At 42.1% G+C, this 72089-nt stretch overlaps 4 protein-coding genes across 5 annotated transcripts in view; 3 read left to right on the top strand and 1 right to left on the bottom strand.

The window, feature by feature from the left end:
- Nucleotides 1-3030, bottom strand: part of LOC133403694 (dentin sialophosphoprotein-like) — a 6714-nt gene extending 3684 nt beyond the window's left edge. Inside the window, exons 1-8 of the mRNA XM_061678838.1 lie at nt 2924-3030; nt 2577-2631; nt 2412-2465; nt 2156-2215; nt 1863-1922; nt 1750-1782; nt 1591-1656; nt 1387-1452 (exon numbers count right to left, since the gene is read on the bottom strand). Coding sequence (XP_061534822.1) covers nt 1387-1452; nt 1591-1656; nt 1750-1782; nt 1863-1922; nt 2156-2215; nt 2412-2465; nt 2577-2630 — 393 coding nt within the window. The 5' untranslated portion in view covers nt 2631; nt 2924-3030. The remainder of the gene's footprint in view (nt 1-1386; nt 1453-1590; nt 1657-1749; nt 1783-1862; nt 1923-2155; nt 2216-2411; nt 2466-2576; nt 2632-2923) is intronic.
- Nucleotides 3031-16007: 12977 nt separating this feature from the next.
- On the top strand, nt 16008-22192 carry sparcl1 (SPARC-like 1). Its single transcript, XM_061679805.1, has 10 exons — nt 16008-16061; nt 16152-16205; nt 16285-17229; nt 18723-18816; nt 19173-19294; nt 19962-20082; nt 20169-20305; nt 21122-21270; nt 21680-21828; nt 22116-22192. The coding sequence occupies exons 1-10, from the start codon at nt 16008-16010 to the stop codon at nt 22142-22144; spliced, it is 1854 nt and encodes a 617-aa protein (XP_061535789.1). The 3' UTR covers nt 22145-22192.
- Nucleotides 22193-52059: 29867 nt separating this feature from the next.
- Nucleotides 52060-54503, top strand: enam (enamelin). The gene is made up of 7 exons (XM_061680696.1): nt 52060-52189; nt 52287-52310; nt 52462-52527; nt 52602-52673; nt 53605-53631; nt 53714-53815; nt 54166-54503. The coding sequence occupies exons 1-7, from the start codon at nt 52136-52138 to the stop codon at nt 54469-54471; spliced, it is 651 nt and encodes a 216-aa protein (XP_061536680.1). The 5' UTR covers nt 52060-52135; the 3' UTR covers nt 54472-54503.
- A 5655-nt stretch (nt 54504-60158) lies between these two features.
- On the top strand, nt 60159-71846 carry cnga1a (cyclic nucleotide gated channel subunit alpha 1a). Of its 2 annotated transcripts, XM_061680667.1 has the most exons (9): nt 60159-60373; nt 60459-60546; nt 63247-63339; nt 63432-63494; nt 63695-63742; nt 63839-63943; nt 66822-66928; nt 67356-67966; nt 68074-71846. In XM_061680667.1, the coding sequence occupies exons 3-9, from the start codon at nt 63290-63292 to the stop codon at nt 69004-69006; spliced, it is 1917 nt and encodes a 638-aa protein (XP_061536651.1). In that variant the 5' UTR covers nt 60159-60373; nt 60459-60546; nt 63247-63289; the 3' UTR covers nt 69007-71846. The 2 variants fall into 2 exon arrangements, with proteins under 2 accessions (XP_061536651.1, XP_061536652.1); XM_061680668.1 differs by lacking the exons at nt 60159-60373; nt 60459-60546 and adding an exon at nt 60676-60760.
- Nucleotides 71847-72089: the final 243 nt, after the last annotated feature.

Here is a 72089-nt window from a genome sequence, read left to right as displayed (position 1 = left end):
AATAAAAACATAATACAATGATTTGCAAGTCATGTTCATGCTCCTCAAACACCTGTTTGGAATATCCCACAGGTGAACAGGCTAATTGGGAACAGGTGGGTGCCATGAGTGGGTAGAAAAGGAGCTTCCCTGAATGTTGCCGTACTAGAGCGGCTCCAACTACCGGAGGCAAATTCCTTGTGTGTTTTTTGGACATACTTGGCAAATAAAGATGATTCTGTTTCTGATTCTGAGAGAATGTGGAGAAATCACTGCATGTAAGCGGCAAGGCCGAAAATCAACATTGAATGTCTGTGACCTTCGATCCCTCAGGCGGCACTGCATCAAACACCGACATCAATGTGTAAATGATATCACTACATGGGCTCAGGAACACTTCAGAAAAGCAATGTCAGTAAATACAGTTCAGCGCTACATCCGTAAGTTCAACTTTAAACTCTACTATGCAAAGCAAAAGCCATTTATCAACAACACCCAGAAATGCTGCCGGCTTCTCTTGGCCCGAGCTCATTTAAGATAGACTGATGCAAAGTGGAAAAGTGTTCTGTGGTCCATATTTCAAATTGTTTCTGGCAATTGTGGACGTTGTGTCCTCTGCGCCAAAGAGGAAAAGAACCATCCGGACTGCTATGGACGCAAAGTTCAAAAGCCAGCCTCTGTGATGGTATGGGGCTGTGTTAGTGCCAATGGTATGGGTAACTTACACATCTGTGAAGGCATCATTAATGCTGAAAGGTACATACAGGTTTTTGGAGAAACATATGCTGCCATCCAAGCAACGTCTTTTTCATGGACGCCCCTGCTTATTTCAGCAAGACAATGCCAAACCACATTCTGCATGTTACAACAGGGTGGGTTCGTAGTAAAAGAGACTAGACTGGCCTGCCTGCAGTCCAGACCTGTCTCCCATTGAAAATGTGTGGCGCATTATGAAGCGTAAAATACGACAACGGAGACCCCGGACTGTTAAACAGCTGAAGCTGTACATCAAAAAAGAATGGGAAAGACTTCCACCTACAAAACTTCAACAATTAGTGTCCTCAGTTCCCAAACGTTTATTGAATGTTGTTAAAAGAAAAGGTGATGTAACACAGTGGTAAACATGACCCTGTCCCAGCTTTTTTGGAACGTGTTGCAGCCATAAAATTCTAAGTTAATGATTATTTAATTAAAATCAATAAAGTTTATCCGTTTGAACATTAAATATCTTGTCTTTGTAGTGTATTCTATTAAATATAGGTCGAACATGATTTGCAAATCATTATATTCTGTTTTTATTTCTGCTTAACACGTCCCAACTTCATTGGAATTGGGGTTGTAGAAGACATCTCAATTGTGCCTTCAACAGCAGAAAAGCATAATTAAGTTACGTGTTGAGTAAATTACCTGCTGGTAGTACTGGTACAAGTACTGCTGATAAGACTGTTGATCATATGAGCCTCCAGTTTGAGACTGAAATAAATGAACAGAGAGAGAAACAGTTAATGATACTCTTTAACATCACCATCAATGTGATTACACTGTTGCATTCTTTAAAGGTTCATTACTGTCAACAATAGACCCATACATTCAACGTGTTGAGTAAATTACCTGCTGGGTGTACTGGTAGGGGTAATGTTGATAGGATTCTGGATCATAGGAAGCTCCAGTTTGAGACTGAAAGAAATTAACAGTGAGAAATTTAATGATACCCTTCAATAATCTGGTGCATTCATTGAAGGTTCATTACCGTAAGCTTTGGACAAAAACACTCACTTGATGTTGCCGATTTTCTTCAGAGCTCTGAAACCAAAAAGAAGAGGAAATGTGAAAATAGTGTCTTCAACAGCAGAAAATCATAATTTAAAACTATATTGATTTACCTGCTGATGGTACTGATAAGGGTAATGTTGATAGGATTGTGGATCATATGAACCTCCATTCTAAGACAGGAGAAAAAACCTTTAAAGATACCCTTCAACGTTGAAATAATTACTGCTGTCTTATTATAGGGTTCATTGCTGTCAACTATTAAAAAAACACACAGTGAGCCCCCCACCCCCACCCCCAGAGCTCTAAAACCCCTCAAAAGAAGAGAAAACAAATTTTGCCTTCAAATGGTAGCCTGTTAAGTACTATATTAAGTTATATTTAAGCCATGTATTGAGTTAATTACCTGCTGGTGGGAGGTGGTATGTTGATAGGATTGTATATCATATGAACCTCCAGTTTGAGACTGAAAGAAAGTAATGGAGAGAGAAAGAAACATTTAATAATACTCTATATCAACATAATAACTAATGCGTTCTTTAAAGTTTTGTTGCTATAAGCTGCAGATGTGGTTGCAAGAATGCAGAGTGCAGACTATAATCACCACCCCATTAGTCAAATGAGATGCTGTATTTCCAACATTAAATGCATTTTTCACTCACAGATTCACTTGATTCACTTGATTCACTAGATTCTGCCACGCCATTAAATGAAATCTGCCAGAAAACAAGAAAAAAAAAACATGACATTTGGTTTTTAATAATAAGACAAAAATTGTAAGACTTGGAAGTAATCATTGCTCTTATTTTTTGAAAATGTGTACTTACAGGTTTGGCATATACAGCCCCAATAAGGCAAAGTGTTAGTATGATGACCCTCATTCTGTAATACGAATGTAATTCACATTACTATAAAGCTGTATCATACTTTTTACCCATACAGAGACACCAAACACTCAGTGTCACTGAGTATAATCATAAAAATTAGATAACGTTATTATTATTGTTATTATTATTAGAGACCCCTGTAGCTGGAAGAGGTTTTCATGCAAATTTAAAAATACATCACAAAACAAAACAAACAAATTTAACATTAAGATAATTCTATAGTAAGAAGAATGCAAACACATTTAACTGACTGAAAATATGCAAAGTAAATATTTAAGTAATATTACCTGAAGAGAAGCAGTCAAAGCTTGATGGATGATAATATTCTTTATTGGTCAAACAGCAAAGTGAGAAGCTGTCAAAGTCTTCAGCTTATATGTGACAGAGAGCTGGAGAAGCCAGCGCCTATTCTGAGCTGCAAGCGGGTGGTTGAGACATGCTGTAGGAAACCCCAACAGCTACTGTATATATGCAAACCAAATGATGTTTTAGTTACATCACTTCCTTCCGAATTTCTCCTTCGTAGACACGCCAAAGTGTATTTGTGCCAGAGAGCGAGCTCAAAAACACATTTTGGCGGGAAGGGGATGATTACACATACAAACCACAAACAGACACCACAAACACGCATGCACACTGCACACACATATACACAAACGTACACACAGAGACACTTTTCTTTGAAACAAAATTCAAACCCAGTTATTGCACTTCAAACCAAGTGTCATAAAGTGTGAAGCGCCATTATGTCAGCAAGCACATTTTTTCTAGTCCAGATACATAAAACAAAAATTGGTCCTCACAGACAAACAAGAGTACAATGAGTTGCAAATTATTTTCAACCTATATTCAATTAACTACAAAGACAAGACATTTAATGTTCAAGCTGATGAACGCTATTTTTTTTCTCATATATTCTGTCATTTCAAATTTGATGCCTACATCACAGTCCAGAAAAGCTGGTACGGGGGACAACAAAAGACTAACAAAGTTGTGGAATCCTCAAAAAACTCATTTGGAACATTTCACAGGCGAACAACAGGTTATTTGGAAACAGGTGAGTGTCATGGTAGGGTATAAAAGGAGTATTCCGGAAAGGATCAGTTGTTCACAAGCAAGGATTGGGCGAGGTTCACCACTTTGTGAACAACTCCATGTGCAAATAGTGCATCCGTTTCAGAACAATGTTTCTCAACATACAATTGCAAGAATCTGGAGAGATTACCGCACCTAAGGGGCAAGGCGGTAAACCAACATTGAAGGCTCCTGTCCTTCGATCACTTGGGTGGCACTGCATTAAAAACCGCGATCATTGTGTAAAAGATATTAACACATGGGCTAAGGAACACTTCAGAAAACCGTTGTTAGTTAACACAATTCACTACATTTAGAAATGCAAGTTAAAACTCTACCATGCAAAGCGAAAGCCATATATCAAGAACATCCAGAAACACTGCCGGCTTCTCTGTGCCTAAACTCATCTGAGATAGACTGACACAAAGTGGAAAAGTGTACTGTGGTCTCACGAGTTCACATTTCAAATTATGTTTGGAAATCGTGGACAGGCCGAAGAGGAAAAGGAAAATGCAAATTGTTACCAACTTAAAGTTAAAAAGTCAGCATCTGTGATGAAATAGGGGGATGTATGGCATGGGTAACTTGCACATCTGTGAAGGCACCATTAATGCTAAAAGATACATACAGGTTTTGGAGCAACATATGCACCCATCCAAGCAATGTCTTTTTCACGGCATTCCCTGCTTATTTCAGCAAGACAATGTCAGGCCACAATCTGCACGTGTTACAACAGCATGGCTTTATAATAAAGCCTGCCAGCATTCCAGGCCTGTCTCCTTTTGAAAATGTGTGCACATTATAAAGTGCAAAATACGACAACAGAGACACCGGACTGTTGAGCAACTGAAGTTATAAATCAAGCAATGAGAAACAATTGAACCATCCATCCATCCATTTTCTGAGCCGCTTATCCTCACGAGGGTCGCGGGCGTGCTGGAGCCGATCCCAACTGTCATCGGGCAGGAGGCGGGGTACACCCTGAACTGGTTGCCAGCCAATCGCAGGGCACATACAAACAGACAACCATTCACACTCACAGTCACACCTACGGGCAATTTAGAGTCTCCAATTTATGCATGTTTTTGGGATGTGGGAGGAAACCGGAGTGCCCAGAGAAAACCCACGCAGGCACGGGGAAAACATGCAAACTCCACACAGTCGGGGCCGGGGATTGAACCCGGGTCCTCAGAACAGTGAGGCTGACGTTCTAACCAGTCGCCACCGTGCCGCCACAACTGAACCAACAAAGCTTTAACAATTAGTGTCCTCAGTTCCCAAACACTTACTGAGTGTTGTTAAAAGGATAGGCGATATAACAGTGGTAAACATGCACCTGTCCCAGCTTTTTGGGAACGTGTTGCAGGCATCAAATTCAAAATTGGTGTACATTTACAAAAACAAAAAAACAAAGTTTACCAGTTTGAACATTAAATACTGTAGCTTGTCTTTGTAGTGTATTCAATTGAATATGGGTTGAAAAGGATTTGCAAATCCTTGTATTCTGTTTTTATTTACATTTTACACAATGTCACAACTTCATTGGAATTGGGGTTGATTGATAGATAGACAGACAGATAGCTAGATAGATAGATTGATGCACATTTAAAGGTTTATTCAGACTCTGCCCCCCTCACGTCATATGTGAAATACAGATGAGCAAACTATAGGGTTTGTGTTCCTTTGGAGAGATAAAAAAAAAAACACCCACTCAGAGCGGAAACGGGGCACAGACGAGGTTATGCCTGTTAATTTACATTGTCACCGCTTTTACCAAAAAACTTCCGTCTGTCTATGAGGATGATTACTATAATATAACATAGTTAACATTTAACATATATCTTCATTCATGTGCCACCATATTACATTGTCTTTGTGAGATAATTGTGGATTGTACATTATCTGTATCTGCAGATTATGGCCCAGCATGCACATTTCATCCCTTACAGGACAATAACATATAGGCCTACTGTATTTAATTAACCTTGTTGATAACTTCACTTGATTAAGTATTAAAATTAATACTGGGAATACAATGATATGACAAAATGAAAATGTTGTGGAGTGATTCACTTACAATTGTCCTGTAATACCACAGGATTACCTTTTCCCACCCTGCCTGCAACACTCTGACGCAATAGTAATTCTGATGATTTGAGAATATTATTAGAGATTAGAGAGTATATGATTATTGTCTTTGTGCAAAGTACAGGTACACAGCCAAACAAATGTAGTTTGTATCAAGCTAGAAAAAGCAACTAGCAATACATCCAATATGATTTAAATAGAGTAGAATTTAGATATAAATGTGAAAAGATTTACAAATATGATATAATGGATGGCGGCACGGTGGATGACTGGTTAGTTAGCACATTTGCCTCACAGTACTGATACCGGGGCTCAAATTCCAGCCTCGCCTGTGTGGAGTTTGCATGTTTCCCTGTGCCTGGGTGGGTTTTCTCCAGGTACTTCGGTTTCCTCCCACATCCCAACGACATGTGTGGTAGGTTAATTGAAAACTCTAAATTGCCCGTAGGTGTGAATGTGAGAGCGAATGGTTGTTTGTTTCGATGTGCCCTGCGATTGGCTGGGGAACCAGTTCAGGGTGTACCCCTCACTAGGGTCGCGGGTGCGCTGGAGCCTATCCCAGCTATCTTCGGTCGAGAGGTGGGGTACACCCTGAGCTTGTCGCCAGCCAATCGCAGGGCACATTTAAACAAACAACCATTCGCATTCACACTTATGGGCAATTGAGAGTCTTCAATTAACCTGCCATGCATGTTTTTGGGATGTGGGAGGAAACCGGAGTACCCGTAGAAAATCCACTCAGGCACGGGGAGAACATGCGAACTCCACACAGGCGGATTTTAAACTGGGTCTTCAGAACTGTGAGGCAGATGTGCGAACCAATCGTTCACTGTGCAGCCTAATGACTCATGGAGCTACAAATACAACCCGTAGACCAAACGCCAGAGCCACCAGTAGAAGAGTCCAACGGCGTTAAGGCCAAAGAAAGCAACAGTCAGAGTCCAAATCCAAGTCAAAGTCATGTTGATTGCATAATTCGATGTGAGGGGCATAATCCACTCAAAGTTTGCTTTGTTCAGTGCACGAGAAGTTGAAAGAGGTGTGGAAGAACAACCAATGGGTACTTCACCATGACAACAGGTCTGCTTTCAATGCCTTGAGCATCCGGCAATTCCTGGTCGAGAAAAACATTGAAGTGCTGGAGCAACCTCAACACTCACTTGACCTGGCGCTGTGTGATTTCCCCCCCCCCCCCCCTTCCAGGAGTGCATGAAGGCGTGGCAGAGAAGTTGTGGGAAAGTGCGTCAAACTCCAGGGGGATTACTTCGAATGGGACAACAGTCCTGGAACTTGTTTGACATGCTACACTACCAGAAAAGTTTGAACACAGTTTATCATTTCCAAACCTTATTTGAAGTAATACTAATAATAATGAAAATTTTTGTCAGATGTGATGCATCATCCATCCATCCATTTTCTGAGCCACTTCTCCTCACTAGGGTCGCGGGCGTGCTGGAGCCTATCCCAGCTGTCATCAGGCAGGAGGCGGGGTACGCCCTGAACTGGTTGCCAGCCAATCGCAGGGCACATACAAACAAACAAACAACCATTCGCACTCACATTCACACCGACGGGCAATTTAGAGTCTCCAATTAATGCATGTTTTTGGGATGTGGGAGGAAACCGGAGTGCCCGGAGAAAACCCACGCAGGCACAGGGAGAACATGCAAACTCCACACAGGCGGGACCGGGGAATGAACCCGGGTCCTCAGAACTGTGAGGCTGACGCTTTAACCAGTCGGCCACCATGCCGCCGTGATGCACCATGTATTTATATATTGGTATCCGATTTAAACCTCATTCTGATTCTGAAATGGACAGTGTACTGTATCAACTGATACATCTGCAGTTGGGCCAGTTGTTTTTGAGGATTTTGAAGAAGAAGAGCATCAAGATTTTCTGCTCGTTGGTCCGTACACGTACGAGCCAGATGCGGTGGATGCCGGCATCAAAGTTGTTCCCAACCAACCAGACACGGAATGGCGTCTCAACACAAGGAAACTCGAACAATTGCTTTGTCGAATAGGAACAATGCCTCACGACACAGTAATGCGGCATCTCAGGAACGCAGATAAATAACGTTAAAAAAGAAGGCAATGAATACTGGTAGCTTTCTTCACAATAACCAGCGTGGTCTAAAATGAGCCTCCTGGAAATGATGTCACTGGCGAAGATGACCATTTTATTATTATTTTTTTTTTTTGTATCATCATTGCCAAGGGGATTTCCATGGGACAAACCAAAACTACTGAAACAATGAATGTCTTGATGAATTTCAACATCAGATTTAAACTTTGCTGAATTTTAAATTTTACTTCACATAAGCATGTTAATAGCAGTAGGAAGTGTGTACAAACTTTTGACCGGTAGAGTAATTTATACAAGGTATAACTATGGACTGTGCAAAATGCAAATTGCAAATGCAGGTGCCCCGATGAGGAGTATATGGACCATCAGTGCAAAAGTATATAATAACAAATGCTAATCAATAATTGGCAAATAGGTTTTATGTTGTGCTTTTCTAGATACTCAAAGATGCCGATTATTAATTACAAAATTATTGAATTCTGTGTTGTATCTGTTCTTTTGATTATTCTATAGCCATGAGACTAAATCGGAATTTCGTTATGTAATCCATTGTGTTTATTTTTATTTGTATTTTTTTAGAACCCCATTGTCACTAAAATATAGTTTTGTTAACATGTAGCCATGCTCTATATGGTTTTTATATTGGGACTATGGGATTGGTCCGTGGAAATAAGGTATGTACAGTAGGATACCTAAATAAAGAGGTCAACCTTTCTTTCCTCTCTGAGGCTTGTAAAGGTTTCCTGGCTGCCCATATATGGTCTGGCTTGAAATAAGACTAAAAAATTCATTGTTTAACCTCCTTGGAGTTTGGCTACACTCAAGAAACATGTAATTAGGCTGGGGATGTTCACTAAAGTCTGGAGCACTTTGCAAACCGCAGCCACCACTCGGTGTCCTACTTTAGAAAGGGGCGGAGTCAGTCAGGGCTGATTGATGCTTGTTGTGGCACGCAGACATGCGGTTTACTATGTCTGCATGTTCACCATGTGGTTATGTGAAGTTCTGTGATGCATTGACCTTCACAGTAAAGAATACTGTGAATTTACACAAGGGAAATTACTTGAAGCAAGTGGAGATTTGCCACATAGACTTGAGTTTGTATTTTCTGTCAATCATATTTCTCTAGATCACCTGTAGCGGCTTAGTTCTTAGCTGCAGAACAATGGTATTCCAACTACTGCATCAATATATAAAACGATTGCTTAAGTTCATCAATATATATTAGGCAGGGAGCAATAGTGAATGCTAACACTCGGAACAGAAAAAAAAAAAAAAAAAACACTCACCTCAGATGCCACAAGAATCCTGGGTACAATATAGGTGAAAGTCAGTTCAGCTCTGGCATTAAGAAAGATAAATAAATCCCTTAAACTTGGAAGATTATATTGGATTTAAAAAAAATAGAGGTGACAATCACTGTTCACGCACAGTTACTTCAGACATTGTCCCAGTCGTTCATTCAAAACTGTATTTTTATATACATGCAGTATACTTGGGTTGAGAATTTGAGTTTGTGAGTAATGTGTCTCTTCTGGTCACAGTAAATGTACACTCAGCTGGTGCTCAATTATCTTGAGCAGCATGGCCTTGTTTTCCAACATTCAAAAATTATTGTGGCGTAGTCAAGATGTCCTTTTAATGCAGCCCTATGGTGGGCACAAGCCAGTGCAAACTGTAGGCCGGTCCCAAACCCGGATAAATGCAGAAGGTTGCGTCAGGAAGGGCATCCGTCTTAAAACTTTGCCAAACACATATGAGCGTTCATCCAAAGAATTCCATACCGAATCGGTCGTGGCCCGGGTGAACAACATCCGCCACTGGTGGAAATACAGCTACTCTGGGTCGAAAATGAAGGAGGTGGAAAGCGGGTTTTTAGGCAGAAAGAGAAGAGGAAAGCACAGAGCCTAAAACTGAATGTGAGGACTTTGAATGTTGGCAATATAACAGGAAAATCTCGGGAGTTGGTTGACATGATGAGGAGGAGAACGGTTGATATATTGTTTGTCCAGGAGACCAGGTGGAAAGGCAGTAAGGTTAGAAGTTTAGGGGCAGGGTTTAAATTATTTTACCATGGTGTAGACGGGAAGAGAATTGGAGTCGGGGTTATTTTAAAAGAAGAGTTGGCTAAGAATGTCTTGGAGGTGAAAAGATTATCAGATCGAGTGATGAGGGTGAAACTTGAAATTGAGGGTGTTATGTGTGATGTGATTAGTGGCTATGCCCCACAGGCAGGATGTGACCTAGATGTGAAAGAGAAATTCTGGACAAATTTAAGGTGGAGGTGGGACTGCATCAGGGATCAGCCCTGAGCCCCTTCCTGTTTGCAGTGGTGATGGATAGGCTGACAGATGAGGTTTGACTGGAATCCCCGTGGACCATGATGTTTGCAGATGACATTGTGATTGGCAGTGAAAGCAGGGAGCAGGTGGAGGAACAGTTAGGAAGATGGAGGCATGCACTGGAAAGTAGAGGAATGAAGATTAGCCGAAGCAAGACAAAATGTATGTGCATGAATGAGAGGGGTGGTGGGGGAAGAGTGAGGCTACAGGGAGAAGAGATAGCAAGGGTGGAGGACTTTAAATACTTGGGGTCAACCGTTCAGAGCAATGGTGAGTGTGGTCGGGAAGTGAAGAAACGGGTCCAAGCAGGTTGGAACGGGTGGAGGAAGGTGTCAGGTGTGTTATGTGACAGAAGAGTCTCTGCTCGGATGAAGGGCAGAGTTTATAAGACAGTGGCGAGGCCAGCCATGATGTACGGATGAGAGACGGTGGCACTGAAGAGACAACAGGGAGCAGAGCTGGAGGTGGCGGAAATGAGGATTTTGCGGTTCGCTCTCGGAGTGACCAGGTTGGATAAAATTAGAAATGAGCTCATCAGAGGGACAGTCGAGGTTCGATGTTTTGGAGACAAAATTAGAGAGAGCTGACTTTGATGGTTTGGGCGCGTCCAGAGGAGAAATAGTGAGTATATTGGTAGAAGGATGATGAGGATGGAGCTGCCAGGCACGAGAGCTTGAGGAAGACCAAAGAGAAGGTTGATGGATGTAGTGAGGGAAGACATGAGGGCACTTGGTGTTCGAGAGGAGGATGCAGGAAAAGGCTTACATGGAAAAGGATGACGTGCTGTGGCGACCCCTAAAGGGACAAGCCCAAAGGAAAAGAAGAAGACTCAAGATGTCCTTTTCTGCTTTCTTGTTTAGAAAAGTAGTGACTTTTAGTGTTTGCGCTACAATGATAATGCCAGCATTTTAAAAAAGATGTCTCCTTTGAGAACATCTTTTTATAGTTGTGTTTTTACTCACATGACATGCCTGTCATTTAAGCAAGGGGCCATCCAAAACGGAATGGTCGCTAGGTAATGGCAGAGTACATAAAGACAAAAAAAAAAAAACATTCACACTTACATGCACACCTATGGACAAGAGTCTTCAATTAACATGTATTTTTTGGGTATGTGGGAGGAAGCTGGAGTACCTGTCGAAAACCCAGTAAGCACGGGGAGAACATGCAAACTCCAGACCGGAAGGCTGGAGCCGTGATTCGAACCTCGAAACTGTAAGACAAATGGCCTAACCACTAAGTCACCGTGCTGACCAACAATGCGCCAAAATAACAAAACATAAATTTGTCAACTTCTATTTTAAACTGCCTGTAAACAAGGTCTAAAATGTTTAAAAAAAAATCTGCTTTCTTGCCTTATAAGGAGCTGGAACCCATTTTTCAGTATTTTTCTTGACTCTCACAAACATTTGTTGGGCTTATGGTTAATGAAAATGGTGCCTTTTTTAAGGAGTGAAGGCAATGAGGTTACATCTGGGATCCTGGATTGCTGCATAAATGTCACTTAAAATGGGGTGTGATTTGGGGCAGTTTTATGCTACAGCAGTTGTATCTAATTATGAATGCTGAAATGGCCCGAGGAGGAAAAAAAAAAAAAAAACCTAAACAACCTTTTTTTAGTAGGTTGCAATTCTAGGTTAGTTTATTGCATTTCTTTCAGCTGGGATGGTTGTGAAAAGGTAGAATATGGCTAAAGGGCCCCTTGCTTGACCTCAAAATGGCCTTTTTTGGGCATTTCATCAGACCCAAAGGAGTCCTTTTTTTGCATTTCCAATGATATGGATGGTGGTGCCCTTTTCTTGAGCCAAGACAACAGAAAGAAGGTCGAATCAGGGACCAGGGACCTCAGTTTGACCCAGAAAGTTGGACTTCTTCTTGTTTTCAGTGACGTGCAATAGCCCGTTTTTAGTAGGATATTGTTATTGATTATTTCAACAGGCTCTTGGCTGCTGAGTTTCATGTTTTGGGCTAAAAAAGGCACTTTTTGCCTTGCACAGGTTGTGTCCATTCTGGATCCAAGTTAGCACATTTTTTGATCACTTTACTTTATTTGTCAATGTCCAGTCAAATATGTTCTGAATCCAGTGGGAGGATGTAGACCGCCTGGGGAACCAAATCCAGACCTTGTGTCAGCACCTTGGTCAAGGGAACAGACTGGAAATGAATTGAAATGATTTTGGAATGTGGCAGGAGTCTGGGGCACCCTGAAAAAATCCAGAGGCGTGGACGGAACGTGGAAACTCCACCTTGAAAGGCCCCAAAGTCAGGTGTTAAGAGCAATTGCAAAGCTGGAATTGAAACAACCACTCCGCCACCATGCTGCCATGTTGTCAAAAAGTTGAAATGTACGCCCTCAGCGTGGTCACTGGTTCTCTTCAGCTAAACTGACTGGGTTATTTTTTTCTCTTGTTGTGTTTCTAGCGTCTCTTTAGTTTCTTGACCCCCGAAGTCTTAAAAAAAAAAAAAATCTCAATTTGCCCCAGCGATGCTTGTGCTGCAATAGACTAGCCCATATTTCATTTTCTGTCTAATGCTGGCCTTGTCTGTTTCATGGAGTGCCCGTGGTAGTGCTTAGTACATCTGCCTTTCAGCCAAGATGTTCTTGTTCCAAATCTCAGCTTGAGACTTCCTGTTTGGAGTCTGCAGGAGAATTTGAGTGTCGATGGTTGTTTGTCTTTATGTGCCCTGTGATTGACTGGCGACCAGCCCAGAGTGTCACCTACCTCTTGCTCAAAGTCAGCTGGGCTAGGCTTAGCCTGCGACTCCAAACATGTAAATACTGTATACAATATGGATGGATGAGTTCCTGATCACGCCCAATTCAGCAAGTCTTTTCCTATTCAGCTGTCATGGAGTGATATGTAACTACTCTCCATAATGTTAGCTTCCGATGCATGGTACAGCTACCCCATCGTTGCCCTGTTACAACAGTAAGTCAATTTACTATCATACATGTATTCTCTCCTGCACAGTATTTAGGTCTTTCCGCTGAACCCCAAACACCCCACCACCAGATGTTATCAGTGTTAGTGTGACTGACCTATTATGTGTGTACGTGTGTGTGTGCGTGTGTGTGTGTGTACGCGCGCGTGTAGAGTGTTTGTATTGTGTGATCCTCGTCTGGAATACAAAAGGACCTCTTCACAGGTTGAGTGGAGGCTCACACTGATGCTTGTGCAGGGTTCCCTTTCTTCTTCCAGCAACTCACCTCAGGTATTACTTGATTGAGCATGGATGTTTTAGACTTGCTTTGACGATTTGTGAGTGAAATTATGTTTGTTTGTAGCGGCTGCTGTTTTGCTTGTACTGAGGCCTCTTTTATCTGAGGTTGAGCGTTGACGATTTTATTCTGACACTTTGGGATTTCTGTGTGTCACCAATAGTTAACGGATACTGCCTTTATTACACCTATAACCATATAGACTACACGTCAGACGTCTAGACCATATCTGTGAAAATATGCCTGTCTGAAATTGAGTCTAATGTGCACTTAGTCACTTAACGAAGAACCCTCCTCAACAGGACCTAGTGTATTATCCACGCGGTTTAATGTAGCCCATATATCAATGTGGTAGACAGGCACTTGACTGTAATTGCAGGTTGAAGAATGCACATTTATCACCAGAGTCAATCAGGTTTGAAGATTCTGTCAACTCAATAATGCCGCAAATGAATGCTCTAAATTACACTGTGTGTCTAGACTAGTAGTCAAAGTATGGCCCGCTCTGTTCTTTAATCCGGACCGCCGGTTATTTACATTATCAAGAGTCCTGCAATATTTGTTGAGCTAATTTAGCCGTTTTCCCCCTTCAATTGGTTAATTAAAACATATTTACACAGTTTAGATTATTTTGTATTTATTTATCTCATTGAATAATTGGCTGACTGATTAGTTGTAAATAATGAAAATATGCATTAAAAAGTTTAAGTTATTTTTAATTAGTGGCTTAATTGATTAATTGTAAATAATAAAACAAATTTGACATACGGTACATTTTAAATTGGTTAACTGATACCGGCACGGTGAGCGACTGGTTAGCACATCTGCCTCACAGTTCTGGGGACCGGGGTTCAAATCCCGGCCCCGCCTATGTGGAGTTTGCATGTTCTCCCCGTGCCTGGGTGGGTCTTTTTCCGGGCACGCCGGTTTCCTCCCACATCCCAAAAAACATGCGTGGTAGGTAGATTGAGGACTCTAAATTGCCCATAGGTGTGAATATGAGTGCGAATGGTTGTTTGTTTCTATGTGCCCTGCGATTGGCTGGCGACCGGTTCAGGGTGTACCCCGCCTCTTGCCCGAAAATAGCTGGGATAGGCTCCAGCAGCGCGCGACCCCAGTGAGGATAAGCGGTAAAGAAAATGGATGGATGGATGGATGGTTAACTGATTTGGTTAGATTGGTTAATTAATTATATAATATTAATTCTATATACCGACTGGTTAGAGCGTCTGCCTCACAGTTCTGTGGACTGGGGTTCAAATCCCGGCCCCGCCTGTGTGGAGTTTGCATGTTCTCCCCGTGCCTGCGTGGGTTTTCTCCGGGCACTCCGGTTTCCTCCCACATCCCAAAAACATGCATTAATTGGAGACTCTAAATTGCCCGTAGGTGTGAATGTGATTGCGAATGGTTGTTTGTTTGTATGTGCCCTGCGATTGGCTGGCAACCAGTTCAGGGTGTACCCCGCCTCCTGCCCGATGACAGCTGGGATAGGCTCCAGCACGCCCGCGACCCGAGTGAGGAGAAGCGGCTCAGAAAATGGATGGATGGATGGATGGATTAATTCTATATAATCCATCCATCCAGGAGCCTATCCCAGCTATCATCGGGCAGGAGGCGAGGTACACCCTGATATAAACAAACAACCATTCGCACTCACATTCACACCTACGGGCAATTTAGAGTCGTCAATTAACCTACCATGCATGATTTTGGGATGTTGGATAACCAGAGTGACCGGAGAAAAACAACACAGGCACGGGGAGAACATGCAAACTATACACAGGCGGGTCCGGGGTTTGAACCGTGTTAGTGACTGTTAAGCAGTCGCCCACCGTGCCGCCAATTCTATATAATAACATTTAAAAATTATGTTAAATTGTTATTTTATTATTCAAAATATATTTACATTTTCACAATTTTTTTCCTATGGATGACCTTGCCCATCGGTCCATTGTAAAAATGAAATGGTGGAGCTGGTGAGTTTGACTCACATGCTGATTATTTTTACCATAATAGCCAACTGATCACAATCATTAGTGCATCTTCCAGTTTTGATATAATCTTGTGTCTACATAGTTTTTACATTTAATTCAAACAATATGCATTGCGCCCTGCGATTGGCTGGCGACCAGTTCAGGGTGTACCACGCCTCTCGCCCGAAGATGGCAGGGATAGGCTCCAGCACGCACGCGACCATAGTGAGGATAAGCGGAACGGTTAACCGGACCAAACCAGAGTACTTTGATTCCCATGAATAGGCCTGCTAATGTCTGCTTCGCTTCCGCTCTGCAACAACAACAAAAAACGACTGTGGACTTAGTCAACTTTTTTCCAGTCTAGTCGGTGTTTCGTGTTTACTTTGGCTTTAAAAGTGACTTGAGGTCAAGCAGAGGCTCGTTACCATGATGATGGGAGACAGCCGTGTACACAAATCAAATCAAATATTTGGAAGTCAAAATATTCGTTAGTTTTGAATTTTGTCTCTGGTTTATTGCTTAGATTTGTCCTTTAAACATTTGATTTCCTTCCTTTAAAAAAAAAAAAAAAATTGTTCCAGGCATGAAGACCTGCATAGTATTTATTTTCCTACTGGCTGCAGCATTCCCTTTATCTGTGAGTAGCAAAGTCATTATTCCCGGGCTTCAATGAAATTTTGAAATGCACAGGCATACCGTAATTATTCACAATTCTAACTGGATACAGGTCGAAAATAATCGTCATGGAAAACATAGGACTTCCCACAAGGCCAAAGACAAGGTAAAGCTAACAAAAATGCTTTGTTTTGTTGAAAACATGATTTCAAATTCTAAATAGATTGTATTCTCTCTGAAATAAGGACATTGCCGTTGAGGAGGCCAACAAGGCACCAGTCTTACCCACGTTAGTGACTGTTGAAGCCAGAAATCAGGAGCAGGAAGAAGGGGAAGCGAGCGCAGAAGACAACGCTAACGCCGAGAAAAAGCACAGCAAATTTGAAAGGACAAAGGATAAAAGCGAGGCGGTTCTATTGAGTCAGGAGGAACTTAATGACCTTCTCCAGAAGGAAACAGCAGAAGAAGAAGAGATGAATGAAGAAGGCACCACAGGTGTAGATGAAGAGGAGTTCAGACAAACAGCGGAAGTGCAAGAAGAAAAGTTGGAAATGAAGCAAGAGGAGCGTGTCCAAAACAAGAGTGCAGGAGGTGGTGAAATGTTGATGAATGAACATAAAGAGTCAGAAGATGAGATGGAACTCAAGGAACATGAAGAAGAAGCTACTGGAGGAGAACATGCTGCTTTGTTAGAAGAATCTGAAGGCAGCACAGAGTCCAAGATACTGTCCAGTCTTGACTACGCTGGTGACAGCGCAATTGTGCCACCACTACGGCTAATGCTAGCCAAAGTGCAAGCCCTCAGAGATGACGTAAAGCCCGTTTCTACATCAGATAACAAAGAGGATAAATATGATGGCGGAGTTATAAATGATGATGTGATGCAAAACACAGAAGGGGCAGAATACCATGGAGCAGCAAGTCGGGATCAGATTCAAGACAACAAAGCCAAAGACTCAGAGACAAAGCTGGCTGGAAAGGATGAGGAGAAGAGTGAGGATGAGAGTGGAACTAATGCCAAGGGAAAGACAAGGAGACCAAAGAAGAACCAAAGTGCTAGGAAACACTTGCCGCAAATGGAGGAAAAACAAGTTGAGCAGGAGCAGAACCAAGAGGTGCCTCAGGAGATGCAGGGAGGACACGATAACAGCACAGCCCAGAAGGCAAAGAGGAGAAGAGCAGGACAATGGGTATGGCATACGTGGTGCAACCTCCTAAATTCAACACAATTATCTCACGCTCTCGAGCTGAATTTATTCATAATCGGCTCAAAATGTCACCATCACAAAACCTTTATTAACGCGAAAGCGGGGACGTCAAACGTATGGATAGAGAGCACCTGAAATTGGCTGCTACTCATGAGTGGACTCGTGATATTGATGCACTCGTAAAGGCTAAAACATGTCAAGTTTCAGGAAGAACGTCAGCCTAATTCAGAGAAATGCTGTGCCACCTTTGCACTGCAGTTCTGTGATAATAAATATCTCCGGTAGAAATATTTCAAGGCGTTGAATATTGTAAAATATCAGTCAACAGCTTCAGTTCGAAAGAGGTTGGTTTGGTGGGAGCCTTTTATGTTTTTTTTTCCATGCACTGCCACAACTTATATGTATTTTTATGTATACTTTTTTACAAGGTAGGCGGATAACTGCACACTCTTCTGGAATAGTTCCCACTTAGTTGAGGTTGTAAAGATGAATGTGGACATTTATATACATTTAAAAGGAGTTCTAAAGCTGTTTTATAAACAGTACATACAATATACTGTATAGATTCACTTTGATATGTAAGTTACACAATGCGTAAATGGAAAAAAAAAAAAAAAAAAACGGATTCATACTACGTATTGTTGAAATTGCATTCATTTTTGTTCATAAGATTTGCAACAACATTTGCAACAATATAATACTCAATACAATACATGGAATATTTTCCAAATGTATTTCTCATTATTTGAACCCAAAAAACCATTTGGAATAGTTGTGATTTAAAGTTTATTAAGCCCCGACTATACTCTTTACAAACCCCAATACCAATGAAGTTGGTGTAAAATGTACATTAAAACAGAATACATTGATTTGCAAATCTTTTTCATCCAACCGTCAATTGAATACACTACAAAGACAAGTTGCCCTAGATTGCCAAAAGTATTTGCTCACCTGCCTTTGACTCACATATGATCGGAAGTTACATCCCCTTCTTAATCAATGGGCTTTAATATGATGTCGGCCCACCCTTTACAGCAATATCAGCTTTAAGTCTTCTGAAAAGGCTTCCCACGAGGTTTCGGAGTGTGTGTAGGGAATATTTGAGCATTCTTCCAGAAGCGCATTTGTGAGGTCACAGAGTGACGTTCGACGAGAAGGCCTGGCTCTCAGTCTGTACTCTAATTGATCCAAAAGGTGTTTTATCAGGTTTAGGGCAGGCCAGTCAAGTTCATCCACAGCAGACCCTGTCACCGACGTTCAGCCACTCTCGTCAGTGATGGCTTTAATACCTTTTTCTGCTGCCCTCAAGTGGGACAAACAGTTATTACATGAGTCCATCAAGGACCTCCTGAAGGAAAGGGAAATGATTGACTTTCCCCTCATTCAATATGGTTTCATAAGAAGGAGCGTATACATTTACACATCTCAAGGTTATGTGCATGTGTTTGAATGTTTCCCTATGTTTCACCCCACAGGGCCCTTTAGTAGGTGTGAACCCAGTGCAGATAAGGGCCAAAGTGGATCTCTACCCGAGTGCCAGGCCCTCACCTCCCCCAGAAGCCCCTCCTGGTTGGTGTCTGCCTGATACAGCAGCATTCTACATAGACTCAATCTCTATACCAACAGTCACAGTGGAATCTGCTGACTGGAGTATTTTACTAACAAACTTCAGCATGAGCAGAGCCGTTCTTGCTTCATGGCTGCAAGCAAAACACAGATCTCCCAAGCTTAAGGCTGAATGCAGACAGCAGGTTGGATTTAGTCGCTGTACAAGCTCGAAGGCAGACGGAATGCAAAGGATGCTGTGTTGTAGTTACAGCTCATTGCTTTTACAGCAATCACAATGAAATAAAGCTAACTCGTCGGAGAATGACATAACTAATATCAAGTCAAGTGCATTCATATGCTCTTTTTTTCCCTTTCAGATCCATGCGATAACTTCCGCTGCAAGCGTGGGAAAATGTGTAAGCTTGATAAAGATAATAAGCCAAATTGTGTATGCCAGGAACCTTCGGAATGTCCCTCCAGTCTGAATGATTTTGATCATGTAAGTCTGAACTACAATACTGAAACAAGATTTGTGGTTTTTTTTTTTGCCCAACCGCATTATGTAGAATGAGCAGCAATTTATGCATTTAACAGCATAAGGTCAGACAAAAACGAGGAGGCAAATAGCAATATTTTTTGGGGGGGATCAATTGTAACCCAAATGGCTAAATGGAAAATCTATCTTTCCATTTTCTAAAGCAACAGTGGCGTGCAAATGTGTGCGTGCCCGCCCACGGGAGTACAGAGGGTTGCTGACAGAAATGTTTATCCCGATGCCCGGGACCACCCCCAATTTGCACGCCTCTGTCAGACAGTTTTTTTTTTTTAGTTTTCAGTTTACCCAACATGCATGTTTTTGATCATGGGACATAAATGGAACAAACGCTACACAGAAAGGCCCGAGCCGAGATTTGGACCCTCTCGACAGTGAGGCAGTCGTGCTAACCACTACCATACTGTGTTGCCTAAAGAGGGTTAGGTTGCATACAATCTATGCATTTGTATTTGTATTGGTACTTACAGTCCTACCACAATGTTTTATGGATTTTTTTTTTTTTTTAATCTATCAAAAAAACAACAACAACAACACCTCTCATCTTCATAATTGAATAATCTGACAAACAAGACAAGGGTCTATATTGCTGATTGTCATTGAATTTCTGAAGGTTTGTGGGACAGACAACAAGACGTACAACACATCGTGTGAACTCTTTGCCACTAAATGCAATCTGGAAGGCACCAAAAGGGGACACAGACTTCATCTGGACTACACAGGACCATGCAAATGTGAACATGGGAACATTTCACTGAAAGCCTGATGCATAAAAAGTGAATATATATGACCTTGAGCTCTCTTCTTCTATCTCGCTCAGTGATACCGCCATGTGTGGACACAGAACTGGTCCAGTTCCCGCTGCGAATGAGGGATTGGCTGAAAAATGTGCTGCTGCAGCTTTATGAACACGACTCCGTGTCCCCCGGCTACCTCACCTCCAAGCAGCGATTCAGAGTGTGTTAAACTTTTACTGCTCCAGCTTTATGGCAACTATCACAAACTTTGAAAATGCTGCCTTTTCTATCCCTCCAATTCTCTGTGTGGCATATGATTATCATACACCTTAATTTCAGTGACGCGCGGTGAGGTTCACGATTGGTTGAGGCACTGATCACGTCACATGACTGCCAGTCACGTGACGTCTGGAGCTCGATGAAACTCGACTCAACACTGCCACATGCTGGTTGTGGCACCGTACATACCAGACTCCACTGTGCACTTTTCGTGGCTTTTCTGGTCGATAATAAAGACTAAATGTCACACACTTTCATGAAATATATTGGACAGTCTGTTAAACGTCAGTAAGTGCGGTACATGTGTGATAAAACGTATATTATTGGCGATGTAATGAGGAAACACCAATGTCTCTTGTGTGAAGCCACGGACCAATCACAGCCTGCCGAATGGATGTGTGCGTGGTCTCTTGAAGCATCACGGGAGCGCTGACTCAACGTGACTCGGAGCTGCGCTTCCTATGCATTTGAATAGGAAATATGAAAATTCAGCTATTTTAATGACGAAATCGTTGAAATGATTGGATTGAAAAAGAAAATCGTTGTAAAGTACGGACCATAGAACTAAAATGGAACAATTTAATGTCATCATAATTTTGTACGATTCACATGCAGTGGAAAGGAAAGACCGGCAGGGGGCAGTGAGGCTCTGCCTCACTTGCCTACCCTGACCGCACGTCACTGCTTAATTGGGAAACCTAACAGCTATATACACTATAATACATGGATTCTAAGTTGTTTGGTCTGTGTTTTACAGGTGAAGAAAATCTTTGAGAGCGAGAGACGTCTTCGTGCTGGTAATCACTCTGCCGAGCTACTGGCTCAAGACTTTGAGAAGAACTACAACATGTACATCTACCCAGTCCACTGGCAATTTGCTCAACTGGACCAGCACCCCTCTGACAGGTCACTTTTATTACACTGTGTGGCATGAGCAAGGCCAGACTGAGTTTTCTCATGTTATTTGTTTTATTGTTCATCGTTTATCATAGCTATTGTACTGTATAGCAGTCGCACTGTACTGCATTTAGGAACAAATTGCAAATTACAAATTAAATTTGTATCTCAAAGCGCCACTTTCTGTCTCCTGCAGCAAACTAAGGTAAAGAGACATCACAAGGAACATCTCAGAAAAGTTAAAACAATAAAAACAATTCAAAGAGTGGTCACTGGTAGTAATTGTGTAGAGGTTTATACATGCAGCGGCCAGAACCCCGATCGTTATGGCATGGTGTCCACACACACACACACACACACACACACACACACACACACACACACAACCAAAGAGTTCATGGTCTTCTCTCCCGTGCAGGGTCTTGTCCCATTCAGAACTGGCCCCGCTCCGGGTCCCTCTGGTCCCCATGGAGCACTGCACCTCTCGCTTCTTCCAGGAGTGTGATGCTGACAAGGACAAGCAGGTGACCCTTACAGAGTGGACCTCCTGTTTTGGCATCAAGAATAGTAAGTTCACACTCATTCATGTTCAGTCTGAAATGAGTAAACAAGGTCATGGAAGAAAACATACTGTATACTGTCTTTATCTTGAATAGAATCATTGCAGAAGTGCTATATTAGGATCCGTGTAAAGTTATTACTACATACTGATTAAATGTCTGAAAGACACCATACTATACCATACCATACTATACTTTACTATACTATCCTGGTTTGGTTATTCTACTTAAGACTTGATGCATATTATTGGTACATTTAAAACTATTAATGCCAGCCATTTCCTCTCTCCGCAGATGACATTGATGTCAACCTTCTGTTCTAAGCCTCACTTTGTAGCTCATTGACAGCGTCACCACATGACATATGCTCCAGCACATCTTTTGTTTTCGCCAAGTAATCCATGAACGAGGGGTTGGGCTAATCTCTTCATTTTTCTCAAATTCCAATTTTTTTTTTTTACCTGATTGACCTTAATTAATATACAGTATGTTGGACAAATGCAGCCTTTAACCGTGTGGGCAAAGTTTGGGGAAGCAATGACTCTGCTTCAGTGCAGAACAAAGATAGCGGATCAGTGTTTAAATGAATGGACAAACATGAGCACAGTTACACTTGAACATCTTGTAGAAAGCTGTTATAGATGCAAAGTGAGATCCATTTTTACTTCTTGTATATGTAACGACCTGGTCTGCTAATACATTACATCGGAGAACAACATGCTTTATTTTATTTTCTACATTTTGATACTATGCTGTATTTTAGATGCCACCGCTAGAAACCATTTTGAAAGTTAGAGTTAAACCTGTTTATTTCTGCTTTCCAAGCTGGGTAAACATTTAGTGGAGGATGTGTTGCACAGTACACTGTAGCAGGCTTCATAATTACTGTAATTGCCGTTGAATAAATAGATCCTTTGCAGCGTCCGGTAGCTTGGAAAATTGCTTCTGAACTATGTGTTACTTACCCTACCTTAGAAGGTGTTTGTGTTTGCACCCTGTGGCATTAAAAGCTGAATGGAACACACATTATGTTGTTGCATCATGTTGGTGACTCTCTGTTGACGCCCAAACATCGGTCATCAGTTGAAGATGTAATACTGTCGTATATTTTGTTTGTGGATCAAGCCTCAAGAGGCCGCAATGGCGTCAGCAACGATCCTGAAAAATATTAAGCATTATCCAGATGATTGCAGTGACATTCAGCACTTCACTCCGATTGGTCCAAACTTAGAGATGATGACCCTGCTTGAAACAATATAAGCAGAGAGAGGAAATCAGCCTTTCACCTTCTGCTGCCTCATTGTTAAAAAATGTCTTTGCTATTGCACGGCATGGATTTGGCTGTAGTGTTGGACGGTGGTTTGTCCTCAGGACGTGCTGAGGCATAGCTCAACAGACAGGGACCAGCTTCAGGAAACAGTGTCAATCGTGCTCAAATATTGACCCAACTTGATGGATTGCAGCAGGCATTTTCATGTGCAGATCTTTGCATTGGCATTCGCTGGATGGCACACAGTAAAATGAGGATTCAGCGGCTGATAGCAGCTTGTCACAGAAGGACTCAACCACCCGTTACGCGGATGACGATGAGAGCAGAAGATGAAGATGGAGAAAGCGGACACTGAGGAGAAGCAAGACATACTGTATGAAGCCCACAAATGAAAGCATTCTCCATTCCATTTTATCAATACTATTATGCGTTACAATCATTGCAATGATGACCATTATAAAATCATGAGCCGAGTAGCATGATTGTCACTTTTTAATGTTTTCAGAACAAGAAAAAAAAAAAAACACAACAAATTCAAGAAACAAACAGGAAGAGTTCAATTGCCTTGATTAAATCATTGTGGATTATCAAGACCTGAATGACTGAGGATCGACACAGACAAAAAAAACAAAACAATTTTCAGCAAGTCGTTGGCGTGCTTGAGCCTTTACCAGCTGACTCTGGTCGAGAGGTGGGGTACACCCTGAACTGGTCGCCAGCCAATCGCAGGGCACAAATAAACAAACCACCATTCGCACTCACATTCACCTCTATGGGCAATTTGGAGTCTTCAATGAACCAACCTTGCATGTTTTTGGGATGTGGGAGGAAACCGCAATAACCGGAGAAAACCCACGCCCGCACGGGGGGAGCAGAAACGCCACACAGGCGAGGCCGGATTTGAACGGGGGTCCTCAGAACTGTGAGGCAGATATTCTAACCATTCGCCCAATATATATATATATATATATATATATATATATATATATATATATATATATATATATATATATATATGTGTGTGTGTGTGTACAACAGAGTAAGTCATTGTTTAGTACATTTCACTTTCTCTTTAAAAGGGCCAGATTTTACACAGAGTAAGTAAATTTGTGAGTAAGTTGAGACGAGGTCGTTCCGTCAGTATTCAGTATATTCTTTACGTGAAATTTTTGTTTGGCGGTATGCCATGATGTTTTTCTCATGTAAAACGCACACCTTGTCTCAATAAAGCTGGGTTACGCAATCTCTGGGTCTCAGAATGCCGAAAGACTGAGTGCTTGCCTCCCCCAATTGTTTTTGGTGTGAGAGAGCAAACAAATATTCATGTACATCTCATGAACACATCCTACAACATTTTATTCCAAAGAAGTTTTCCTTGTTATTAAGCTTGTATCGTGATTAAACAATCAAAAACGTTCGGGTAAAAAGTCGACTATATTCACAGGCAAACGAGTCTGTAATTAGTTTAAAGGCCCAAACACGGACTTCCACCACAAAGGCTGTTTATGTTGTTTACTGTGGTCTGCGAAGTCGGCAGGCAAAAAAAAAAAAAAAACGTAAACTTTTGTCCCCAGACAACCTCAGTGTGGAAAACAGAAGCAGCTGACCACACCTAAAATATGATGGACTTAAATACATTGAATAAATTCAGTATGATGCTGGTAAAAGCTGTTCAAATGTCATAGCAACACGTACAGTATGTACATATCTCTTGCTCTGCCAAGCTTTTTTTGTTTTGATTTGACTCACGTCAATAAAAATTGAACTGTAAATAATCTCATTGCAAGCACCTGCAAGTTTCCTAGTGTTTACTGTTTTCCTAAGGCAAAATATGAACAAGGTCATTAAAATACCAAATCTGGTGGCAACCTTTGCACAATATTGTATGTGTTTTGCTGTTTATCAATGCATACAATTTTGCATCAACATTTTGTGAGCTCGTTTTGCTGCTTGTCACTTGTGCAATCGTGTTTTTTTCATGATTTAAGCTACAAAAACATTTGATGATGATTTTGTATCATTGTCTGACCACATTTCGGTGCATTAAGACGTTAATGATCCAGTACAGACATTAGTGGACATCACTTGATCGTTCAAGTGTACCGAACCATATTTGAGTCAGAGAGTTGAGTTTTTTTCTTTGCTGTTTTTTTTTTTTCAGGTTCAAATTGGACGTCCTGCAAGCAACAGCAACGAGGTTGATATTTTCTTGTCTTTAAGACCATGTCACTTTTAGTCAGTTGCGAGGTCGTTTTGTCAAGTCTAACCCTATCTTAATGCTTTCAGATACTGAGACTGAATGGACTTACTCTTGCAACTCTTGGACAAACGCAGGTATAACTACTACTCCACTCTCATCATCGGTAAATGTTTTATGTAAGATTAGGAAACTAAAAACATTCAGTATCTGAGCCAATCCTCTTCAAATCTTCCAGGGTTCTTCACTATTTCCCCAGTATGTGCCCGAGGTACTGCTCACGCCACAGTTTGTAAACATGAACCCTCAGCGGCGTAGTCCACATGGCTCCCAGAGATCCCAGCTACTTGTTCCCACACAGGGCAACCAGCTGACACTAGTGATTTTCCCCAACATTCAGCAGGAGATACTTGGGCCCCAATATTCCAAATGTCCCTCAGCTGAACCAAAACCCTGTACAGGTACCAAACCCCAATTGTTTTTTTACCGAAGCTGCGGCATCCCAAAAAGAATGACCGCCATTTCTAATCTCCTTTCGATAGTTCCGCATTTCCAATTCCCATCTTTCGGGTTTCCTGCATTCCGCAGACAGCAGGTATGAGATGAAAGCCAGATGATATTGAGACACTCAATTTATTCAGGGACTCTCTGCAGGCTTAAGCGGAAGCTCCGTGTCATCCACAGGCACTCCCGTATTTCGTGGCTCCTTATGGATATCCTCAGCAGAGGACCGCTGTGCTGCAGACCAATAAGGCACAGCAGAACCCAGCCACAACCACACAGAGAACGTTTCAGGTGAAATGAGCAGAATGACATGAAGTCAAGAACACAGCAGTCTGGTTTCTGTCATAACAGCTGCACAAGAACGAGCTCATTCATTTCATTTCATCTCTTTTTCATGACAAATTACCACAAAAAGACATTCCATTACATCCAGCGTATTGAGTGATCTTGAGTGATCTTAACATGATCATTAGCAACTGACATTAATCTTGCGTGACCAATTTGTTGCCAGGGTGACTTAGTTCAAAACGCGTTATCCTTGGGGCAGAGGAACTTGCTGAATCGAACAGCAGATATATTGACATTGATTTTGTAATTGAAGCACTACTACCTTGTAGTCCATAACAACAACAACAACAACAACAACAAAATCAAGTCATTATGTCCCTGTCTCAAAGAATTAGTCATGACAGATCCTTAAGTGTGGACAACAGAATTAGTATTTCAGTACAAAACATTTTATTTAGTCACAGTTTTTATTGTAATAGAGATATGTTTTCTCGGCTACACTCACTCAGTTCGGTTGGGTATTACACATAGAAATACATACATGCTACATATACACGTAGGTTTTGTCAATGTTTATTGTCTTTCACAGGTATCCCGGCCAAAGGTGCACTCAGGACAAGAGTCGCAGTGAATTGCAAGTATAATATAACTGTGATTCCCGGCCAAAGCGCCGTGTCACACGAGAGACGTTGGGAGAGATCATCGGGGGTGCCACAGGAAATAATCCAATTGCACTTAATTTGTCTGAAATTATTATTCATTAATGAGAACTTTATCTTTGTTCATCTGTCCCATCCATGTATAATGACAGGAAGAACAATTAAATGCTCGTCCATTAAATGGGAGAAAGTAGAATTAACCTGCGTATCCACCTGTTGCCATTCGTACAACCGAATAAGTCATGGCCTCCTTGTATTTAGTGATACAGGCCCAGACTCTGTATTGAGTAAGTCACTGTGTGAAGAAATTGAGATGAGATCATCATTATTTCAGTATTTATACTTTTTGTGACATTTTTATTTGTATTTTGTATTTTTCTTTTGATAGGTGGCAGTGAGATTTTTCTAATGCAAGATACGGTGCCTCGGCTCATTAAAGATTGGGAAACACTGCACTCTTGCTTTGTGACTGGAATAATAAAACTGAAAATGAAGGTACTATTTGACAATCTGGATAGATGGAACACAGTGACCTCATTCTAAATTGTGTGAGCTTATTTCAGACGTGGCCAAAAGGCACTGAGAAACAGTCAAGCACACTTCCTCCTGATCCGCGCGGTGACACGAGGTATATATATATATATCACTCTGAAACTATGTTGATTTCTCCCATCCATTCCGCACAGCAAGATCACGCTAACAATGAAAAGAATACATATCACTATTGTAACTATTATGATTCTGACTCGTCAAATTACAGTTTGTTCACGTTAACTGAGCGTTGACTGTTAATTTACCTGCGAATGATGAATATTCAAGTGTTTTACAATTATTAAAAAAAAAAAAAAGTATGACACTGTTGTAATCCGTGAATTTAGAGCTAATAATTACAAAATGCTAAAGACTCATTTAATCGCTAATTTATCTGCAATAAATGACCATTTAACAGTATTTTACAATTATTATAAAATACAGTAAGAAACAGGTACTGTTGTAATTCACACTTATTTGATCACAATTCGTTAGAAATGCTGTTTAATGCTGTTAAATTACAGTTAAAATAACCGTAAATTGTTAAATGACCAATTCAACTGTGATTTTATCTGCTAGGGATGACAATTTAACAGTATTTTACAATTATTATGAAATACAATAACATACTGTGGTAAATTCACCCTAAATAAACAGCAATTTGTGAGAGTGCAGTTTACAAAATGGATGGCTAGATAGGTAATTCAACTTTACCAAATATATTTCAATGACAAAACTCTCGTAACATCCGAAATATATTTCTTTAGGGTTAAACCTTTTGCATTTCCATTTATTTTCTTGCAATTCCAATCTTGTGTGCTTCACTAGACTCGCACCTCCCTCTTCCTGATTGAGCCTTGAATTCCAGAAAAAAACAAAAAAAAAAAAAAAAACAAGGTGATTTGCAGCATCACTAAACATCTTCTTTGTGCGGTGGAAAAACACATTTTATTTGTACCTTTGTATTTCTCGGGAAATTAAACTGTAACTCTCTCGCTTTCTTGCGGGACTCTTCTTGCTGTGATGCCTTTTAATAAAGCTTAATGTAAACTGTTTATCATGTTGTTATTGTGAATTGTAAGATGTATTTGAACATTCTAATTGAGGAATGAAACGAATGTTTAGCTGCTCTAAAAGTGCTGCATCACACCTTATATCCAATGCTTTCTTCTTATGAAAAGCAAAAGAACCACAGGGAACAAATTCCAGATCATTGAAGTGGACCTGAATCGACCTCTTTCTAGTCAATAATCTTTTTAGTCAATAATTGTTTGGGCCATCCTCCTCTCACTCACCATTGGTCAAATAACACATTTAGATAAATTACCAAATGCACCGTCATTGAGATTGTTTATTGACTGATTATTTGAACATATCCTGTCAAAACTATCATCATTACTTATGTTGCAGAGACTCATACATTTGAATGTTTTTGTCTTATAGCTATGGTTACAACAAAATTATTGACTTTATTGTCCTGTAGATAACAGAAAAAATGCTGAGAAACACAAAGCTATTGCTGTACAAATAAAACAAAGTCATAAACCATAACGGCAAAGCACATAAAATGCCTTTGAAATATTTCATTGAAAAGTACCATAAAAAAAAAAACATCACTCTCAGGGCCACATTTCCCATTCTGTAAAACAGAACAGGATATTTTTCCATTTCCCATTTCAGAATCAGAGTCGGAATCAGAATCAGAATCCTCCTTATTTGCCAAGTATGTCAAAAGTACACAAGGAATTTGTCACCAGTATTTGGAGCCGCTCTAGTATGACAAGAGACAGCTATTTTGACAAAAGCACGCCCGTGACCCTAGCGAGGATAAGCGGTACAGAAAATGGATGGATGGATACTTTTGAGAAATAAAAACACATTCCTGGGAGTTACTTAGCCGCTCGCAACCTAATGGCAAGATGGTAGAAGCTGTTGGAATGTCTGCTTGATTTCGTTTGTATTGATCATTAATGCTTACCTGAGGGAAGGAGGTGGAACTATGTCAGCGATATAAGAATATGGTAACCCGTGTAATATTCTATGAAGAAGTAAAAGGACCCTAGAATCGCATCTCAAGTCGACAGGGAGCCAATGCGGGTTGGCCAGAATGGGGGTATATGATAATTTTGTTGTTGTTGTTGTTGTTGAGGCCATGATTATTGTGACATAACTCCTCAAGTTTTCCTGCTGTTGTTGAAGTCGCGCTGTGAAAATATCCTTTTTCTTGCAGTAGTTCAATCACCTGCTGAGACAAACTGACGGCAGAGACAAGTTAGCCTAAATAACGCCAAACGCATTGCAATTCAAGGAAGATGTATTGTTTTTCAAAGTTGCGGACATACTTTGATGTCTAACTGCACGCTATACTTAGAACTGGATCCATTATGAATGAGCCAGTGACCATTCCGCCGGAGGGCCCCCTCAATCCCCACCTCCTCACTTCACGGCACCCCACGTTATTCAGCCAGTAGCTCACACTACATGACAGACATTTGAGCACAAGTTTCCTGCTTGTCAGATAGCCACAATGCTTTACGTTTCAACATATTAGGGTAGCCTGAATAGCACAACCAACATAACGTGGGAGCTCAAATAACAACGGCGAGTTGTCCCGTAAATTGTGGCCTCCGGGGAAGATGCCTTTTCGGGGTGTAAGCGTGACTAGCTAGCTAAATGGGCCAAGTAATTATACCTAGCTAATTCGCAATTGCACCTGATAGCCGCTGATGCGAATGAAGGCACCCGATTTCTAATATAGTGGGAGGGGAATCTCCGGCCCACTGGGCACCATTTTAGCCACACCCAAAAAATTGAAATGGTCTAAAACACTTCAACGCTCCACAATTTAGGACTACGCAGTTCGCAGTATTTGCACGTATTCGTCAGTTATCTTCAAACATGTCCATCTATACGTACATATGTATTTAAAAACACATCTCTGAATTCACTTTACAATGTTGCATCATGTTTGTCCTAAATTTAGTATGGGCCTTGAAGGACTTCATCCGTCCATCCATCCATTTTCTGTACCGCTTATCCTCCCACCCTGTCTTTATACTTGCAAGTATTGAGACACACATTTCACATTTCTCAATACAACCCTTCTTAATCACGCTCGACTAAATCCAATACAGCAACTGTGTCACAGTATGTTCCGATCTTTCAAGGTACAAGGTACTTTTATTGTCAATTCCTCAATATGCGTAACACATACAGAGGATTGAAACGATGGTACTCAAGGGCCCGCGGTGGTACAAATAATAACATCAATATAAAAGCTAAATAAACTATAGCATATACAGAACAAAAATGAGTAATTCCCTGTTTTTGTTTTTAATCAAATAATGATCAAAATTCACCTTTATTTAATTGTCAATTTGCAAATTTAAACATATGACATACTTTGGGAGGAAATACAAATACAATAATACAAATGTGTTGATAGGCAAGTCGAAAAACAAGCACTTGGGCGTTCCCTGCAGACACCACAAAGTCGCCTCATTTGTCATCATAACACCACTTAATTCCTTGTGGCATGTGTTTTCAATTTTGGGGAAAAGACAAAAGGCAAGAAAAGATACAAATGTACATATTACAAGACTTTGTATTTGAATGCAAAGAATGTAATCTGGGAATTCATGTCGCATTAGTTCAGGTTTGTGCAAATATAGGCTACAAATGACTGGATTGGGGTGACTAATTGATAAACACCTTGCAATGTTGAGGTGGTTGATTTCCTAATAATTGCAATGTGCTAACAGTTATGTATGTGCACGTCAGCTCCTCCTCTGTATATAATTCAAGTTTCACTGCCAGATCGCAACAACATTCTCACCAGCTTGTCGACTCAACAAGACTTGACTGTAATTGTCTTTTTTCAATTGTCTTCTAATTTCATTTCATTTTTTTTTTTTTTTGTCGCAGATTGAATTTTGAAGATCGATCGTTGTATTTTTGTTGGAACAGGTTTGATGACTGTAAGGATGCTGAAAGTCGCACTTGCGCCGGGTTGCCTCCTGAGCCTCGCTTTGGCTCACCCGGTAAGTGCATAACGTAAGAATGCAATTTCATTTTGTCCAAAAACCTACGCTTTAAATGGTAGAGAGCTGACCGAAGGATCGGATACTGAAATGCTTTACTCAATGGACGTAACATTAGCACCTTAAGCCACTTTGAAATGATTAAATGACAATGTGGCAAACACACTTTTGGTGAAGCAAATGGCCATATTTTGCGGAGTGTTGTGCCAGCGCTCGTACATTTCTTACTGTGTTGCTGTTATTGTTTCCACATGAGCACGAAGCCTCTGCTGGCACTGTGGCGTCCATGTAGCTCGCTATTTGACATCATTGCTTGTCACAGAAACATACAAAGTGGTTAACCACAGGAGAAACAACGTTGACTTTAAAAACTGTCAGTGCACATGGTGATGAGTCTCTCACTGCTTTGAATAGCAGTCCGAGTGACTTCATATAACTGTTGATATTCTTCCTTTCTCAACTTCTTTTGGAACCAATGCAAGGAAGCGGAAAACCAACAAACAAGCAAACAGACAAATTTAAAAAAATGATCTACATTCTTCGCTGAGCTGATGTCACCTGGCAGTGGTTTGACCTTGACTTTGCAGGCATACTTTCCCCCCCAAAAAGTCCGGTTAAATTCAGAATTGTACAACAATTGTTTGGCAGTGTTGCGCATGAACTTCCAAAATGTTGCATTTATTGCAAGAAAGTAATCATTTATCAAACGTATTACAATGTTGCTATCTCAATCATCTGGTATGGGTTAGACCACTTCTTCGTAATTGAGGTACTTTCACTTTGCAATTTAAGTTCCTTCTTTTTAGCAAAACGTCAAATTTCTTTCCATTTGACTTTTACAGAGAAATCAAAATAACAATGAGCAACAACATCTACTTGCCGCAGCACATTGTCCTTGCAGTTGTGATGTTGCCAGGCTGCAAACCCTTGCTGTGTTCTCCGCATGATTGCGTGGGTTTTCCCAGGTACTCCGGTTTCCAACTGCATTTCAAAAACCCGCATGTTAGGTTAATGGAAGACTAAATTGTCCTTGGGTGTGAATGTGATTGTGAATGGCTGTTAGTCTCTATGTGCCCTGCTACTGACTGGTGACCACTTCACGGTGTACAGTCAGATGGTATCGGCTCACCCGTGACGCTAACGAGGATCGGCGCAACAGAAAAATGGATGGCTGGATGAACATTTGCTCGCCAGACATTATGTGCTACTGAGAGCGGTCCAGATCATAATCCTTGCTGCATATCAGGACTTGCCCACACTACACACACCAACCAAAAATAGTGCATCAACAATGACTGACGTCCTTATGAGATCAACTGACCATTCATTCGTTATTTTGTGACTTTGTCATCAGGCAGACAAAGCACCCAAACGCCTTGCAAGATCCAGCTCTGACTCGGACTCGGACTCGGACTCGGACTCGGACTCAGACTCTGACTCCTCCTCCGATGAGATGAACGTCAGTATGAGATTATTAGGCCTTTCTTACTGAGTAATCCCTTTGTTATTTTTATTTTTCATGTTTTACTTTTCTTAAAGGTTCCCCTGAGTCAGAGTCGGTTGCTGCAGTTGATCCAGAACCTTTTTACCCTCCTCCAAAAAACCACGCCCACCACCACAACCTCGACAGGGGCTACACCTGCTCCAGTTGGCTAACAACAAGCGACCTGTGACAAACATTGTGACTTAATGACACCAGTCACGTTACGCCGAGAACCAACTGTTTTTCTTTTCACACCCACCGCTCAATTTAATTAAACATCATGCATGGAAAATGATGTGTGTCGGAGTTATGTGTTATCAGCAAGGCTTCAGCGCTACTTTCATGAATAAAAAAAATATTCTAATCGCATACCAAAGAGTACCTGACTCACTTGTCCGGTTTCTGTGTCATTACTGTGTTTTTGGATAGAATTGTTGCATTTATTATATACAGTGTAAGTAATAACTAGAAGTAATGATCTTTGTCTATCATCCTTTAATGAAGTTTCTTCATTGCTCCTTCGGTTTCTTTCCAACCCTTTCCGTGGTAAAATAAACACACATACTCGTGGAATCATTCGGTAAAATATGCATACAAATATTTGTTTTGATCCGAATCCAAACTACAGTAGCCGTGGGAGTAGCGACGCTGTTTTCAACATTGAATAAGCCACAAAGTCGCCGTGACTTCATACTGGACATTATGGGATGCAAATCGAGCACACCTTCCTTAGAACAGGAACTGGTAAGGTCGAGGCAGACACAGATGTTAAAGGCAATAGACAAGGATAGTATGATTCAATTTCATTTTTCATGCTGGGGATGAGCTACAAAGATCATCTGGTATTGCTGCATAGTGATAAGAACTGAATAAGAAAAGACAATTACCATTTTTTTGCACTCATGTCATGTCACGTCTGGGGCTCAGTATGTATTTGATTACTAGAAACATATTATATAATGGTAAAAGAGCTCAGCACAGTGCTGAAGTGTTCAGCAGGTCCGCCTCACAGTCATAAAGTTCAGGATGGAAAGTTCCCCCACCGCCTTGCGATTAACTGGCAACCAGTCCAGCGTGTACCCCGCCTCATGCCTAAAGTTAGTTTTAATCGCTCCATGTGCGCTGATAACCAGAGAACTAGATTTTTTTTCCCCCACATAGGAAAGGGTTGTTTCAGTTGCTATCTCGGCAAACCCCTTCCTTTTCCCTATTTGTTATGTATCTGTCAGGTATCATCAAAGGATGAGTACTTTTAGTTTGATCATATAGTCGTTGACATTATTGTTAAAGAGATTACAAAATGAACAAATAAAGTGTCCTGACTTGACATGGGAAAGCTGCTTTGAAATTAGAACAATTTTAAAATTGATAACCACCCGAGAAACTATTGGACGTTCCATAGGAGTTATTTTAAAATTACATAATTCATAGTTCAATAGAATACAATATTTATTGTCCTTGCACACTCTGCAGTGAAATAACCACCCTTGTTTATGTTTAGCCTGTGTATTAATTTTTAAATATTTTTTTAAGGCATCCATCTAGCGCTCAGTGAATCCAGATAACTGTTTTGTGTCAGCACGAATCCATTGTGTTAATGTTGTAGAACAAAGTAAACCGATGCCATGGGATACATAATCCATCTATTACACTCTTTCCCAAAATGGAGTAACTTCATCGAAATTGAAGAGGGATACATTTTAGGTCCATGTTACAACCCCAAGTTCCGAATAAAACGGCAGTTTCTGCTCCCAGCTGTGAGCTGTGCTCTGCACACACACACACACACACACACACACACACACACACACACACACACACACAGAGTTCAATTTAGCCACTGGCGAGATATTCAAAAACAATATTGCAGCACTTACTGGTACAGTATTGGCTCTGTTCCCAATTGTAGCAGCCATTGCATGTTGGAGGATCAATCTGGCTTTTTCAGAGACTGTTATTTAGAATGAAAACAATGTGTCCGTGCACACCAAAACACAACCTTTACGTGGTCAATTGAAAAACAATGTTTTTTTTTTTTTTTAAAACCACAATAACCCCATCGTCTCCTTGTGATTGGTTTTATTCAAGAGTGAGCGAGTGACAATCGACCAAGAGAGGAGTTTAGGCCTGTATGGGAGGAATAAATGAGGATGACATCAGTCCAACAGTCCTCTAGTTGGTTTTCAAGCCCACTTAAAGGAGACGTTATGCACATGGCTGGTAATATCTCATGCAAAATGTTTTTTTGTTACCATGACAACTGACTGGCGTGGGGGGAGGGGGTGCCAGGGCATGCAGCATGCGAGCGGCAACTCGGTTTTACATTTAGCAACGTCTCAGACGCCTCTTGCAAAAACATTTCACAAAGTAATAAGCAACAAATCTTGTGAGTTTTCGTGGCATTATTGGAGACTTTGTGCAGACTCGCTCCAGAGCAGGAGAGTTTCACCTCCCCTCCTCCTACCAGCAAACGAGCACCCAAGATTTCATTCCATTATTACCCAAGGTGGCAGCGTTTCATCACAGAGCCAGCAAATTTTCTTTTTTTTAGGTGTTGCGCGTAGTATTGGCAAACACAAATATACCCCACCCCAAGATCAGCAACTTAGACAATCATTTCAGTCTGTGCTGGTTATTTGAAGCTAAGGCTGTTAATATGTGTAAAACACTGCAGCTCAATTTGGAAATTGTCTAATTGGTCAAAGAAATCCTACAATGCTCCAAGGCATCTACTTAGGGTTAAATTTTAACTTGGATAGGCATTTAACCTATGAAGGTCGAATTGCTCCCTGCGTCCCATTGCCGCTCCCGTGAGCTCACACCTAAGGCTCAAACAGCCAAATAAACCAATTTCCTCTGCATGACACAAAGCCAACTAAATCTCATTTTATACACTTGTACGTCCATCCTGGTGGGAGCGCCAAGGTTTCGCGACTCCCCGTCGAAAAGCCTTTCTCTAGGAGAAGAGGAAACGAGAGGGAGCCATTCTATTATGAAACCATAATATTCTACTCTAGATAACATAAGACAACACCGTTAAGCACATAAAAAAGAATCCATTTCAGATAAAAAAATCATCGCTGTTGGGGTGGGACCACGCGCCATCAAATCTCAATGTAATTTGGGACACAAAAACAACTGTCACATTAACCCTCAATGAAACACTTATTGAAGTTAACTCTTTTACAACTCCAATAACTACAGACCCCCCTTGGAACTGTTCCAATCATTGAACATAAACAGTATAATAAATATCAAATCAAGCAACGGTCCCCTCCCAAGAGCAACTATTGTGCAATTATAATTTATATATATATATATATTTATATATATATATATATATTTATGCATGTTGCAGTTGACTTGCGGTCCAATGGTCCATCCATCATCTGTATCTGTGCCGGCCTCCTGGCCATCGTCCCCGCGAGACCGCACGTGTGGAGCTCGGCTCTGTAAGAACGAGACCTCCCAGCAGTAGTATTCAAACCATCAACTATCCTGCTACCCCCACTTAACCCCATATTAATACAATGTAAATTGGTGACAGTCTTAGCCAAACTCGGATATGCAATTTGGAAGCCCACATGTGGCTTCCCAAACATTCATCTATCACATGCATATTAGGAACTGTATAGTTCCTAATAGTGAATTAACAATTCACTGTAGCCTTCCAATTATCTTTATCCCCCAGCTATTTCAAATGTTTTAGCACTCAGTCATACTCTAACTTGAATTTGCCTTAATTTTCTCACCGTTCCCCTTTTAACCCAATGCGTCTTTTAGACCCGAGTTCGGACATGACTGCGTCATCTCGTATATAGTAGACCCCAAAATGTAATAACTCATTATACCATAATGACTATATCTTTATTGTTAATGTCAACATCCATATCTCTTGACTCCGTCTCTGAATAATTATAAAATCAGCCGCGGTGTTAATAGATGTTTTTTAATTACTTCCCCTCAATTCAGCGTCATTGTGGCGCTTATGTACTTACCACCATATCATGTGAAATTCCTGGACATTATTACATTAGACATTATTCCTATATTTGTCATACTGCGGACCCCACTCGACATGCACCATTTATTCCTAAGCTTTCATCTATCCGCTGTCCCCTCGTGGAGACAGCTTCTCTCCTCCATCTAACCACCTGTGATGAACCTACTTAAACCAGAAAACTCCAATAAAAAGTATAGTGTTGAATCAAAGATCGGAATTGGAATGCGAACCTCCCTTTGGGATACATTATCAATCAATTTGTCCACTTTACCCGGGGCACACTTTGTCAACAGCCGTCGCTGATCCACTCGACAGTTGATGCTGTCAGTACAGCAAAGGTCCTGAAGGCTACCAGCACAGCAAACACACAACAACAGGAAGACAAAACGCAATCGACATTTAAACAGGTCGTCTTCCTCGTCGCAGAAGCCCACCTGACAAGTCCTGCAAACAATCCCTGTAATAAATTCATCACAACCCCGCAGAATCTGCTCTTGCCAGGGGAGTGGACTAAATTATTCCTGTCCACACATTCCAGAGGAGGGACAAATCGGCAATTGTACCCAAACATTGATATTATTCCCCAAGTCATGGTTAATAGGTTTCACAAAAGGGTTAAACAATGTCAATGGAACAAAAATCTCAAAAATCAGCGATAAGTCAGCAATCCAACAACCTGCAATACAACACATCACTGTCAAGCTGCCTCCTCCTGGGTCTCCTGAAAAATAAGGTTATTTCCAGAAATCAGAGAATTCCCCCCTTCATCATGTACACAGTTGCAAAGGTCAGTCATTCAACAGTCTGTCGAGACCATACTGGGTCGTTACTGGAAGTAGATGTCGACTGACTGAGTGTCTTGTCAGTCACAATCAGAATCAGAATCAGAATCAGAATCATCTTTATTTGCCAAGTATGTCCAAAACACACAAGGAATTTGTCTCCGGTAGTTGGAGCCGCTCTAGTACCACAGACAGTCAATTTACAGAACACTTTGGAGACATAAAGACATTGACAAAAACAATTGTGCAAAAAGATGCAGAGTCGTCATAAACATATCTGATGTCAACATCATCTCAGGTGACCCCACAAAGTGCATAGAAGCCTTCTCCATATGCGCAAATGTGACCCATTGGTGCTTCAAATCACGGATAAACTAACGGTTAGAGCTCCTAATAAAGGGTCATGGGGACAAAGGTACTTGTACTTGTACTAAGTGTAGAAAAAGTCACCATGATGTGACCTTCATATAGACTAATACTGACGAGTAGAAGTAATAGTAGATTGAGTTCAATGAAATAAATTGGGAGTTGAGGTAGATCCATCCGTTGAATGGAATTTTATTCCTTCATTTTGCCAAGACATTTTGGAGAACTATAATTTTCAACTTTGAGGCCCAGTGCATTAAGCAAGGGCCTTCAAACTAATTCACTGCCAATGACGGCTTTTGAAATCAAATATCTATGTTAACTGGGAGGGCTGGCAGTGAATGAGTAGGAATGATAGGACCAAGTTAGTGTGGGGGAACTTGAGAACCCTTACCTCAACCCTATCAAAAACCTGTGAGATGAACTGGAGTGATCTGCAACGGCGCCATCAGGGCGTGGTCATGGGTGGCCAAGACCACCCTCATCAATTTTTTGGGCATCCCACTGGCCCCCCGATGTTTGGCTGCGGCCAACCCACCACCCATCGACAAAGGCCTTTGACCACCCCACCGAAGAATATTTGGAGGTGTCCCTGGTGATCAATGATGTCACAAATGTTCTTCCCATGTATGGGTAAAATTCCCACTCAAACAATACAAATGTTATGGGAACTCTTCCCAAAAAAGTGGAAAAGTGTAGACCCAGTCCATATTTTGTTCAAAATGTTGCACAATCTTTGTCTATCCATCCATCCATCCATCCATCCATCCATCCATTTTCTGTATGGCTTATACTCATGTAGTGTAATTCCAAAGGCTGATGAAATTGCATCACGCCTATTTGTCTTTTTTCTTGAGCCAACCCCATGTCTGATGTAACGTGTATTCAGTGTATTGAAGCCACTGAAGCTATTTAAAAGCTCGAGTTTCCGGGAAGGTCCGACTTCAAGGCTAAATCCAATCACTGTAGTTTTCATTCATTTTTTAAAACCACTTTTCACACTCGTTCAGGGAGCTTTAAAGTTTCAAGCCAAAGATGAAGTTCCTTTTTCTTTTGTTCCTCTGCTTGATCCACTTGTCTGTCACCGTGAGTACAAAAACATCACCTTCATCCTTCTTTTCGTTGCCTTTCTTTGACTTTAAATGTAGCTGATACAATACTCCCACAGGGGTGTCATCACCAAAGCAGTAGCGAGTCTGACAGTGAGGAGTCTCACAGTCATGAGGTAAGGCTGACATTCTGGACAGAGATGGTATAAAAATGATCTTTTATGAGTGCTTGGATGATGCCGTGCCATGCATTCCCTTGCTGGCCTCTGTTTCCCAATTTATGGCCGCCGTCTGCACCTGCCCCCCCTCGACATCTACTTCCAGTAACGACCCAGAGAACAGGCCCGCAGACCCCACAGACCACCAAGGACCCGCAAGGAGACAACAGATGACATTTTTTTTTTTTTTTTAATATTCTAAACAACAAGGTATCCATACTGATACATTAATTATGATGATTACTGTATATGTGGAGTAGAATGTTATCATATTGAAGTGATGGTTTGGAAAATTACAGAAAAACACTCACTCTGCCATGAATTTATGAAATGGGACAGTATTGAAAATTTATTTATCAATGTTGAATGAGGGCGGCACGGTGGCGACTGGTTAGAGCGTCAGCCTCACAGTTCTGAGGACCCGGGTTCAATCCCCGGCCCCGACTGTGTGGAGTTTGCATCTTCTCCCCGTGCCTGCGTGGGTTTTCTCCGGGCTTTCTCCGGGGTTTCCTCCCACATCCCAAAAACATGCATAAATTGAGGACTCTAAATTGCCCGTAGGTGTGACTGTGAATGCGAATGGTTGTCTGTTTGTATGTGCCCTGCGATTGGCTGGCAACCAGTTCAGGGTGTACCCCGCCTTCTGCCCGATGACAGCTGGGATAGGCTCCAGCACGCCCGCGACCCTAGGGAGGAGAAGCGGCTCAGAAAATGGATGGACGGATGTTGAATGAGGCGGGACGGTGGACGACTGGTTAGCACATCTGCCTCTTAGTTCTGAGGACAGGGGTTCAGTTTAGCACTAGCTAACAATGTAGCAGCATTAGCTTATGATAGTAATGTTATAATAATGCTCACGGAAGCTGTCAATATAGGGTGACTTTTAGATCAGTGATAGATCTTAGTCGTTGTGCAGGGGTACTCAATCAAGTGTCCAATGGAAATTTAGGCAGTTTTCTAAACTATAGATGGGAAAGCATAGACCACACAGCATGGAATGGTATAATGTGTTGTCATATTTAACATGTCAGGCATGCCCACGCAAACGTTCAGGTTCAAAAACGTCATCTTTGCTTCATCCTTCTCTGCGCTCAGCATTCCATTTATCATGACTCAGCATCATTTCCTCTTCCATGCAGTACAGTACATTGAGCCACAGCAAAATGACAGCATACGTATATGCACTGGTGGTAGTGAAAAAAAAATAAATAAATCTCATCTCATAAATAAATGAAATGCAGGCTGTAAGTCAAGGCCCTACTCATGACTGTGCATGTTTCAATTACATCAATGCAATGTGCTTTAGGCAGCTGAGGTCAATTATTATTGCATGTGTTTTGTGAGCACAGTAGCACTTGTTTCCCAAAAATCCCTTAACTGCTTTTGAATCATCAGTCTTTGTGCACTGTGGTGTTTGAGTCCATCATTGGGAATCTTTTTACTTTTTTAATATTAAGTGATATTTTTGCATTACCGCTGACACTTCCCCCCTGGTCTTACATTTATTATATTATATATTCTGTCTACAAAATTCCTCAATCATTGAATTGTGGTTATCTATGCATGAGAATGATTTGATTAAAGTATATTAAGCTTTTGGTGAGAGAAGAACCCTGCTCAGTGCACACAGAGAAAGGGAATCACGCATGCATGCACACGCACGCACCTACACACACACACGCACACACACACATTGTTTTATTAATCAGCATTCTTTGGAATGGGTGCAGTTTTCCCATTTCATCCCACCCAGCTAGTGACGCTGCCCGCATTATTTTGACACCACTAGTGAGATAATGACACATCATCTGCACCCACAGGTGCTGATGTGATGTCTATTGAACTGCAGCCATTCCAGCCGTATCATGGTGGAAAACAAGCAGTAAGGGGATTTACTGGATTTGTTGTTTCACATCACGAGCAATGCATAAGATCATGCGGCCGCCTCTACTTTTATTGAGTTTACTCTAAAGGGCTCCGATAGGACGACCCTTGAATGCATGCATTGATCCATAGGGGGTCAGCCTTAAACAATATCTCACAGCCTTCAATCGGCTTATTCGACTTTGAAAATATTTTTGGGTTTGTCATAATGTCATCGCTGCTATGCATCCTGAAGGAGGCGCTGTTCAAACTCAGGTTGCTCAACGTGTTGATGCCATGAAGCAGAAACCTCAGTCTCAGTCGCCGAGGACTGAGTCACCCACTTTGGACTAGCTGCAACAAAATTCTCACTTTCTGCCTCAGAAACACTCTACCGTGGTGCCTTGCGATACGAGTGACTCGACTTATACGTTTTTCAAAGCAAGAGCCACTGTATGGTGGCAGTGAACTCAACTCAGACAGGCAGATGTGCTCACCAGTCCGCCATTGTCCCGCCCATTATTATAATTATTATTTGGAAGAATACACGTTATTTTTACGTTTGCATGAGTGTTTACAGTTCCAATATATCTAACAATGTTACTGTGGTGATAAATATTGTGTAAACGTGTAATCATCACATTTCTATGTACGTATACATCAATACTAAAATTGCGCTCTCGGTATTTCAATACTGATAGTTTCTCGATTCCAGTTTCTCTATTGTCAATCATTTATTGTCATTTATTGAAATGCATAACTGATTTAAAGTTTAAATCATCTCTGAGCAGCTATTGGTGAGCTAAACTGTGAAGCTAACCTAGCTAGCTTGCGTCAGACAGATGAAGGTGGACCTCGTAGAAGTTGTGCCTTCTACAGTAGTGACGCACTACAGCAGAGGGAATCTGTACCACTTTTCTAGTTGTGTTTGATAATCGTGGTGCTCCATTGGTGGACTAAAACTGAAAGTTATTGTTCAATAAATAGAAAATAAACCTTTGCACATAAAAATACTAATTTGTGTCCATTATTTATGTTGCTGGTTTTTATCTATAGTCTATAGTTATTATCATACCATTCCACTATAATACTATTATTATAATATTTCATATGATTTTATTATACTGAATAATTCTTATATGGACAATGTATTTTGAAAAGAAATGTACAAATATAAGCCTAACTACTCTGCAATAGTGGTTTGAGTTGAACATGGAATTGACAAATATTTTATCCTCATCTTGAAATCTGATCTTTATTGGCCAATAAGATTATCAAGAATGTTTGAAGTAAGTCGGTTTGCAGGGCAGAACGTAGACCTTAATGCGTCGCAAGAGTCACCGTTCTGAAATTGATTCAGAGGGAGGGTCAACATGCTGAAACCCTTTTAAATGACTTTACTCTGAATGACATTTGTAGCAACACTAGAAGAGGACCCATTAGGTGCCAAATGATTAGGCTTGGAACATTTCTTTTATATATTATAAACCGGGGAGCTTTTATTTTTTGAAACACAGATTTTCTAACCAAATCTTTGCATCACTTTCACCAGTCTTACTGACCTCTGCATACAGCATTATTGCACCAACCACCTACAATGAAGCCATCAGTACTGCAAACAATGTAAGAAACAATATTGATTTGTGCTGAGAGCTATTTAACTTTATTGAACAAGACTTGGGTACCAGCAACTGGCAACCGTGTGATTTAATTGATGTCAAGGTGCAATAATACTTGCATGGGCTGCAACTTGAAATGTAATTTCAGAGCTGATGGGTTCAATTTTAAGTACAGAAAACCTTAACTGAATTGAAAAATTCAAAAACCAGGTGGTAAAGGGATTTCCCAACAACGCATTCTGAAAAGAACCAGTACTACCTTGCGCTAAACAATGAGAAAATGTGATTTTGGTGGGACATCCGCTAAATTGACGTGCCCGGAATTCGGCACCAAAAAAATTAAAAGAAGATGGCGGCCATTTTTCTGGATTTAGCAACATACCTACTCATGGGCGAATCAAGGCGGGTAGCTTTCATGAGCCGTGAGGAATTAGTGCGCTTCCTAGTTCCAAACCATTGGCATAGACGAATGGCTTGACAAAAAAAAAAAGGCAAACCCCTCTTTAAGTTAACACTGCTGCCATGCTGCTCTCTCTCTGCGTAGAGGTCTATGCAAGAATAGCTGGAACTCCTGCCATTATGGCCACCATGCCAATGCATGTCCTGGAAATTTTGCCACATTCAACATGGCCGCCAAACGTCAATGCATTGCCTTTGATGGACTGTTGTCACGTTCAACAATGCCACCACATAGGCACGGGAATCATCCCCGTTGGTTGGATCTAGTCATATTGTATATCTGTGACCTGGAAATTTGTGTGTCCCAGTCTCTGCCTATATTGTGCAACAGCACCAGTAAACATCCATCTATTTCGGCACTGCTTATCTTTACTAGGGTCGCGGACGTGCTGGAGCCTATCCCAGTTGACTCTGAGTGAGAGGTGAGGGACTGGTCGCCAATCATTCGCAGGACACACAAGTAAACAACAGCAGCTAATTCTGGAACGAACAGACTTTGTCAATAGCGGAAAACTATTTTTGGAAACATGTACTGTTTCGTTAAATCGGCATATCTTTAATTCGTAGTTCCACTGAAAAAAAAAAAAAAAAAACATTGGAAAGGAAGTTGCAAAGCAGCATGAAAAGATTTATAATTGGAGAAGAGTAAAGGTGTGACTTTTACTAGACGCTGTAATCAAGCCAAGTGTGCTATTAGACTTAAGGTAGATGAGGTCAGCTGTAATTTAGTCGTTCACTGTGATTGGCTATCAAGTGAGATGATGCTATAAAAGACATAGCATGGTGCGTCATTGTCATTATTTACATCGATTCCTCCAGAGGGTTAGGTGACAAATGTTTATTCATGGTTCATTCATCAAAAAGGTTATTTTATTTCATTGTATTTACTGTAAATTGTTTGCATTTTGGTGAAGGTTATGATGGCTCATTGGCTTTCAAGTGTCACTCCTGCATTACATGAACTAATCGGGTTTCTTTTCTGTTTCTTTCGAGTCCTTCTTCCGTTACCTGCCTCACTTTGCAGGCGCCAGACAACAGATACCACCTACACGGGTAGTGTGGAACAGAAAGAGTCATGCAAATGAACCAGGATTAATGTCATGCATGCTTTGACTCCATTGGGATACAAATACATTGAAGGGAGGTCAGGATGTGCTGCATGGAAAGCAATGCCAATTCGTTTTGGTCTCTTTTGGAAATTTGGTTGGCTGTTCAATACAATTATTTCAGTACAGCACAGTATGGCATCATTTACAGTAGTTAACTCACTTATATTTCAGTTAAGAATGTGAAACTATACTTAAAACATTGCCTATGTGGGCAATGTAGTTGTTCCCCCCTCTCTCTTTTACTGCAGCCATTCCCCTCTCACGGTTTCATCAAGTATTCTATTCCACAGCCGCCCGGCAGACTGAGTGTGGAAGTGATAAATATATATACACTCATATTCAGTATAGTCCCTATTAGATACAGTTATTGAATGACTGTAATCATGTTTACCACAATAAGGAACTTTGTAAAACTTTTTTTCTTCTCTTTTACCATTCACAGTACTTCCCCTACGACTTGTCTCAGCAGGTAAACATACCAAATTTTGAGAATTCCGTCGAGAATAGTCAAGATTGTATTTCAGTGGCACTCCAAAAATAAAACACAATTGTTTTCTTGTATTTTTCCTTCAGAGGTCATTTCATTACAGGTGCTACCATTAGATTTTTCGTCTCACCACTCCCGCCCTCAGCAAACTCCAAATGTGAGAAGAACAAACACAAAGATGTTGCTTTGATGCTAGGATATTACTTCCATTTCCTCTCTTGGGGGGGGGGGGGGGGGGGGGGGGGGGGGGGCAGGGGGGGGTTCTTCTTCTTCTTTTCAGTTTCACACATCTGACGCGAAGCCTTTGCCAGAACAGGAGCCTCAGCAACTTGCCCAGCAGGGCTAAGTCTCCCTGAAAAAAAAACCAGGTATAGCAGTTAAACCAAAAACATTAAAAGATACAAGGTATGGAAATCTATATACATATGAAAAGTGGAATGTACACATGAAATAACAGACTGTTAAGTCCAACATTATTTATAACCTGCACAAAATTTGAGTTTTTAGTTCCAAATATTTTGTCTAGAATCCTTTTCAACAATTGTTGTTTAGTTAAAGTCCCTGTAAAATGAACATAAAAATGTCATAAATGTGACACACCATAGTGAATTGTCATTAACAAACCTGTTAAATTTGAAGACATGAAAAAAAATCACCAAGTATATAAAATGACGCTTCCAAATGGTGAAAAATCGAGATGTTTTCTCAGCTCTTAGAAGCGGCAGGCATGTCCGCTGAATGCGCTGAAAACACACCCCAAAGGACTTTATAATTAATCGACCACAGCAGACCATAGAAGGTGTTTTTAAATAGTTTTAAGTCCCGTAAACTGGTTTTAAACCAACGGCTACCACAAGGTAGTGTTTTAGCCCCCATTATGTTCTCTGCCTAACACCAATAGCATCACCTGTGGCAAAAAAAGGGAATGAGTCTTTAAATATGCAGATAAGATGGCCTTGGTGTCTTGGTATCTTGGTGGTGGTCTGGGGACACAGATGGACACTTGCCTTTCTTTCCAACAACACTGAGTTTTAACACAGTTAAAAAAAATTAATGATGGTCTACCAGTCATTCATAGAATCAATTGTCACGTTAAATATCACATCCTGGTACAACTTCCTCACAAGCAAACAGAAAACAAAAATGTTGCGCAAAACAAGCTAAAAGCTAGCAAAGTAATTGGTTCACCACAAACTCCACCGTCACATCTGTATGAGAGCTCTGTGATCAGCAAAGCCATCTTGCTCATAGAGGAACCCTCTCACCCCCTTCATCATTCATTCACGCTCCTCCAGTCAGGCAGGAGATACAAAGCCGTCCAGTATGTCATTGCCTCGCCCGAAGTTGTGTGTAGGTCCACATTTCTGGGAAACATAACCATTTATTAAACGTGGCAGCACACGTTATTCAGCCTGTGGCTCACAGTTCATGACAGACATTGAGCACATGCTTCCAGTATGGAGCAGGGGTGTGGAACTCATTTTTGTGGCGGGCCACATTGTACAGTAGCTATAGCTTTTCTCGGAGGGCCGTTATGAATGTGAACCCATAAAAATGAATGATCATATATACAGTATACGCAACAAATTGATGCATAACTAGTTTTTATATCTAAAGCCAAGAAAACGAAATATTTAACTATTATTACATTTATTTTAAAAGGTGGATTGGTAACAAAGAATGCTTGCAATTTTGGTATTTTTACGAGAAACATGAAGTTGACGCAAATGATTTTCTTTCACGGGCCACATAAAATGACAAAGCGGGCCGGAGTGTTGTTGATCAATGGCTTTTGCTTTGCATAGTAGAGTTTCAAGTTGCACTTACGGATGTAGCGCCGAACTATATTTACTGACATTGGTTTTCTGAAGTGTTCCTGAGCCCATGTGGTGATATCCTTTACACATCGATGTCGGTTTTTGATGCAGTGCCGCCTGAGGGATCGAAGGTCACGGGCATTCAATGTTGGTTTACGGCCTTGCCGCTGACATGCAGTGATTTCTCCAGATTCTCTGAACCTTTTGATGATATTATGGACCGTAGATGATGCAATCCCTAAATTCCTTGCAATTGTACGTCAAGGCTGTGATTGGCTGGCAACCAGTTCAGGGTGTACCCCGCCTCCTGCCCGAAGATAGCTGGGATAGGCTCCAGCACGCCCGCGACCCTTGTGAGAATGGATGGATGGATGGATGGATGGATGTACCTCGAGGAACATTGTCCTTAAACTGTTTGACTATTTTCTCACACACTTGCTCACAAAGAGGTGAACCTCGCCCTATCTTTGCTTGTGAATGACTGCGCAATTCAGGGAAGCTCCTTCTTTACCCAATCATGGCACCCACCTGTTCCCAATTAGCCTGTTCACCTGTGGGATGTTCCAAACAGGTGTTTGATGAGAATTCCTCCACTTTCTCAGTCTTTTTTGCCACCTGTCCAAGCTTTTTTGGAACGTGTTGCAGCCGTAAAATTCTAAGTTCATGATTATTTGCTAAAAACAATTACGTTTATTAGTTTGAACATTAAATGTGTTTGTATTGTATTCAATTAAATATAGGTTGAACATGATTTGCAAATCATTGAATTCTGTTTTTATTTATGATTAACACAACCTCCCAACTTCATTGGAATTGGGATTGTACATACAACACTTGGGAATGTAACTTATGATACTGAGCTGGTCTGTAAACTGTGGTACCCAGGGAAGATGTATTTTTTTCAAGGTATAGGCATAGATAGGTAGCTAACTGCACGCCGTAGCGGTAGGCATGGGGCCCATGAGCTCAGTAATTAAAACTAAGTAACTCTCAATTGTGCTGGATAGCCATTGATAAAACAAAGGTGCTTAGGTCTTATATAGTGGGGGAGGGGCGACTCATGCTGAAGTGCGTCATCATCATCAGGCACAATTTTAGTCATGCCTGAAAGTTTAGGTCAGTTTTTCTAAGTGCATATTTTCAGCAATTATCTTAAATCTTCAAACAAATTGCAGAATCTTAATTTATTTGAATTAGCTTTAACTCATCAGTGATTTTTTTTTTTTTAAAGCTTACTCTTAATAATAAAGGTGATTTGGGTAAAACTCCCATATCTCCAATATATTTTTCCCCCTCCATTATTATATTTTAATAAACAATGAATTTATTCATTCATTCATCGTCTGATGCACTTATCCTCACGAGGGTCGCGGGCGTGCTGGAGCCTATCCCAACAATCTTCGGGCGAGAGCCGGGTTATACACTCTGGAGTTGCCCATGGTACGAGGCGTCGAGCAGGTGTGGGTATACTTTTTGCCCCCCGGCTCGGCGCCTGTACGTTGGGGTTCACCCCGGTGGAAGAGAGGGTACCCTACCTCCGCCTTCGGGTGGGGGGATGGGTCCTGACTGTTGTTTATGCCTATGCACCAAAAAGCAGTTCAGAGTACCCACCCTTTTTGGAGTCTTTAGAGGGGGTGCTGGAAAGCGCTCCTGCTGGGGACTCCATCGTTCTGCTGGGGGACTTCAATGTCCCCCAGCAGAACGTGTGGGCAAAGACAGTGAGACCTGGAAGGGCGTGATTGGGAGGAACAGTCCCCTGATCAGAACCCGAGTGGTGTTCTCTTATTGGACTTCTGTGCTCACCACGGGTTGTCCATAACGAACACTATGTTCAAGCATAAGGGTGTCCACATGTGCACTTGGCACCAGGGCACCCTAGAGCGCCGTTCGATGATCGACTTTGTGGTCGTGTCATCGGACTTGCGTCCGCATGTCTTGGACACTCAGGTGAAGAGAGGAGCGGAACTGATCACCACCTGGTGGTGAGTTGACTCAGACGGTGGGGGAAGATGCCAGTCTGACATGGCAGGCCCAAACGTATTGTGAGGGTCTGCTGGGACCGTCTGGCAGAATCCCCTATCAGAAGGAGTTTCAACTCCAACCTCCAGCAGAACTTCACCCACGTCCTAGCGGAGGCGGGAGACATTGAGTCCGAGTGGATCATGTTCCGCGCCACTATTGCCGAGGCGGCCGACTGGAGCTGTGGCCGTAAGGTAGTAGGTGACTCTCGTGGCGGCAATCCCCGAACCCGTTGGTGGACACCAGCGGTGAGGGATGCCGTCAAGCTGAAGAAGGAGTCCTATCAGGCCTTTTTGGACTGTGGGACTCCTGAGGCAGCTGATGGGTACCGGCTAGCCAAGCGGAATGCGACTTTGGTGGTCGCTGAGGTCGCGTGGGAGGAGTTCGGTGAGGCCATGGAGAACGACTTCTGGGGGGCTTCGAGGAAATTCTGGTCCACAATCCTGCGTCTCAGGAGGGGGAAGCAGTGCACCATCAACACTGTGTATAGTGGGGATGGGGCGCTGCTGACCTCGACTCGGGACGTTCTGAATCGGTGGGGACAATACTTCGAAGAACTCCTCAATTCCACCGACACGCATTCCCTTGAGGAAGCAGAGTCTCAATTCTCTGAGGCTCTGAGGCGAGCTCTCCTATCTCTGGGGTTGAGGTCACTGAGGTAGTTAAAAAGCTCCTCGGTGGCAAGGAATGAGATTCACCCGGAGTTCGCCTCAGAGCCTCAGTTTACTTGTGTTTTGTGGACTTTTGTGGCATTCGACCGTGTCCCTCGTGGAGTCCTGTGGGGGGTGCTTCTGAGGTATGGGGTACCGAACCACCTGATACGGGCTGTTCGGTCCCTGTATGACCGGAGTCAGAGTTTGGTCCGCATTGCTGGCAGTAAGTCGGAATCGTTTCTGGTGAGGGTTGGACTCAGCCAAGGCTGCCCTTTGTCACCGATTTTGTTTATAACTTTTAGGGACAGAATTTCTTGGCTCAGCCGAGGCATAGACGGGGTCCGGTTTGATGGCCTCAGAATTACATCTCTACTTTTTGCAGATGATGTGGTTCTGTTGGCTTCATCAAACCGTGATGTCCAACTCTCACTGGAGCAGTTCACAGCAGAGTGTGAAGCGGCTGGGATGAAAATCAGCACCTCCAAATCTGAGACCATGGTCCTCAGTCGGATAAGAGTGGAGTGCCCTCTCTGGGTCGGGGATGAGATCCTGCCCCAAGTGGAGGAGTTCAAGTATCTTGGGGTCTTGCTCACGAGTGAGGGTAGAATGGAACGGGAGATCGACAGGCGGATCGGTACAGCGTCTGCAGTGATGCGGACTTTGTATCAATCCATTGTGGTAAAGAAGGAGCTAAACAGAAAGGCGAAGCTCTCGATTTACCGGTCGATCTACGTTCCTACACTCACCTATGGTTGTGGGTCGTGACCGAAAGAAGGAGATCCCGGATACAAGTGGCCGAAATGAGTTTCCTCCGCAGTGTCTCCGGGCTCTCCATTAGAGATTAGGTGAGAAGCTTGGTCATTCGGGAGGGGCTCAGAGTAGAGCCGTTGCTTCTATGCATTGAGAGGAACCAGATGAGGTGGCTCCTCATGGCATCTGTTTAGGATGCCTCCAGGAGGCCTCCCTTGTGAGGTGTTTCGGGCATGTCCCACCGGGAGGTGTCCCCAGGGACGACCCAGGACACGCTGGAGAGACTACATCTCTCGGCTTGCCTGGGAACGCCTCAGGATCCCCTCGGAAGAGCGAGAGGAAGTGGCTGGGGAGAGGGAAGTCTGGGCTTCCCTGCTGAGGCTGCTGCCCCCGCGACCCGACCTCGGATGAGCGGAAGACAATGGATGGATGGATGGACTTCCCATTTAATTTCACATACAGTAGAGTATAGGTAGACCATGAGTTGTAGGGTGCTACATGCTCAAGGATGTTCGCAAATTGAACTGGCATGTCTCCATGAACCACTCTAAACGGGCCATGGGCATCCACCCAGAAGGGGGCATCCAAACAGGCTTGGGTGGGCATCGATTAAGTCCCATCTCCCCGTCGATGACCCGTTTTAGGGGGCATGAAATTTATCACATCGCCCCGGGCAGCACCGAAGCGTTGCACGCCATGGTACTGCATTACATTGAGCTACATTCTGCTCGCTACTTTTATACCGATTATTGCTTGCGCAAGTTATTTATTTTGGTTTCTTAGAAAGACTCCTGCCACAGGTGTTATGTAACTCTGTTCCACCAATCCAACAACTTGAGTACATTTTTAGCTACTCTATATGGGTGTATCTATACACAGACATGTCTGCGAACAATAATTGCACACACATCCGTGTTCTATACTGCTTATTTTGTCAGGGTCTGAAAACTAGCAATGTCGTAGTCACTATCGTATTGGCTTGTTGTCAGTGAGTGTGGGGAAAATGACTCCGTTGCATCACAAAGCAGAAGGACATGGAAGTCAGACAAACTCAGACACATACACACAATGAACTGAATCCCAAAACAATTGCAAGATTACAATAGAAGCCCATTTATGCATATTAATTGCATGTGAATCCTGACTCTATAATCTGCATTATGTAAGGAAGCTTTTTTTGTGTTGGATCATACTGCCCTTCTAAGGCAATGTAACATTTGTGATTGACATTCAATGTTTGGAAGAAATCTCTGTGCTCATAGATCGCTCACTTTTTATGCCGCGCACTCTCTGCAGGTGAACTGAATGCGTGAACATACAAAGAAACCTTACTGTGATTTTGTTCCATAAATTCTTTTTAACAAAATAAAAAAAAAAACACAACAACACTGTATACCAGAACTACCACCAAAGCAACCATATCCATGGAGAGAAATACTGACACTTGTTGCCACTCAGGACTGCTTAGATTTGGAACCACTTCAGAAGGTAGCGGTACTGTTCATCATAATGACACACACTGACGGCATTGGAATGCAAGTGCAAATCTAAAACAGATACCAAGAAAGGCAAGATGATGGTTTCAATGTGATGCTCCCCCCGGGGACAAACGCTTGTCACAACAGGACCTCTCACATTTCCAAGGGCACAGGCGCCATTCCCTCAAGTCATGACTGGCTCTTCAACACCACCCCAAACAACTTGGAAGATCTCCTTCTAAGTTTGTTCTGTCATGTCCTGCAATATGTTTGTCCCACTTCTGGATGCACTAAATCAACCCCAAAAAATATTCTCTTACCCGTTTGCCTTAATCGATTTAATCGTTGGGAATCCGTAATTATTATGTCAGTGAAAAAGATGTGTGCGTGAGTGCTCCTTACACAGCATGTAATTTAAGATAAGAGGAGCCTTGACCCCATGCACCTCTTTTTTTCATAATTGAAGCATATTTATGTCTTCAAACACATTCTTCTCTGTACTTGGTGGGATTTGATTGGCTATCACATCATGTCAGTGTGTATAAATAGCAACCATGTAAGAAAGCAGGCACTTTTCTTCCCTCCAGAGACACATCATCTTAAAATTCTCCACACCAGAATTTTTTTTCATACAAGACCAACAAGATTATATTTCTTATCTCCAGTCAAAATGGAGCGAGCTGTCATCGTGATGTGCCTACTTGTCGCTTGCTCGGCTGCTCCTGTAAGTCTGTCTTGAATTTAAAAGATCTCAAATGTAACTATATTTATTCACGACGACGTGAATCCAGTTATTATTTGCCTATCTCCTTCTCCTGTAGATTCAGGAGATTCAAACTAATGAGGTAAGTCAGTGTCATCGCCGTGCTATTTGTCATACAGTATGTCGTGTTTATGTCAGGCCATGGGACATCACGGGATGATGGGTGTTTGAAACGGCAATGATAATTGTCTCTATTGCACTTGCGTGTCTGGAGATGTCTGGTATTTCTCCAGCAGATCGCGGCACATGCCAATGAAGCCCTGAGGTTGATGGAGATGTACAGGCTCTACCAGCAGCAGGTTTGAAGGGATCATTTCATTTGAGACCAAAAGAAACTAAAAATCAGTTTGCTGATTTGTGTTTTTCTTTTCAGGGGCTGGTGGCAAACCCGTTTCTTCCTGCAGCTGAAACTCCTGGAGTAGGTGTTGCTGCTGAAGCTTCTCCTGTAAGATTCCAAACTACCTATTCGTCTGCACAAGTGGAATCGAGGCAACCGAACTGTTATCGGTGGTTGAATATGTTTCACCTCTAATTCAAAATGAATTATCTAATTTTCTCTTTGGAGTGTGCGTTCCCTGCGGATAGTCATGTGAATGTTGTTGTTGTTAGGTATGGCTGGTGGCAGACTTGGCGACCACTTTTCCCTGAGACATTCTTTAGAATGTTAGGACATTGTTGTAAGTAGACGATAGGTGATGGCCAAAACCTCCTTTAGAACTGAAGAAGCCTTTTGGATTAAAGGTGAAACATTTTCAACAACCAAGAATCCAAACCGAGAGTCCAGTTTCCACTATTCAACTTTTGCAAATTGCCATCATTGGATGACTGACAACCCAGACATTCAAAACTACCATATTTCTTCGAATAATGGCATCCACTCTCCCAGACACATTCAGCTTGACTTTAGGAGACAGCAGTGCTGCACTTCAACGTAAAAACTAGCACCTCTTGATTTTCATGCAAGCGAAAGACTTAATGCACGTGTAGTACAGACAGTGAATAGTTGACTGCTTGGGCTTTAACTTCATTGCTAACGAAAACAGGAGCACCTATGGTGATGTAACTTGCAATTTTTCAGCCATTAGTGTTCCAGTTTCCTCTGTGCTTACTCCATGCTGTTGTTTTTATGTTATGGGAAGCAATGAGCCTTTACATTAGTTATAACGTCTCCATCTTCATTTAAGTGTGAAAAAAATTATAAAAGACGTATAGCATTAAAAAACACCTGGTTCCCTTTAGACTACATAAATGCCACTTTATGAGTGAATACTGTACAGTATTTGACTCCACTGTGACCTTATATCATATAATTTTAATATAATACTTATTACTGTATTTCTGAAGTCGCTTTGTTTTCATACAAATATTTTATCCAGGCTGAGCCAGCTGAGGCAGCACCCGAGGTAAGTGTTCCAACGACACGGAAGGCAACGTTTTCCAAAATGCAGACACCTGTATGTTAAATGATGCTTCTTTCTTCTTAAGCAGGTGGATGCTGCCCCAGCTCAGGCAGCCACCGCCGCTGCTCGCCCCCCCCCTCCTGCTGCTGCTGCTGAGCCGGTGGGAGACGCATCAGAGGAGGAGGAGGTGACACGCAAGCCTGACATGTCGCTGAATATTGAATTCTTATCACCATTGTGTCCACTTCCTACGTGTGCAAAGGATAAACCCTTTAAACATTTGGCATTCAGGAAAAAGTTTAACACTCAATGCTCATATTTCAGATATTCTGTTTAAAAATGGAAACATTCAAAGCATGGAAGGGTTACAGATATCACAGTCAAAAAAGCAGGCAATTAAACAAAAAACAAAAAACTTCATTCAGGTCACCATTTCTCTCTCTCTCTCTCTCTTTTGATGGCATATTGACAAATAAAATGATTTAAAAAATACATAGTGAAAAACTACAAATACATTCTCCATTTTCCGGAATACAGGATGCCAAACCTGCCTCAAAAGCTGCTGCTCCTGTTCCCCCTCTAAACTCCGAAGAGGCAGAAGAGGCAGAGGAAACGGAAGAGGCAGAGGAGGCGACTGTGGTTGAGCCAGAAGTAGCTCCTGCTGATGCGCCAGCAGCGGTTGATGCCCCTGCAGAGATTGTAGCAGTGGATGTGGCTGCTTCTGCAGATGTGCCAGCTGTGGATGCTGCCCCACAAGCCCCGGAAGCTGCTGAAGCGGCAGTTGGAGAAGTTGCCACAGAAGATGCTGGTGCTGCTGCGGCGGCTGACACTGCTGTAGTGTAATTATACCCTGCATATTTCCAGCAACTAAATATGTCAATGTATAGTTTCAGCTCAAAATGTGCTCGCACAGAATGAATAAAGACTGAAGAATATGCTTTTGTGGGTGCATGTACAATTAGTAACCTGTTAGTGCTTAACCAAAACCATATAGTGTATCTCTTCGCGTATTCATCTTTTATTGTAGTTAACACATATCCTATGAAATAAAGGCCAGATGCCATCAACTGTGGTTTACAGCTTTTGATAAAACTGCTTCTGTCACAGCACAAATGGAATGCAAAGGACAAAAGCATTTGGAGCAACACGTAATTATATGTTATAGATAACTACCTCCTGCTTTAATCATTAAACTCCATGCATTATTTATTGAGAAATTACAAAAATGGGATGTTTTAATGGAAGCATGCGCCTTGTAGTCAGGAGATCCAGTTTCAAATCTTGGGAACGTCGACGTGTAAAGTTTACATGTTTTCCTCAGGCTTTCGTGGCTTTTCTGCGGGTACTTCAGCTTCCTCCCACATTCACATAACGTGCATATTGGCTTCGAAATCATCCATCCATCCATTCATCCATTTTCCATACCGCTTATCCTCATGAGGGTCGCGGGCGTGCTGGAGCCTATCCCAGCTGCCTGCGGGCAGGAAGCGGGGTACACGCTGAACTAATGATTTGTCACAGGCTTCAATTTTAGGCACGACTCAATGTTCTGCGTTACAAATATAATTTTAAATTTGGCGTCAGTTCAGGTCAGTGTTAGGAAAGTTCATTTTCTATTTCGAACAAGTTGAAATTTCATTTCACCATTCCAAAAATGAACTAGTTCAGTTCATAGTTCATAATTCAAAATGTTGAAGTAAGTTCACCCCTTCAAAAATGGACGACAGGTAGTCATTTTTCTTTTTTGTTTTTTCTCAATATGTTGCTGATGGGCACGGTGGACGACTGGTTAGAGCGTCTGGCTCACAGTTCTGAAGAACGGGGTTCAATCCCCGGCCCCGCCTGTGTGGAGTTTGCATGTTCTCCCCGTGCCTGCGTGGGTTTTCTCCGGGCACTCCGGTTTCCTCCATGCATGGTAGGTTGATTGAAGACTCTAAATTGCCCGTAGGTGTGAATGTGGGTGCGGATGGTTGTTGTTTTTGCCAATGCCCTGCGATTGTCTGGCAACCAGCTCAGGGCGTACCCCGCCTCCTGTCCGAAGATAGCTGGGATAGGCTCCAGCACGCCCGCGACCCTTGTGGGGATAAGCGGCTCAGATAAAGGGTGGATGGATGGATGTTGCTGATGGCCTTAAAATACTGGCATCTCATTTCCCCATCGTTGCCACACATTCAGTCCACACTTGTAGCCAGCTGCATCTTTTAACCTACAATCTCAAAAACATGACCAAAAACATGTTGCTTTAATTATCCTATTTTTTAAAAATGAGGAATTAAAACAAAAACAGGACTTCTGTTCACCGGGGCCCCCCTCTGACGCCACGTCTGGAGGTGGGGCTCAAAGGCGAGTGCCTTGTGGCCGGGCCTGTGCCCATGGCGCCCGGCCGGGCACAGCCCGAAAGGCTAATGTGGGTCCCCCTTCCCATGGGCTCACCACCTGTGGGAGGGGCACAGGGTTCGTGTGACAGAATGACAGAAACGATGATGAAAGGACATTGATAACTTTGCATGAAAGTTGCATTGATAACCAAGATGCCGCCTACCAGTGTGGTCGCCTCGGTAACGCGCTCTCTAGTATTGTCTTTGTTTTTGTGTTTTTCGTCCGTCTTTGGAGACCTTACACGACTCACTTACACGAGGGGAGACTTGCTAACCATCAAGGAGGCTACTCTGGACTTTCTGTCACCAACTTTCGAAAATCCGCTCAGTTTCTTCCCCGAGTTACTCACCGGAGCGGCGTCCGCGGTTTTCGGCGCATGGATGCGGAAGCGGCGCCACAGAGGAAACGAACCGGCATTCAGGTGAAACTCCGCAAGAGAGGACACAGATTGGCGTTCCTGTCGATCCACCTCGCGAATGTACGCTCCCTACCCAACAAAATGGACGAGCTTCATCTTCTGTTAAAGACCAGTAAAGACTTCGGACGTTCCGTGGCCATGTGCTTCACGGAGACCTGGCTTTGCGACCCTGTACCCGATGGCGCCGTCACACTTCCCGGCTTCAACATTCATCAAGCGGACCGCGACATGGAATCATCGGGGAAAACGAAGGGCGGCGGGATATGCCTCCATATCAACGAAAGATGGTGTACGGACGTCACGGTGCTCAGCATACACTGCAGCCCGCATTTGGAGTGGCTGTTTTTGAACTGTAAACCATTCTACTCCCCACGTGAGTTTGGATCGTTTATACTGGCTGGAGTCTATATTACACCGCAAGCTAACACGAACGCCGCATTGCTAACGCTCGCCGAACAAGTCAATGAAATTGAAAAAAAACACCCGGACTCACCCCTCATTATTCTCGGGGACTTTAACAAAGCTAAACTCAACCACGAACTCCCTAAATACAATCAGCACATCGACTGTCCTACCAGGGAAAATAATACTTTAGACCACTGCTACACTACGGTAAAAAACGCATACCGTGCTATACCTCGTGCAGCCCTGGGCTCGTCTGATCACTGCTTAATTCACTTAATACCGACGTACAAGCAAGAACTTAAATGTGCGAAGCCTACAGTGAAAACAGTCAAAAAGTGGACCAATGAAGCCAAGATGGAACTTCAAAGCTGTTTAGACTGCACAGACTGGAGTGTCTTTGAAAATTCAGCTGGCAGCCTGGATGAATATACGGACACTGTCACATCCTATATCAGTTTCTGTGAAGAGGTTTGTGTACCAACAAAATCATTTCGGACATTCAACAACCACAAGCCGTGGTTCACTGCTAAACTTAAGCAGCTTCGCCAAGCTAAGGAAGATGCATATCAGAGCGGGGACAGGGCCCTGTATAATCGAGCTAGAAACCAGCTGACTAAGGAAATTAACATTGCAAAGAGGATCTATGCAGCAAAGTTGGAAAAACAGTTTAGCGCGAACGACTCAAAATCAGTCTGGCATGCATTCCAATCGCTGACTAATTACAAGCGACGATCCCCCCAAGCTGAGAACAATAGCACACTAGCCAACGACTTGAATACCTTCTATTGCAGATTTGAAAAGGACAGTTTCACTCCACACACCCACCCGGGCCGCACCCGCGACCACAACCACACCTCTGACTTCTGCGTTAACCATCCATGAACAGGATGTGAGACGCATCTTCAAACAACAGAAGATTAACAAAGCGGCAGGACCGGACCATGTATCCCCATCCTGCCTCAAAGTCTGCGCGGACCAGTTCGCTCCAGTCTTCACTCAGATCTTCAACAGATCTTTGGAAATGTGCGAGGTTCCATCCTGTTTCAAACGCTCCACCATCATTCCAGTCCCCAAGAAACATGCAATCTCTGGTCTGAATGACTACAGGCCTGTCGCTTTGACATCTGTGGTCATGAAGTCCTTTGAACGTCTCGTGCTGGACCACCTCAAGAGTGTCACCGGTCCCCTGCTGGACCCCCTGCAGTTTGCCTACCAAGCGAACAGGTCTGCGGATGATGCAGTCAACATGGGACCTCGACAGTGCAGGGACAACAACATGGGACAACAACATGGGAGCTCGACCTCGACAGTGCAGGGACCTACGCGAGGATCCTGTTCGTGGACTTCAGCTCAGCGTTCAACACCATCATCCCTGAACTCCTTTCAACCAAGCTTCTCCAGCTCAGCGTCTCACCTGCCATCTGCCAGTGGATTTACAGCTTTCTGACGGGCAGGACACAGCAGGTCAGGCTGGGGGAGGCCACCTCATCCACACGCAGCATCAGCACTGGGGCGCCCCAAGGTTGTGTCCTCTCTCCGCTGCTCTTCTCTCTCTACACGAACGATTGCAACTCAGCGAACCCGACTGTCAAGCTCCTGAAGTTTGCAGATGACACCACTGTCATCGGCCTCATCAAGGACGGTGACGAGTCTGCATATCGACAGGAAGCGGAGCGGCTGGAGCTGTGGTGCGGCCGACACAACCTGGAGCTGAACACGCTCAAGACGGTAGAGATGATCGTGGACTTCAGGAGGCATCCTTCGCCACAGCTGCCCCTCACGTTGTCCAGCTGCCTTGTGTCAACCGTCGAGACCTTCAAGTTCCTGGGAATTACAATCTCTCAGGATCTGAAGTGGGCGACCAACATCAACTCCGTCCTCAAAAAGGCCCAGCAGAGGATGTACTTCCTGCGGCTTCTGAGAAAACACGGCCTGCCACCGGAGCTGCTGAGACAGTTCTACACAGCGGTCATCGAATCAGTCCTGTGTTCTTCCATCACAGTCTGGTTTGGTGCTGCTACAAAAAAGGACAAACTCCGACTGCAACGGACAATCAAAACTGCTGAAAGGATTGTCGGTACCCCCCTACCCACCATTGAGGACTTGCACGCTGCCAGAACTCAGACAAGGGCGTGCAAAATCCTCTCGGACCGTCTGCACCCCGGTCAGCAGCTCTTCCAGCTCCTTCCCTCAGGTAGGCGCTGCCGATCAACGCAAACTAGAACTAGTAGACATTCCAACAGCTTCGATCAACTTCTTAAACACCTAACCTATAATTCCATTACAACAAGCTGCCAATTTTTTGACTTGAGTTCGTTGTCCCATTTCTGTGGGGCCAATTATGTATTACTCGTGCACTCACTGTAGTTGTCTCGCCATGCTGCACTATTTGCATATACTGGCCACTCGTGCCAGATTAGCATCTGCTCCATTTGCACACTGATTGAGGAGTAACTGTAACATTTGCACAACCGACATTGTCCCAGATGATCGCACTACTCGTCACTTTAAACCGCATACACTCCTTGAAGTCTCAGCGCCCTTTGCACAATGGTCATTGCACCGGACTATCGCAATATTAGTCATTCGAACTGCTCTCAGTGCTAGAGGACTCTGCATCTTTTTGCACAATTGTTTTTTGTCAATGTCTTTATGTCTCCAAAGTGTTCTGTAAATTGACTGTCTGTTGTACTAGAGCGGCTCCAACTACCGGAGACAAATTCCTTGTGTGTTTTGGACATACTTGGCAAATAAAGATGATTCTGATTCTGATTCTGATTGAACTGTCGTTCATTGAACTCGTTCAGGTACAACCCTGGTCAAGGTCAATTGCTGGCAAAAATCCAATAGCTGAGTAGCTATTAACTTCCCATATGACAACTGAGTTTGTCCATTTAAGTTGAAGTTCATTTCAGAGGTGTGAAGATTTAAAAAGTTTTAAGACAAAGATCTCAACATTTCTTGTGTGAATATGAGCGATTAAAAGTTGCAGCATCCTGCCTTGTTTAATTAAAGATGCTGCGAACATGGTGGAAAAACGTGTCATTTAACAGCCAACATGGAGAGCCAGTGACCCAACAGACCATTGTCCTGAGATGAAGATAGAAATGTGTGTGTCTGTGTGTGTGTGTTGGGGGGGGGGGGGGGGGGGGGGCAATTACTGCTCAACACTGCCAGAGGTTCAGATTTCAATTCCACCACTGTTCCTTTCTTAAAGGGGAGAAGGTCTACCTGATGAGTAACCTCCTCTAGCTGGCAACATCTAATCGGATCAGAGTTGGATATGGCTAAGAGTGCTGACAGAGCATGAGTGTTTGTGTGTGTGTGTTTGTGTGCGTGCTTGCGCGTGTGTTGGAAAACTAAATGTTCTTGTGTTGCACAGCTGAACAGAAAAGCACTAGGAGAAAAGAAGAATCTTTATCACTAAATGGGTTTCAGTACTTTTGCTGTCTACTTTATGGTACTGTATCTATCACTGCATAGGGGCTACAAGGAGCATCTCCTCTCAGCCACCTCTAATCCTCCTAATCCTTATCAGGGCTGGTAAATCTGTGTTATTAATTTAGCCCCAGTGCTTTATACGTGTCAGTGTTAGATGTAACTACATTTTGATATTTTGTCCAATTAGCTTCTGGAGACCTGCTTGGACATTCCGCTGCACATGTGAGTGGTTCTTACAGACAAGAGGGAAATGGACTCTTCAGTTGGAGGCCAAGGTAGGTTCAAATTCTAATATTTTTTCCTTCATGAAGTGACAGAAAGGGATTCTGTTCTTTTAGTTTTCACATTGCAAGTTGATGGGAAAAGACAAGGCTCTAATTGTGCTCTACTTCACTTCAGGTATACAGCAGGAGTCCTATTGTCACTCTCAAGATACAATTTACACTAATGTTACCCTTTGGGCTCTCAGTTTTGTCAAGGACTCAAAAGGTACACGTATTGGAGCAATCTCTTAGTTTTTCAAATAGTTTTACTTTAACCCATTCACACAGACTGTACAGACAAATGTATTGAGACAATTATATTAACATTAATACTATTTAGGGCTGATTATATAGGAGATAGGCCAAATGAAAGTGGAAAGTTCTGCAGACCTTAACTGACTGACATTGGCTGTAGAAAACGATACTGCGCAAAAAAAAAAAGTGTTTGCAGCAAGTATCCCATTATGCTGTAACTCAGTACTGTAAGGCAAGGGTGTCAAAGTCATTGTGTTTTCCTCCCACAGCCCCAAAACATGCATGGTAGGTTAACTGTAGACTCTAAATTGCCCGTAGGTGTGAATGTGAAAACGAATGGTTGTTCGCCTATATGTGCCCTGCAATTGGCTGGCAACCAGTTCAGGGTGTACTATGCCTCTCGCCCAGGGTCGGCTGGGATGGGCTCTAGCACGCCTGCGACCCTAGTGAGGAGAAGCGATACGGAAAATTTGTGTTCGAATTAGATTTTAAGAATTATTTCGATTGTTTCCCCCACATGCATTTTAATTGCCACAATCTTAATTGTCTGCTGAACCAAAGTTAAGTGAGAGCCATTTCAAATGTATAAGAAAGTAATAACCTGCCCTGTAAATGTGTAAACTTTATACATTAAACATGCATAAAAAATACATGGATACATTTTTATGGCATTTTATGACAATAGGATTCCACCGCTTTCAAAATCATCCTGAGAGTGTAAGTGCCAATGAATAAACTTCAGCTCGTGACAGTTCAAACCCTCCATTGTGTTTTTGTAATGATGAACAGGATACATGACTTGCTTGTGACACTGCTTACTTCCTGAATAGGAATAGCATATGTTGTGTATTTATATGTTAGACTCTTATATGCAGACTATGAAGGTGTCACGAACGTGGTTAGGGCGAGTAACACAAGGTAAGAACATGGTGGACCCAATTGCAGGGAAGCAGGGAGGCAAGGCAGGAGTGCGGGAGTCTCAAAATAATATTTAATCTTCAAAAAGGGAAAACTAAACAAGGTCCCACAACAGATACCAATCAAATCAAAGTAACAAAGAAACACTCGAATATCTAAAACTGGAAACAAACTATGACCTGTGAGTAAGACGTGGAATAGAAAGGGAGAATGACACCTGACAATGACATACCACAATGATAAAGACAACTGACGACTATGACATGGCAGAGACATGTGACAACGACAATGAACCGACAAGAACTGAAAGAAACCAGGGAACTAAATACAAACAGATAGACGAGACAACGAGGAACACCTGGACAAGACATGAGTGGCTGGAGAGAGCTGATTGGTTGACACAAAGCAGACGAGAACAGGTGGACACAACAACTTAATGAGCACACGACAAACATGGAACACAGGAAAACATGGAACAAAACTAAACACAACCCAAACCAAAACACAGACCATGACAGAAGGATAAGAAGTCACATTAGCAATGTGGCAAATTAGCTTATGGTTGACGCCAATGCTGGAAAGCATCACCAATTCCATTTAGGCCATTTTACACATACCGTATTTTCCACACCGGATTGTAAGGCACAGTCTCAATTACAATTACAAAACTGAGACAATTGTTTTTGGCAGGAAAGAGGATTGCTGTTAGTAAATACCTGGAGTCACGATCTTTAAAAACCAAAGACCAAGTCCCAAACCTTGGTGTGTTGATAGATTCCAAGCTGACTTTCAGCAGTCATATCAAATCAATCACTAAAACAGATATGAAGAACATATCTAGAGTGAATGGTTGCATATGTCAAGCAGACCAGGAGAAGCAAAAGAATGCTTTTATCTCAAGTAGACTTGAGTGTTGTAATTGTCTTCTGACTGGACTCCCCCAAAAGGGAATTAAACAGCTGCAGCTGTGGTTCTGACCAGACAAAAAGAGTCAATCAAGTCAGCTTTAGAATAGACTTTATAGTTCTGCTACTGCTCTATAAATTACTCAATGGTTTAGTTGCTGAATACACTGAAGTCATGCTAATGAAATATAAACCCAGTAGGGCTCTGACATCTACGGACTCAGGTCAGATAGTGGATCAGAGAGTCCAAAGCAAATATGTTGAAGTCGCCTTTAGCTGTTATGATGCACACAAATGGAATAAGTTGCTGACAGAAGTGACATCAGCCCCAAGTGTGAATGTTTTTAAGTACCGGTTTAGAAAAAAAAACGATTTTTGTTCTCGTTTGTGATTGAGCATTTCAGAGCATTTCCATTTTTAAATGATCTCTCTTGCATCTTGCACTGCACATGTTTTTGTTTGTAAATGCTTTAAGCAGTCTTTTATTTTTATTTTTAAATGCTATTAATCATGTTACGCACATCGGGTTACTATGAAATACGCAATATTAAAAAAAAATGCTTTGTTTTGCTTTACAATTTTGGTAATCTTACCATATCTATACTTGATGCATTATTTCGCTGGGACTCTGCAGATCTGCTGCTGTGAGGATATCAGCCACCACCCCAAACCTCGACATGACACTTGACACAGGACCACCAACAGCACCAAACAGGGGCGTCGAAATGTGAGCGGACCTTTAAGTATATGTTAGCACAATGGCCTTATTTATTCTCATGCGTGCACTTCTTGACCTTGTGTGAACTACATTTGCTGCAGGATCGCGCCTCAGCCAGTCCACAATCACCCGCTCAACACGAACAACAATAATGACAATGACGAGTAAGTACAATTCTGGTGCCATGAGGAGAGACGTCAAGCTGTTGTTCACTTTTAAATTCCTTTAAAGACTGGTAGAAGCCGATCTAATGCTTTTAGTAGTCATGCTCTCTAAGAGAAATTGGGGAAAAGTGACTACATTACATATGAGAAATGATTCGCTGCTAACTTTTTTTTTTTTTATCATATGTTAAAATGCACAGAAAGAAAGAAAAACAAGAAAAAGGAGAAAATGAAAAGGCTGTAGAACAGTAAGTGTACCATCCAGCAGAAATGCTTTAATGGACTATAAATAAGGATCAATTGTCATTTTAATTATTATTATTATTATTTTTTTTTTTTTACAGGCCTAAAGAAATATTTGTCATCAACCCTGCTGGAAATCTCTATTATAACTGGCTCTTCATCATTACATTGCCAGTTATGTACAACTGGACCATGATTATCGCAAGGTGACTACTTTCCCAAACTATTTAGTTGCATGCTGGCGTAGTGCTATTTTTAAAACACATTTTATTCATCTGAATTCGGTATGTGATAAATGCTAGGGTTCACCCAAAGGTAATATGGCACAAAGATACTACATTATTTTTGTGCAAAATCAAATTGAACGCAAAATATCATTTTAAAGTTTAAGTGGGTGTTTTTATTTATTTATTTATTGATGGCACTTCAAATCGCACACCCCTGAAGGATGACACATTTTTGAGTCAAGTTAAAGGGGAGCTATTATGGAAAATTGGCTTTTCAATTGCTTATGTACAAATAGTTGCGTTACGATTGTGAAATTCAGTCCATTTTCCGTACCGCTTATCCTCACTAGGGTCGTGGGTGTGCTGGCCCCTATCTTAGCTGACTCTGGGCGGGTGACGGGGTACACCCTGAACTTGTTGCCAGCCAATCACAGCAAGTGTGAACATGAACAACCAAATAAATCTATTGTCTCTGCTAGGACGTTGTCTTGTTGCAACGTCCCAGCTCCGCTCTCAGGCATTATGGGAACAAATTGGACGTCAACCAGTCTCCCGGAACTGATTGGTTCTACCTCGTGTTCTACTGTATACAGTTACGTGCATGTGTTTACAAGCGCTAGTCATGAATTTAAAAAATATATATACAGTGGGTACGGAAGGTTTTCAGACCCCTTAAATGTTTCACTCTTTGTGAAATTGCAGATCTGAATACTTTCCGTATCCACTATATACACCCCAATTCCAATGAAGTTGGGACGTTGTATTAAACATAAATAAAAACAGAATACAATGATTTGCAAATCATGTTCAACCTATATTGAATTTAATACACTACAAAGACAAGCTATTTAATGTTCAAATTGATAAACTTGATTGTTTTTAGCAAATAATCATTAACTGAGAATTTTATGGCTGCAACACGTTCCCAAAAAGCTGGGACAGGTAGCCAAAAAGTTGAGGAATGCTCATCAAACACCTGTTTGGAACATCCCACAGGTGAGCAGGCTAATTGGGAACAGGTGGGTGCCATGATTGGGTATAAAAGGAGCTTCCCTGATTTGCTCAGTCATTCACAAGCAAAGATGGGGCGAGGTTCACCTCTTTGTGAACAAGTGCATGAGAAAATAGCCGAACAGTTTAAGGACAATGTTCCCCAACCTACAATAGCAAGGAATTTAGGGATTTCATCATCTATGGTCCATAATATCATCAAAAGGTTCAGAGAATCTGGAGAAATCACTGCATGTAAGCGGCAAGGCCGAAAACCAACATTGAATGTCCACGACCTTCGATCCCTCAGGCGGCACTGCCTCAAAAACCAACATCAATGTATAAAGGATATCACCACATGGTACACTCAGGAACACTTCAGAAAACCAATGTCAGTAAGTTCGGCGCTACATGCGAAAGTGCAACTTCAAAATCAAAAGCCATTTATCAACAATACCCAGAAACGCCGCCGGCTTCTCTGGGCCCGAGCTCATCTAAGATGGACTGATGCAAAGTGGAAAAGTGTCCTGTGGTCTGACATTTCAAATTGGTTTTGCAAATTGTGGACATCGTGTCCTCCGGGCCAAAGAGGAAAAGAACCATCCGGACTGTTATGGACGCAAAGTTCAAAAGCCAGCATCTGTGATAGTATGGGGTTGTGTTAGTGCGAATGGCATGGGTAAATTACACATCTGTGAAGGCACCATTCATGCTGAAAGGTACATACAGGTTTTGGAGAAACATATGCTGCCATCCAAGCAACGTCTTTTTCATGGACGCCACTGCTTATTTCAGCAAGACAATACCAAACCACATTCTGCACGTGTTACAACAGCGTGGCTTTTTAGTAAAAGAGTGCGGGTACTAGACTGGCCTGCCTGGATTCCAGACCTGTGTGGCACATTATGAAGCGTAAAATACGACAACGGAGACCCCGGACTGTTGAACAGATGAAGCTGTACATCAAACAAGAATGGGAAAGACTTCCACCTACAAAACTTCAACAATTAGTGTCCTCAGTTCCCAAACATTTATTGAATGTTGTTAAAAGAAAAGGTCACTTAACAAAGTGGTAAACATGACCCTGTCCCAGCTTTTTTGGAACGTGTTGCAACCATAAAATTCGAAGTTAATGATGATTTGCTAAAAAACAATGAATTTTATCAGTTTGATCGTTAAATATCTTGTCTTTGTTGTGTATTGAATTAAATATAGGTCAAGCATGATTTGCAAATTATTGTATTCTGTTTTTATTTATTTATGTTTAACACATCTTCGCAACGTCATTGGAATTGGGGTTGTGTATATATATATATATATATATATATATATATATATATATATATATATATATATATATATATATATATATATATATATATACATACATATATATATATATATATATATATATATATACATATATATATATATACACAACCTCAGCCTCACAGTTCTGAGGTCTGGGGTTCAATCCCAGGCCCCGCCTGTGTGAAGTTTGCATGTTCTCCCCGTGCCTGCGTGGGTTTTCTCCGGGCACTCCGGTTTCCTCCCACATCCCAAAAACATGCATGTTAGGTTAATTGACAACTCTAACTTGCCCGTAGGTGTGAATGTGAGTGTGAATGGTTGTTTGTTTATGTGTGCCCTGCGATTGCCTGGCAACCAGTTCAGGGTGTACCCCACCTCCTGCCCAATGATAGCTGGGATAGGCTCCAGCACGCCCGCGACCTTAGTGAAGAGAAGCGGCTCAGAAAATGGATGGAAAATGGATATATATATATATATATATACATACATACACAGTTGAACAACAAAGTGTCATTATTATTCAACTGTGATTCTGGTGGTGTTCTCCTGCAAACAGGGCGTGTTTCGAGGAGCTGCAGCACAACTACATCCTTTACTGGGTTTTATTTGACTACAGCGCAGACCTTATCTATCTGGCTGATATGGCTGTCAGGACCAGAACAGGTAAATAAGACATACACTACGATGGGGGATGTTTTTAAGTTTGCCATGTAAATAGTAATCACACATCGACATTATGTGCATCCTCAGACTTCTGGTATTAGCACACAAAGTCAAGGAACAAAACAGATTTTTTTTCTCAGAAGTCATAAGAGTTGAGAGAAATGTATGAGTAAAACCACATTCATGAAACATATGCATCTATCCATTAAAATGTTTTACAAATCTCCACTGCAATTAGAGTAATAGTGAAGGTGTGAGGCATTTTTGCACTCCAATAAACACGAAGCTGCCCCACATTTTCCATCTCAGTGTTATTCATTATTGAAATTCAAATAGTGGTCATGTAGGAATATAGGTGATGGATATGGTAATGTTTACTGGTGAACAACTCATATACCCTAAATCTCTTGACTTTGTACCTGCCCAGGTTACCTTGAGCAGGGCTTGCTTGTCAAAGATGAGAAGCTGCTCCGCGACCGCTATGTCAACAGCTTCCAGTTCCAGCTCGACATTGTTTCCATGTTGCCCACTGACATCCTCTATCTCCCTCTGGGTCTGGACTACCCAGAGATTCGCGTAAATAAACTTCTAAGAATTGGTCGCATGATGGAGTTCTTCACAAGGACGGAGACTAAAACCAACTACCCTAATATCTTCCGTATTGCAAACTTAATCATGTACATTCTCATCATCATCCACTGGAATGCCTGCTTCTACTTCTCATTTTCCAAGTCAATTGGTTTTGGGTCAGACGAATGGGTTTACCCAGCACTCGATGATCCAGAGGAGCCTGCTTTTGGCCAGCCCATGAGGAAGTATGCCTTCAGCCTCTACTGGTCCACATTAACACTGACCACAATCGGAGAAACACCACCACCAAGCCTTGATTCCGAATTTATCTTCCATGTGGTTGACTTCTTAGTTGGGGTTCTTATCTTTGCCACCATTGTGGGAAATATTGCTACCATGATCTCCAACATGAATGCTGCCCAAGCCCAGTTTCAGGCTCGAATTGACAACATTAAACAATACATGCAGGTAAATAATCCATTGATTTAAAAACAAATATTTTTTTTGCAACAAGATGGACTGCAATTTCCCACTGTTTGATTAGAATTGATTACATAAAACCCTGTCATTTTTAGGTCCGAAAGGTCAGCAAGGATCTGGAACTGCGTGTCATCAAGTGGTTTGACTACCTGTGGAACAATGGCAAGGCGCAGGATGAGCGCGAGGTATTGTGGTATCTTCCAGACAAGTTGAAAGCCGAGATCGCCATCCAAGTTCACATGGAGACACTCAAGAAAGTTCGCATCTTTGCAGACTGTGAGGCAGGCCTGCTGATTGAGCTAGTGCTCAAGCTACGGCCTCAGGTGTTCAGCCCTGGAGACTACATCTGCAAGAAGGGTGATATTGGTCGTGAGATGTATATCATCAAAGATGGAAAACTTGCAGTGGTTGCTGATGATGGTGTTACACAGTTTGTGGTGTTGGGAAGCGGAAGCTATTTTGGTGAGATCAGTATCCTTAATATCAAGGGCAGCAAAGCAGGCAACAGGCGGACAGCCAACATTCGCAGCATCGGATACTCAGACCTCTTCTGCCTCTCCAAGGATGACCTCATGGAATCACTGGTGGAGTACCCGGACGCTAAAGGCATGCTGGAGGAGAAGGGCCGACAGATCCTGATGAAAGATGGCCTGATTGACTTGGACCCAGCTAACATCAAGCCGGAGGTCAAGGAGCTGGAAGAGAAAGTCAGCAGGTTATACAGTACAATGCATCTGATGCAGATCAAACTGAAGAAGATTTTAGAAAAATACAAAAAAACTGATAAGACTCTGTGGCATCGCATCACTGACCTGGAGCGTCTGACAGGAGAGGAGGTAGAGGATGACGACGAGGGGGAGGAGGATGTGAAAAAGGAAATTCAAGTGGAAGAGAAGAAAATTGAAGATGAAGCTGGAGTGGATGAAGTAGGCCGAGAGAAAAAGGAAGAGATGGGAGAAGAAGAGAGGGCAGAAAAAGAAAAAGGCAAACACATGAAGAAAGACGATGACCACGAAGACAAAAAATAACTAAAACCCATAGTTAATAATTGGACATGCTGATGTAACCATATATATATATATATTCTTTTTTTTTTCTTCTTCCCCCGATTATATTTGATCCAAACTGCTTCCACACTTTGGACTTAAACTTGTCGGGGCATTGTGAATTCTGTCTGAGTCAACAATTTCTCCTTGCATTTTCTCTCACAAACTCACAGCGCTATTTGGCATAACTACGATAAGTGTCACGAGAGTTTTAAGAGAGCGGGATAAGGTTAAAGAAGGAGATGCAACTGCGTCAGCAACATCGCACCGATTTTTTTACATTTTTGGCATGTTGTTTTTCAACATAGAAATAATACAAATGCTAATAATAAACACACTTACTGTAATTGAATGCAAAATACGAACTGGTCAAATGGTGTCATCATATTTATGAATACCCACTCACTTGCTGTCACAATGTGTGCCATTGTGTTTATGTAGCTCTGAGTAGGTTGTAATCTACAACTATGTTATGTTAGCGTTTTGCTGAAGTGCAGTACATCTGTGATGGAATTTCGTGTTCACCAACCTTTTAGCTTCGGTGCTGTCATGAGGAAAACCTGTTTGAAATGTCTTACAAATTTATGTTTGCCTCGCTTGCTTCTTGGATCTCTGTGATCTCAATTTAGCTTCAAGTTCTCATATTACTTGTTTACTTGTATTCCCCGACTTGTATTACGACCATGGTCAGCAAACAGTTATTCGAATGTCCGTCATGTTTCCTCCTCAATCGTTTTTTGATTTCTTCAGAACTAAAATGTGTCCATACTTCTGAATTTAAGCTTCACGGGACATTTGCAGGACATTCGCATTTGTTTTGTGCCATCCTCCTTTCCTGCACTGCGGATGCACATCACCACAGTGGTTTGCTACTCAGACTGACCCAATCAATAGCACCAGAATAAACCTACACTGCTCGATACTCACATGATCACCTGCAACATCACAAACAACAAAACTTAATCGAGTAATGCTTAACATCGTTATCATTAAAAGTGCTAAACACATACACACAGACATCCATATATAGTCTGCCATGCATAAATCCAATGCATTATTTCATCGTATCGATACAATCGATTGATTACCTTTTAAAATGATTTAAATCAATATATTTAAGTCCGCGGCACGGTGGCCGACTGGTTAGAGCGTCAGCCTCACAGTTCTGAGGACCCGGGTTCAATCCCCGTTCTCCCCGTGCCTGCGTGGGTTTTCTCCGGGCACTCCGGTTTCCTCCCACATCCCAAAAACATGCATTAATTGGGGACTCTAAATTGCCCGTAGGCATGACTGTGAGTGCAAATGGTTGTTTGTTTCTATGTGCCCTGCGATTGGCTGGCAACCAGTTCAGGGTGTACCCCGCCTCCTGCCCGATGACAGCTGGGATAGGCTCCAGCACGCCCGCGACCCTAGTGAGGAGAAGCGGCTCAGAAAATGGATAGATGGATGGATATTTAAGTCCAGAAGGCTAACTTGCCGAGCAGAGATTGATGCAGTTGGATTATTGGAATACAAATCGATACATTGATATAATGAATGACTCGTTACACCACTATACAGTATATATACATACATACATACATATATATATATTATTATTATTATTTTTTTTTTGGTCATACTTGTTTTCAACCTTAAGTTATTTTTTGCTTTCCCAGAAATGGCACAGGACAGGAGCTTCAATGGTCACAGAATGGTAATGTTCAGAATCTTTCTTAGCTGAAGGCTTTACTCATAGCTGAACCATTACCTTTTGGGTGGGAGATTTAAAATATATATCTCTAGGTGATCAAGTTGATTCACAGAGCCTCAATAGCGCCACACAAAGCCTGGCACGTTCTCCTTCTCCTCCCCAGGCTGGTCAGACACTTCTGTGGAATGGCATAACATTCCACAGAAGTTATTCCATAACACGTCACAAGTCAGCCAACATGGTTGTGTTGGTCAACCTGTCACGAACAATACGCTTAAGCTGATCGGGCAAGTGTTCAGTACGATTGAGGGCAAATCGATTGTCGAGCTCCTCCATTCTGGAAAAATACCACCCCTAGGTGCAAGTGCTGGAGGATGGAGTTTGGTCGCCATTTGTGGAGCTACACCACCAGTTGTAAAGTATAATCTTATAGTTCTGCAATGAGATTGCCTTCCACGTTGAAACACTTTGTTTTCCCAGGGATTGAGATGCTAGTAAAAATGTGGACGTACATGAGGATCAAACCCCAAAAGTTAATAGCAACAGCAGAATAAGTTACAGTACTTTGCATTCACAGTGAAGATTTTAAACAACTTGCATTAGTACAGAACACATCTTAGTTTCCGAATTAATTAATTTCCTAATTTTCAGTTCAATGGCAAGTAACGTTCTTTCAACATAGAAAAACACATTTTCAAAGGTTTCATTATATGTTTAAATGGTAATTATTGCTAAAACAACTAATCTGATATTCACAGTACTGCAAAGTATTGTAAGCTATCCCATGAGAGCTACAGCAAGAGTTTGCTGTAGATGAGTGGCCAGTTGTAAACTGAATTTGTTTCTTCACTGCTCATAAAGGCCGAAATTCCAAGTAAAGTTATACACCAAAAGCTTACAAATCTTTTCCCAAAACACTCTCTTAGTCAGTGGACATTTGAGAGACATAAGTAAATCATCTGAATAAAAGTGGGACAACCTTGGGTGACTATCAAGCGTCTTTTTTTTGGGTGACTGTCCTCTAATGACTAAATGCCATTAACACTATCACCAGCTCGAATCAAATGATGGACAAAGCCAGGCCAGGATGGGAAAAAAAAGCAATTTGGGAGCGCTGGCAAGAGCTGAATGAGTACGACTTTAATATGGTGGCTTTACATAAAGCAGCTTTGTGTCATCTTTTGAATTCTTGTCATTTGTCCTACTTTATAACAGCCTGTGTGTCCATGCATCAAAACACAGTGGTAGACAGATGTTTATTAAACCCTAATGTAGGTGGTGAATTTTAAACAATGGACCAATTAAGCGGGCATACAATGGAGGCATACTTTAGAAGTTGCTTATAGGCTTACCCTGTACTTGGGAAGCATTA

This window comes from Phycodurus eques, chromosome 6 (genome assembly GCF_024500275.1).
Source record: "Phycodurus eques isolate BA_2022a chromosome 6, UOR_Pequ_1.1, whole genome shotgun sequence".
In the NCBI taxonomy this organism is placed as follows: domain Eukaryota; kingdom Metazoa; phylum Chordata; class Actinopteri; order Syngnathiformes; family Syngnathidae; genus Phycodurus; species Phycodurus eques.
The sequence above is the reverse complement of the archived record's forward strand: the minus strand, read 5'-3'. Positions and strand labels throughout refer to the sequence as shown.

Coding starts and splice junctions, on each gene's coding strand:
- enam (XM_061680696.1), top strand. CDS start 52,136: ATGGAGCGAGCTGTCATCGTGATGTGCCTACTTGTCGCTTGCTCGGCT. Junction 52,190..52,286: donor TCGCTTGCTCGGCTGCTCCT/GTAAGTCTGTCT, acceptor CTTCTCCTGTAG/ATTCAGGAGATTCAAACTAA. Junction 53,816..54,165: donor ACGCATCAGAGGAGGAGGAG/GTGACACGCAAG, acceptor TCCGGAATACAG/GATGCCAAACCTGCCTCAAA.
- cnga1a (XM_061680667.1), top strand. CDS start 63,290: ATGACACTTGACACAGGACCACCAACAGCACCAAACAGGGGCGTCGAA. Junction 63,944..66,821: donor TGGACCATGATTATCGCAAG/GTGACTACTTTC, acceptor TCCTGCAAACAG/GGCGTGTTTCGAGGAGCTGC. Junction 66,929..67,355: donor GGCTGTCAGGACCAGAACAG/GTAAATAAGACA, acceptor GTACCTGCCCAG/GTTACCTTGAGCAGGGCTTG.
- sparcl1 (XM_061679805.1), top strand. CDS start 16,008: ATGAAGACCTGCATAGTATTTATTTTCCTACTGGCTGCAGCATTCCCT. Junction 16,062..16,151: donor CTGCAGCATTCCCTTTATCT/GTGAGTAGCAAA, acceptor AACTGGATACAG/GTCGAAAATAATCGTCATGG. Junction 16,206..16,284: donor CCCACAAGGCCAAAGACAAG/GTAAAGCTAACA, acceptor CTCTGAAATAAG/GACATTGCCGTTGAGGAGGC.